Here is a 72,089-nt window from a genome sequence, read left to right on the forward strand (position 1 = left end):
TGCACATGATGGTGAAGGAAGTCAGACTCTGCACATGGTGGTGATTGAATTCAGATTCTGCACATTATGGTGATGGCATATAGACTCTGCACATGATCATGATGGAATTCAGACACTGCAAATGATGGTGGTGGAATTCATGCAGTGCACATGGCGGTGATTGAATTCAGACACTGCTCATGGTGGTGATGGTGTTCAGACTCTGCACATAATGGTGATGGCATATAGACTCTGCAGATGATCATGATGGAATTCAGACACTGCACATGATGGTGATGGAATTCAGACACTGCAAATGATGGTGGTGGAATTCAGACACTGCACATGGTGGTGATGGAATTCATAGACAGCACATGATGGTGATGGAATTCAGACACAACACATGACATTGATGGAATACAGAGATTGCATGTGGTGGTGATGGAATTCAGACTCGGCACATGATAGTGATGGATTTCAGACTCTGAACCTAGTGGTGATGGAATTCAGTCTCTGCACATGATAGTGCTGAAATACAGACACTGTATATGATGGTGATGGAATTCAGACACAGCACATGACATTGATGGAATACAGAGAGTGCATGTGTTGGTGATAGAATTCAGACACTGTGCATGATGATGATGGAATTCAGACACTGCACATGATAGCGAAGGAATTCAGACACTGCACATGGTGGCATTGGAATTCAGACTCTGCATATAATGGTGATGGAATTCATACACTGCACTTGTTCATCATGACTTTAGACACTGCACATGATGGTCATGGAATTCTGACACTGCACCTGATGCTGATGGCATTTAGTCTCTGCACATGATGGTGATCAATTCCAGATACAGCACATGATGCTGATGGAATTCAGACACAGCACATGACATTGATGGTATTCAGACAGTGCACATGGTTGTGATGTAATTCAGACTATGCACATGATGGTGATAGAATTCAGATTCTGCAAATGATGGTGATGGCACATAGACTCTGCACATGATCTTGATGGAATTCAGACGCTGCAAATGATGGTGGAGGAATTCAGACTCTGCACATGGTGGTGATGGAATTCAGCACAGCACATGTTAGTGATGGAATTCAGACACAGCACATGACATTGATGGAATAGAGAGAGTGAACGTGGTGGTGATGGAATTCAGACTCGGCACATGACGTTGATGGAATACAGACTCTGAACATGGTTGTGATGGAATTCAGACACTACACATGATGGTGATAGAATTCAGACACTGCACATGATGGTGATGGTGTTCAGACTCTGCACATAATGGTGATGGCATATAGACTCTGCAGATGATCATGATGGAATTCAGACACTGCACACGATGGTGATTGAATTCAGACACTGCACACGATGGTGATGGCATTTAAATACTGCACATCATGGTGATGGCATACAGACACTGCACATGATGGTGATGGCATATAGACTCTGCAGATGGTCATGATGGAATTCAGACACTGCACTCGATGGTGATTGAATTCAGACACTGCACATGATGGTGAAGGCATTTAAATACAGCACATCATGGTGATGGCATACAGACACTGCACATGATGGTGATGGAATTCAGACACTGCAAATGATGGTGGTGGAATTCAGACACTGCACATGGTGGTGATGGAATTCATAGACAGCACATGATGGTGATGGAATTCAGACACAACACATGACATTGATGGAATACAGAGATTGCATGTGGTGGTGATGGAATTCAGACTCGGCACATGATAGTGATGGATTTCAGACTCTGAACCTAGTGGTGATGGAATTCAGTCTCTGCACATGATAGTGCTGAAATACAGACACTGTATATGATGGTGATGGAATTCAGACACAGCACATGACATTGATGGAATACAGAGAGTGCATGTGTTGGTGATAGAATTCAGACACTGTGCATGATGATGATGGAATTCAGACACTGCACATGATAGCGAAGGAATTCAGACACAGCACATGATGGTGATGGAATTCAGACACTGCACATGATATGATGGAATTCAGACACTGCACATGATATGATGGATTTCAGATTCTGAACTTGGTCGTGATGGCATACAGACACTGCACTTGATGGTTATGGTATATACACACCGCACATGATGGTGATGGAATTCAGACTCTGCATATGATGGTGATGGAATTCATACACTGCACTTGTTCATCATGACTTTAGACACTGCACATGATGGTCATGGAATTCTGACACTGCACCTGATGCTGATGGCATTTAGTCTCTGCACATGATGGTGATCAATTCCAGATACAGCACATGATGCTGATGGAATTCAGACACAGCACATGACATTGATGGTATTCAGACAGTGCACATGGTTGTGATAGAATTCAGATTCTGCAAATGATGGTGATGGCACATAGACTCTGCACATGATCTTGATGGAATTCAGACGCTGCAAATGATGGTGGTGGAATTCAGACTCTGCACATGGTGGTGATGGAATTCAGCACAGCACATGTTAGTGATGGAATTCAGACACAGCACATGACATTGATGGAATAGAGAGAGTGAACGTGGTGGTGATGTAATTCAGACTATGCACATGATGGTGATAGAATTCAGATTCTGCAAATGATGGTGATGGCACATAGACTCTGCACATGATCTTGATGGAATTCAGACGCTGCAAATGATGGTGGTGGAATTCAGACTCTGCACATGGTGGTGATGGAATTCAGCACAGCACATGTTAGTGATGGAATTCAGACACAGCACATGACATTGATGGAATAGAGAGAGTGAACGTGGTGGTGATGGAATTCAGACTCGGCACATGACGTTGATGGAATACAGACTCTGAACATGGTTGTGATGGAATTCAGACACTACACATGATGGTGATAGAATTCAGACACTGCACATGATGGTGATGGTGTTCAGACTCTGCACATAATGGTGATGGCATATAGACTCTGCAGATGATCATGATGGAATTCAGACACTGCACACGATGGTGATTGAATTCAGACACTGCACACGATGGTGATGGCATTTAAATACTGCACATCATGGTGATGGCATACAGACACTGCACATAATGGTGATGGCATATAGACTCTGCAGATGGTCATGATGGAATTCAGACACTGCACTCGATGGTGATTGAATTCAGACACTGCACATGATGGTGAAGGCATTTAAATACAGCACATCATGGTGATGGCATACAGACACTGCACATGATGGTGATGGAATTCAGACACTGCAAATGATGGTGGTGGAATTCAGACACAGCACATGGTGGTGATGGAATTCATAGACAGCACATGATGGTGATGGAATTCAGACACAACACATGACATTGATGGAATACAGAGATTGCATGTGGTGGTGATGGAATTCAGACTCGGCACATGATAGTGATGGATTTCAGACTCTGAACCTAGTGGTGATGGAATTCAGTCTCTGCACATGATAGTGCTGAAATACAGACACTGTATATGATGGTGATGGAATTCAGACACAGCACATGACATTGATGGAATACAGAGAGTGCATGTGTTGGTGATAGAATTCAGACACTGTGCATGATGATGATGGAATTCAGACACTGCACATGATAGCGAAGGAATTCAGACACAGCACATGATGGTGATGGAATTCAGACACTGCACATGATATGATGGAATTCAGACACTGCACATGATATGATGGATTTCAGATTCTGAACTTGGTCGTGATGGCATACAGACACTGCACTTGATGGTTATGGTATATACACACCGCACATGATGGTGATGGAATTCAGACTCTGCATATGATGGTGAAGGAGTTCAGACACTGCACATGGTGGCATTGGAATTCAGACTCTGCATATAATGGTGATGGAATTCATACACTGCACTTGTTCATCATGACTTTAGACACTGCACATGATGGTCATGGAATTCTGACACTGCACCTGATGCTGATGGCATTTAGTCTCTGCACATGATGGTGATCAATTCCAGATACAGCACATGATGCTGATGGTATTCAGACAGTGCACATGGTTGTGATGTAATTCAGACTATGCACATGATGGTGATAGAATTCAGATTCTGCAAATGATGGTGATGGCACATAGACTCTGCACATGATCTTGATGGAATTCAGACGCTGCAAATGATGGTGGTGGAATTCAGACTCTGCACATGGTGGTGATGGAATTCAGCACAGCACATGTTAGTGATGGAATTCAGACACAGCACATGACATTGATGGAATAGAGAGAGTGAACGTGGTGGTGATGGAATTCAGACTCGGCACATGACGTTGATGGAATACAGACTCTGAACATGGTTGTGATGGAATTCAGACACTACACATGATGGTGATAGAATTCAGACACTGCACATGATGGTGATGGTGTTCAGACTCTGCACATAATGGTGATGGCATATAGACTCTGCAGATGATCATGATGGAATTCAGACACTGCACACGATGGTGATTGAATTCAGACACTGCACACGATGGTGATGGCATTTAAATACTGCACATCATGGTGATGGCATACAGACACTGCACATGATAGTGATGGCATATAGACTCTGCAGATGGTCATGATGGAATTCAGACACTGCACTCGATGGTGATTGAATTCAGACACTGCACATGATGGTGAAGGCATTTAAATACAGCACATCATGGTGATGGCATACAGACACTGCACATGATGGTGATGGAATTCAGACACTGCAAATGATGGTGGTGGAATTCAGACACTGCACATGATGGTGATGGAATTCAGACACTGCACATGATATGATGGAATTCAGACACTGCACATGATATGATGGATTTCAGATTCTGAACTTGGTCGTGATGGCATACAGACACTGCACATGATGGTTATGGTATATACACACCGCACATGATGGTGATGGAATTCAGACTCTGCATATGATGGTGAAGGAGTTCAGACACTGCACATGGTGGCATTGGAATTCAGACTCTGCATATAGTGGTGATGGAATTCATACACTGCACTTGTTCATCATGACTTTAGACACTGCACATGATGGTCATGGAATTCTGACACTGCACCTGATGCTGATGGCATTTAGTCTCTGCACATGATGGTGATCAATTCCAGATACAGCACATGATGCTGATGGAATTCAGACACAGCACATGACATTGATGGTATTCAGACAATGCACATGGTTGTGATGTAATTCAGACTATGCACATGATGGTGATAGAATTCAGATTCTGCAAATGATGGTGATGGCACATAGACTCTGCACATGATCTTGATGGAATTCAGACGCTGCAAATGATGGTGGTGGAATTCAGACTCTGCACATGGTGGTGATGGAATTCAGCACAGCACATGTTAGTGATGGAATTCAGACACAGCACATGACATTGATGGAATAGAGAGAGTGAACGTGGTGGTGATGGAATTCAGACTCGGCACATGACGTTGATGGAATACAGACTCTGAACATGGTTGTGATGGAATTCAGACACTACACATGATGGTGATAGAATTCAGACACTGCACATGATGGTGATGGAATACAGACTCTGCACATGATGGTGATACAATTCAGACTCAGCACATGATGGTTATGGAATTCCGACTCTGCACATGATTGTGATGGCATACAGACACTGCACATTATGTTGATGGAATTCAGTCTCTGCACATGATTGTGATGGCATACAGACACTGCACATGATGATCATGGTATATACGCACCGCACATGATGGTGATGGAATTCAGACACTGCACATGTTCTTCATGGATTTAGACACTGCTCATGATGGTAATGGAATTCAGACTCTGCACATGATGGTGATGGAATTCAGATTCTGCAAATGATGGTGATGGCACATAGACTGCAGATGATCTTGATGGATTTCAGACACTGCAAATGATGGTGGTGGAATTCAGACACTGCACATGGTGGTAATGGAATTCAGACACAGCACATGGAGGTGATGGAATTCAGACACAGCACATGACATTGATTGAATACAGAGAGTGCACGTGGTGGTGATGGAATTCAGACTCGGCACATGATGGTGATGGATTTCAGACACTGCACATGATAGTGATGGATTTCAGACTCTGAACATGGTTGTCATGGAATATAGACACTGCACTTGATGGTTATGGAATTCAGACACTGCACTCGATGGTGATTGAATTCAGACACTGCACATGATGGTGAAGGCATTTAAATACAGCACATCATGGTGATGGCATACAGACACTGCACGTGATGGTGATGGAATTCAGACACTGCAAATGATGGTGGTGGAATTCAGACACTGCACATGGTGGTGATGGAATTCATAGACAGCACATGATGGTGATGGAATTCAGACACAACACATGACATTGATGGAATACAGAGATTGCATGTGGTGGTGATGGAATTCAGACTCGGCACATGATAGTGATGGATTTCAGACTCTGAACCTAGTGGTGATGGAATTCAGTCTCTGCACATGATAGTGCTGAAATACAGACACTGTATATGATGGTGATGGAATTCAGACACAGCACATGACATTGATGGAATACAGAGAGTGCATGTGTTGGTGATAGAATTCAGACACTGTGCATGATGATGATGGAATTCAGACACTGCACATGATAGCGAAGGAATTCAGACACAGCACATGATGGTGATGGAATTCAGACACTGCACATGATATGATGGAATTCAGACACTGCACATGATATGATGGATTTCAGATTCTGAACTTGGTCGTGATGGCATACAGACACTGCACATGATGGTTATGGTATATACACACCGCACATGATGGTGATGGAATTCAGACTCTGCATATGATGGTGAAGGAGTTCAGACACTGCACATGGTGGCATTGGAATTCAGACTCTGCATATAATGGTGATGGAATTCATACACTGCACTTGTTCATCATGACTTTAGACACTGCACATGATGGTCATGGAATTCTGACACTGCACCTGATGCTGATGGCATTTAGTCTCTGCACATGATGGTGATCAATTCCAGATACAGCACATGATGCTGATGGTATTCAGACAGTGCACATGGTTGTGATGTAATTCAGACTATGCACATGATGGTGATAGAATTCAGATTCTGCAAATGATGGTGATGGCACATAGACTCTGCACATGATCTTGATGGAATTCAGACGCTGCAAATGATGGTGGTGGAATTCAGACTCTGCACATGGTGGTGATGGAATTCAGCACAGCACATGTTAGTGATGGAATTCAGACACAGCACATGACATTGATGGAATAGAGAGAGTGAACGTGGTGGTGATGGAATTCAGACTCGGCACATGACGTTGATGGAATACAGACTCTGAACATGGTTGTGATGGAATTCAGACACTACACATGATGGTGATAGAATTCAGACACTGCACATGATGGTGATGGAATACAGACTCTGCACATGATGGTGATACAATTCAGACTCAGCACATGATGGTTATGGAATTCCGACTCTGCACATGATTGTGATGGCATACAGACACTGCACATTATGTTGATGGAATTCAGTCTCTGCACATGATTGTGATGGCATACAGACACTGCACATGATGATCATGGTATATACGCACCGCACATGATGGTGATGGAATTCAGACACTGCACATGGTGGCATTGGAATTCATACTCTGCATATAATGGTGATGGAATTCAGACACTGCACATGTTCTTCATGGATTTAGACACTGCTCATGATGGTAATGGAATTCAGACTCTGCACATGATGGTGATGGAATTCAGATTCTGCAAATGATGGTGATGGCACATAGACTGCAGATGATCTTGATGGATTTCAGACACTGCAAATGATGGTGGTGGAATTCAGACACTGCACATGGTGGTAATGGAATTCAGACACAGCACATGGAGGTGATGGAATTCAGACACAGCACATGACATTGATTGAATACAGAGAGTGCACGTGGTGGTGATGGAATTCAGACTCAGCACATGATGGTGATGGATTTCAGACACTGCACATGATAGTGATGGATTTCAGACTCTGAACATGGTTGTCATGGAATATAGACACTGCACTTGATGGTTATGGAATACAGACACAGAACTTGAAGGTGATGGAATTCAGACTCTGCTCATGATTCTGATGGCATACAGACACTGAACATGATGGTGATGGAATTCAGACTCTGCACAGGGTGGTGATGGAATTCAGACTCTGCAAATGATGGTGATGGCATATTGACTCCACATGATAGTGATGGAATTGAGACACTGCAGATGTTGCTGATGGAATTCAGACACTGCACATGGTTGTGATTTAATTGAAACACAGCACATGGTGTTGAAGGAATTCTCACACTGCACATGATGGTGACGAAATACAGACTCTGCACATGACGGTGATGTCATTCAGCCTATGCACATGATTGTGATGGAATTCAGACACAGCACATGACAATGATGGTATTCAGAGAGTGCACATGGTGATGATGGAATTCAGACTCTGCACATGATGGTGAAGGAAGTCAGACTCTGCACATGGTGGTGATTGAATTCAGATTCTGCACATTATGGTGATGGCATATAGACTCTGCACATGATCATGATGGAATTCAGACACTGCAAATGATGGTGGTGGAATTCATGCAGTGCACATGGTGGTGATTGAATTCAGACACTGCTCATGGTGGTGATGGTGTTCAGACTCTGCACATAATGGTGATGGCATATAGACTCTGCAGATGATCATGATGGAATTCAGACACTGCACACGATGGTGATTGAATTCAGACACTGCACACGATGGTGATGGCATTTAAATACTGCACATCATGGTGATGGCATACAGACACTGCTCATGATGGTGATGGCATATAGACTCTGCAGATGGTCATGATGGAATTCAGACACTGCACTCGATGGTGATTGAATTCAGACACTGCACATGATGGTGATGGCATTTAAATACAGCACATCATGGTGATGGCATACAGACACTGCACATGATGGTGATGGAATTCAGACACTGCAAATGATGGTGGTGGAATTCAGACACTGCACATGGTGGTGATGGAATTCATAGACAGCACATGATGGTGATGGAATTCAGACACAACACATGACATTGATGGAATACAGAGATTGCATGTGGTGGTGATGGAATTCAGACTCGGCACATGATAGTGATGGATTTCAGACTCTGAACCTAGTGGTGATGGAATTCAGTCTCTGCACATGATAGTGCTGAAATACAGACACTGTATATGATGGTGATGGAATTCAGACACAGCACATGACATTGATGGAATACAGAGAGTGCATGTGTTGGTGATAGAATTCAGACACTGTGCATGATGATGATGGAATTCAGACACTGCACATGATAGCGAAGGAATTCAGACACAGCACATGATGGTGATGGAATTCAGACACTGCACATGATATGATGGAATTCAGACACTGCACATGATATGATGGATTTCAGATTCTGAACTTGGTCGTGATGGCATACAGACACTGCACATGATGGTTATGGTATATACACACCGCACATGATGGTGATGGAATTCAGACTCTGCATATGATGGTGAAGGAGTTCAGACACTGCACATGGTGGCATTGGAATTCAGACTCTGCATATAATGGTGATGGAATTCATACACTGCACTTGTTCATCATGACTTTAGACACTGCACATGATGGTCATGGAATTCTGACACTGCACCTGATGCTGATGGCATTTAGTCTCTGCACATGATGGTGATCAATTCCAGATACAGCACATGATGCTGATGGAATTCAGACACAGCACATGACATTGATGGTATTCAGACAGTGCACATGGTTGTGATGTAATTCAGACTATGCACATGATGGTGATAGAATTCAGATTCTGCAAATGATGGTGATGGCACATAGACTCTGCACATGATCTTGATGGAATTCAGACGCTGCAAATGATGGTGGTGGAATTCAGACTCTGCACATGGTGGTGATGGAATTCAGCACAGCACATGTTAGTGATGGAATTCAGACACAGCACATGACATTGATGGAATAGAGAGAGTGAACGTGGTGGTGATGGAATTCAGACTCGGCACATGACGTTGATGGAATACAGACTCTGAACATGGTTGTGATGGAATTCAGACACTACACATGATGGTGATAGAATTCAGACACTGCACATGATGGTGATGGAATACAGACTCTGCACATGATGGTGATACAATTCAGACTCAGCACATGATGGTTATGGAATTCCGACTCTGCACATGATTGTGATGGCATACAGACACTGCACATTATGTTGATGGAATTCAGTCTCTGCACATGATTGTGATGGCATACAGACACTGCACATGATGATCATGGTATATACGCACCGCACATGATGGTGATGGAATTCAGACACTGCACATGTTCTTCATGGATTTAGACACTGCTCATGATGGTAATGGAATTCAGACTCTGCACATGATGGTGATGGAATTCAGATTCTGCAAATGATGGTGATGGCACATAGACTGCAGATGATCTTGATGGATTTCAGACACTGCAAATGATGGTGGTGGAATTCAGACACTGCACATGGTGGTAATGGAATTCAGACACAGCACATGGAGGTGATGGAATTCAGACACAGCACATGACATTGATTGAATACAGAGAGTGCACGTGGTGGTGATGGAATTCAGACTCGGCACATGATGGTGATGGATTTCAGACACTGCACATGATAGTGATGGATTTCAGACTCTGAACATGGTTGTCATGGAATATAGACACTGCACTTGATGGTTATGGAATTCAGACACTGCACTCGATGGTGATTGAATTCAGACACTGCACATGATGGTGAAGGCATTTAAATACAGCACATCATGGTGATGGTATACAGACACTGCACATGATGGTGATGGAATTCAGACACTGCAAATGATGGTGGTGGAATTCAGACACTGCACATGGTGGTGATGGAATTCATAGACAGCACATGATGGTGATGGAATTCAGACACAACACATGACATTGATGGAATACAGAGATTGCATGTGGTGGTGATGGAATTCAGACTCGGCACATGATAGTGATGGATTTCAGACTCTGAACCTAGTGGTGATGGAATTCAGTCTCTGCACATGATAGTGCTGAAATACAGACACTGTATATGATGGTGATGGAATTCAGACACAGCACATGACATTGATGGAATACAGAGAGTGCATGTGTTGGTGATAGAATTCAGACACTGTGCATGATGATGATGGAATTCAGACACTGCACATGATAGCGAAGGAATTCAGACACAGCACATGATGGTGATGGAATTCAGACACTGCACATGATATGATGGAATTCAGACACTGCACATGATATGATGGATTTCAGATTCTGAACTTGGTCGTGATGGCATACAGACACTGCACATGATGGTTATGGTATATACACACCGCACATGATGGTGATGGAATTCAGACTCTGCATATGATGGTGAAGGAGTTCAGACACTGCACATGGTGGCATTGGAATTCAGACTCTGCATATAATGGTGATGGAATTCATACACTGCACTTGTTCATCATGACTTTAGACACTGCACATGATGGTCATGGAATTCTGACACTGCACCTGATGCTGATGGCATTTAGTCTCTGCACATGATGGTGATCAATTCCAGATACAGCACATGATGCTGATGGAATTCAGACACAGCACATGACATTGATGGTATTCAGACAGTGCACATGGTTGTGATGTAATTCAGACTATGCACATGATGGTGATAGAATTCAGATTCTGCAAATGATGGTGATGGCACATAGACTCTGCACATGATCTTGATGGAATTCAGACGCTGCAAATGATGGTGGTGGAATTCAGACTCTGCACATGGTGGTGATGGAATTCAGCACAGCACATGTTAGTGATGGAATTCAGACACAGCACATGACATTGATGGAATAGAGAGAGTGAACGTGGTGGTGATGGAATTCAGACTCGGCACATGACGTTGATGGAATACAGACTCTGAACATGGTTGTGATGGAATTCAGACACTACACATGATGGTGATAGAATTCAGACACTGCACATGATGGTGATGGAATACAGACTCTGCACATGATGGTGATACAATTCAGACTCAGCACATGGTGGTGAAGGAAGTCAGACTCTGCACATGGTGGTGATTGAATTCAGATTCTGCACATTATGGTGATGGCATATAGACTCTGCACATGATCATGATGGAATTCAGACACTGCAAATGATGGTGGTGGAATTCATGCAGTGCACATGGTGGTGATTGAATTCAGACACTGCTCATGGTGGTGATGGTGTTCAGACTCTGCACATAATGGTGATGGCATATAGACTCTGCAGATGATCATGATGGAATTCAGACACTGCACATGATGGTGATTGAATTCAGACAGTGCACACGATGGTGATGGCATTTAAATACTGCACATCATGGTGATGGCATACAGACACTGCACATCATGATGATGGCATACAGACACTGCACATGATGGTGATGGCATATAGACTCTGCAGATGGTCATGATGGAATTCAGACACTGCACTCGATGGTGATTGAATTCAGACACTGCACATGATGGTGATGGCATTTAAATACAGCACATCATGGTGATGGCATACAGACACTGCACATGATGGTGATGGAATTCAGACACTGCAAATGATGGTGGTGGAATTCAGACACTGCACATGGTGGTGATGGAATTCATAGACAGCACATGATGGTGATGGAATTCAGACACAACACATGACATTGATGGAATACAGAGATTGCATGTGGTGGTGATGGAATTCAGACTCGGCACATGATAGTGATGGATTTCAGACTCTGAACCTAGTGGTGATGGAATTCAGTCTCTGCACATGATAGTGCTGAAATACAGACACTGTGCATGATGATGATGGAATTCAGACACTGCACATGATAGCGAAGGAATTCAGACACAGCACATGATGGTGATGGAATTCAGACACTGCACATGATATGATGGAATTCAGACACTGCACATGATATGATGGATTTCAGATTCTGAACTTGGTCGTGATGGCATACAGACACTGCACATGATGGTTATGGTATATACACACCGCACATGATGGTGATGGAATTCAGACTCTGCATATGATGGTGAAGGAGTTCAGACACTGCACATGGTGGCATTGGAATTCAGACTCTGCATATAATGGTGATGGAATTCATACACTGCACTTGTTCATCATGACTTTAGACACTGCACATGATGGTCATGGAATTCTGACACTGCACCTGATGCTGATGGCATTTAGTCTCTGCACATGATGGTGATCAATTCCAGATACAGCACATGATGCTGATGGAATTCAGACACAGCACATGACATTGATGGTATTCAGACAGTGCACATGGTTGTGATGTAATTCAGACTATGCACATGATGGTGATAGAATTCAGATTCTGCAAATGATGGTGATGGCACATAGACTCTGCACATGATCTTGATGGAATTCAGACGCTGCAAATGATGGTGGTGGAATTCAGACTCTGCACATGACATTGATGGAATAGAGAGAGTGAACGTGGTGGTGATGGAATTCAGACTCGGCACATGACGTTGATGGAATACAGACTCTGAACATGGTTGTGATGGAATTCAGACACTACACATGATGGTGATAGAATTCAGACACTGCACATGATGGTGATGGAATACAGACTCTGCACATGATGGTGATACAATTCAGACTCAGCACATGATGGTTATGGAATTCCGACTCTGCACATGATTGTGATGGCATACAGACACTGCACATGATGGTTATGGAATTCAGTCTCTGCACATGATTGTGATGGCATACAGACACTGCACATGATGATCATGGTATATACGCACCGCACATGATGGTGATGGAATTCAGACACTGCACATGGTGGCATTGGAATTCATACTCTGCATATAATGGTGATGGAATTCAGACACTGCACATGTTCTTCATGGATTTAGACACTGCTCATGATGGTAATGGAATTCAGACTCTGCACATGATGGTGATGGAATTCAGATTCTGCAAATGATGGTGATGGCACATAGACTGCAGATGATCTTGATGGATTTCAGACACTGCAAATGATGGTGGTGGAATTCAGACACTGCACATGGTGGTAATGGAATTCAGACACAGCACATGGAGGTGATGGAATTCAGACACAGCACATGACATTGATTGAATACAGAGAGTGCACGTGGTGGTGATGGAATTCAGACTCGGCACATGATGGTGATGGATTTCAGACACTGCACATGATAGTGATGGATTTCAGACTCTGAACATGGTTTTCATGGAATATAGACACTGCACTTGATGGTTATGGAATACAGACACAGAACTTGAAGGTGATGGAATTCAGACTCTGCTCATGATTCTGATGGCATACAGACACTGAACATGATGGTGATGGAATTCAGACTCTGCACAGGGTGGTGATGGAATTCAGACTCTGCAAATGATGGTGATGGCATATTGACTCCACATGATAGTGATGGAATTGAGACACTGCAGATGTTGCTGATGGAATTCAGACACTGCACATGGTTGTGATTTAATTGAAACACAGCACATGGTGTTGAAGGAATTCTCACACTGCACATGATGGTGACGAAATACAGACTCTGCACATGACGGTGATGTCATTCAGCCTATGCACATGATTGTGATGGAATTCAGACACAGCACATGACAATGATGGTATTCAGAGAGTGCACATGGTGATGATGGAATTCAGACTCTGCACATGATGGTGAAGGAAGTCAGACTCTGCACATGGTGGTGATTGAATTCAGATTCTGCACATTATGGTGATGGCATATAGACTCTGCACATGATCATGATGGAATTCAGACACTGCAAATGATGGTGGTGGAATTCATGCAGTGCACATGGTGGTGATTGAATTCAGACACTGCTCATGGTGGTGATGGTGTTCAGACTCTGCACATAATGGTGATGGCATATAGACTCTGCAGATGATCATGATGGAATTCAGACACTGCACATGATGGTGATTGAATTCAGACACTGCACACGATGGTGATGGCATTTAAATACTGCACATCATGGTGATGGCATACAGACACTGCACATCATGGTGATGGCATACAGACACTGCACATGATGGTGATGGCATATAGACTCTGCAGATGGTCATGATGGAATTCAGACACTGCACTCGATGGTGATTGAATTCAGACACTGCACATGATGGTGATGGCATTTAAATACAGCACATCATGGTGATGGCATACAGACACTGCACATGATGGTGATGGAATTCAGACACTGCAAATGATGGTGGTGGAATTCAGACACTGCACATGGTGGTGATGGAATTCATAGACAGCACATGATGGTGATGGAATTCAGACACAACACATGACATTGATGGAATACAGAGATTGCATGTGGTGGTGATGGAATTCAGACTCGGCACATGATAGTGATGGATTTCAGACTCTGAACCTAGTGGTGATGGAATTCAGTCTCTGCACATGATAGTGCTGAAATACAGACACTGTGCATGATGATGATGGAATTCAGACACTGCACATGATAGCGAAGGAATTCAGACACAGCACATGATGGTGATGGAATTCAGACACTGCACATGATATGATGGAATTCAGACACTGCACATGATATGATGGATTTCAGATTCTGAACTTGGTCGTGATGGCATACAGACACTGCACATGATGGTTATGGTATATACACACCGCACATGATGGTGATGGAATTCAGACTCTGCATATGATGGTGAAGGAGTTCAGACACTGCACATGGTGGCATTGGAATTCAGACTCTGCATATAATGGTGATGGAATTCATACACTGCACTTGTTCATCATGACTTTAGACACTGCACATGATGGTCATGGAATTCTGACACTGCACCTGATGCTGATGGCATTTAGTCTCTGCACATGATGGTGATCAATTCCAGATACAGCACATGATGCTGATGGAATTCAGACACAGCACATGACATTGATGGTATTCAGACAGTGCACATGGTTGTGATGTAATTCAGACTATGCACATGATGGTGATAGAATTCAGATTCTGCAAATGATGGTGATGGCACATAGACTCTGCACATGATCTTGATGGAATTCAGATGCTGCAAATGATGGTGGTGGAATTCAGACTCTGCACATGGTGGTGATGGAATTCAGCACAGCACATGTTAGTGATGGAATTCAGACACAGCACATGACATTGATGGAATAGAGAGAGTGAACGTGGTGGTGATGGAATTCAGACTCGGCACATGACGTTGATGGAATACAGACTCTGAACATGGTTGTGATGGAATTCAGACACTACACATGATGGTGATAGAATTCAGACACTGCACATGATGGTGATGGAATACAGACTCTGCACATGATGGTGATACAATTCAGACTCAGCACATGATGGTTATGGAATTCCGACTCTGCACATGATTGTGATGGCATACAGACACTGCACATTATGTTGATGGAATTCAGTCTCTGCACATGATTGTGATGGCATACAGACACTGCACATGATGATCATGGTATATACGCACCGCACATGATGGTGATGGAATTCAGACACTGCACATGTTCTTCATGGATTTAGACACTGCTCATGATGGTAATGGAATTCAGACTCTGCACATGATGGTGATGGAATTCAGATTCTGCAAATGATGGTGATGGCACATAGACTGCAGATGATCTTGATGGATTTCAGACACTGCAAATGATGGTGGTGGAATTCAGACACTGCACATGGTGGTAATGGAATTCAGCCACAGCACATGGAGGTGATGGAATTCAGACACAGCACATGACATTGATTGAATACAGAGAGTGCACGTGGTGGTGATGGAATTCAGACTCGGCACATGATGGTGATGGATTTCAGACACTGCACATGATAGTGATGGATTTCAGACTCTGAACATGGTTGTCATGGAATATAGACACTGCACTTGATGGTTATGGAATTCAGACACTGCACTCGATGGTGATTGAATTCAGACACTGCACATGATGGTGAAGGCATTTAAATACAGCACATCATGGTGATGGTATACAGACACTGCACATGATGGTGATGGAATTCAGACACTGCAAATGATGGTGGTGGAATTCAGACACTGCACATGGTGGTGATGGAATTCATAGACAGCACATGATGGTGATGGAATTCAGACACAACACATGACATTGATGGAATACAGAGATTGCATGTGGTGGTGATGGAATTCAGACTCGGCACATGATAGTGATGGATTTCAGACTCTGAACCTAGTGGTGATGGAATTCAGTCTCTGCACATGATAGTGCTGAAATACAGACACTGTATATGATAGTGATGGAATTCAGACACAGCACATGACATTGATGGAATACAGAGAGTGCATGTGTTGGTGATAGAATTCAGACACTGTGCATGATGATGATGGAATTCAGACACTGCACATGATAGCGAAGGAATTCAGACACAGCACATTATGGTGATGGAATTCAGACACTGCACATGATATGATGGAATTCAGACACTGCACATGATATGATGGATTTCAGATTCTGAACTTGGTCGTGATGGCATACAGACACTGCACATGATGGTTATGGTATATACACACCGCACATGATGGTGATGGAATTCAGACTCTGCATATGATGGTGAAGGAGTTCAGACACTGCACATGGTGGCATTGGAATTCAGACTCTGCATATAATGGTGATGGAATTCATACACTGCACTTGTTCATCATGACTTTAGACACTGCACATGATGGTCATGGAATTCTGACACTGCACCTGATGCTGATGGCATTTAGTCTCTGCACATGATGGTGATCAATTCCAGATACAGCACATGATGCTGATGGAATTCAGACACAGCACATGACATTGATGGTATTCAGACAGTGCACATGGTTGTGATGTAATTCAGACTATGCACATGATGGTGATAGAATTCAGATTCTGCAAATGATGGTGATGGCACATAGACTCTGCACATGATCTTGATGGAATTCAGACGCTGCAAATGATGGTGGTGGAATTCAGACTCTGCACATGGTGGTGATGGAATTCAGCACAGCACATGTTAGTGATGGAATTCAGACACAGCACATGACATTGATGGAATAGAGAGACTGAACGTGGTGGTGATGGAATTCAGACTCGGCACATGACGTTGATGGAATACAGACTCTGAACATGGTTGTGATGGAATTCAGACACTACACATGATGGTGATAGAATTCAGACACTGCACATGATGGTGATGGAATACAGACTCTGCACATGATGGTGATACAATTCAGACTCAGCACATGATGGTTATGGAATTCCGACTCTGCACATGATTGTGATGGCATACAGACACTGCACATTATGTTGATGGAATTCAGTCTCTGCACATGATTGTGATGGCATACAGACACTGCACATGATGATCATGGTATATACGCACCGCACATGATGGTGATGGAATTCAGACACTGCACATGGTGGCATTGGAATTCATACTCTGCATATAATGGTGATGGAATTCAGACACTGCACATGTTCTTCATGGATTTAGACACTGCTCATGATGGTAATGGAATTCAGACTCTGCACATGATGGTGATGGAATTCAGATTCTGCAAATGATGGTGATGGCACATAGACTGCAGATGATCTTGATGGATTTCAGACACTGCAAATGATGGTGGTGGAATTCAGACACTGCACATGGTGGTAATGGAATTCAGACTCGGCACATGATGGTGATGGATTTCAGACACTGCACATGATAGTGATGGATTTCAGACTCTGAACATGGTTGTCATGGAATATAGACACTGCACTTGATGGTTATGGAATACAGACACAGAACTTGAAGGTGATGGAATTCAGACTCTGCTCATGATTCTGATGGCATACAGACACTGAACATGATGGTGATGGAATTCAGACTCTGCACAGGGTGGTGATGGAATTCAGACTCTGCAAATGATGGTGATGGCATATTGACTCCACATGATAGTGATGGAATTGAGACACTGCAGATGTTGCTGATGGAATTCAGACACTGCACATGGTTGTGATTTAATTGAAACACAGCACATGGTGTTGAAGGAATTCTCACACTGCACATGATGGTGACGAAATACAGACTCTGCACATGACGGTGATGTCATTCAGCCTATGCACATGATTGTGATGGAATTCAGACACAGCACATGACAATGATGGTATTCAGAGAGTGCACATGGTGATGATGGAATTCAGACTCTGCACATGATGGTGAAGGAAGTCAGACTCTGCACATGGTGGTGATTGAATTCAGATTCTGCACATTATGGTGATGGCATATAGACTCTGCAGATGATCATGATGGAATTCAGACACTGCACATGATGGTGATTGAATTCAGACACTGCACACGATGGTGATGGCATTTAAATACTGCACATCATGGTGATGGCATACAGACACTGCACATCATGGTGATGGCATACAGACACTGCACATGATGGTGATGGCATATAGACTCTGCAGATGGTCATGATGGAATTCAGACACTGCACTCGATGGTGATTGAATTCAGACACTGCACATGATGGTGATGGCATTTAAATACAGCACATCATGGTGATGGCATACAGACACTGCACATGATAGTGATGGATTTCAGACTCTGAACATGGTTGTCATGGAATATAGACACTGCACTTGATGGTTATGGAATTCAGACACTGCACTCGATGGTGATTGAATTCAGACACTGCACATGATGGTGATGGAATACAGACTCTGCACATGATGGTGATACAATTCAGACTCAGCACATGATGGTTATGGAATTCCGACTCTGCACATGATTGTGATGGCATACAGACACTGCACGTTATGTTGATGGAATTCAGTCTCTGCACATGATTGTGATGGCATACAGACACTGCACATGATGATCATGGTATATACGCACCGCACATGATGGTGATGGAATTCAGACACTGCACATGGTGGCATTGGAATTCATACTCTGCATATAATGGTGATGGAATTCAGACACTGCACATGTTCTTCATGGATTTAGACACTGCTCATGATGGTAATGGAATTCAGACTCTGCACATGATGGTGATGGAATTCAGATTCTGCAAATGATGGTGATGGCACATAGACTGCAGATGATCTTGATGGATTTCAGACACTGCAAATGATGGTGGTGGAATTCAGACACTGCACATGGTGGTAATGGAATTCAGACACAGCACATGGAGGTGATGGAATTCAGACACAGCACATGACATTGATTGAATACAGAGAGTGCACGTGGTGGTGATGGAATTCAGACTCGGCACATGATGGTGATGGATTTCAGACACTGCACATGATAGTGATGGATTTCAGACTCTGAACATGGTTGTCATGGAATATAGACACTGCACTTGATGGTTATGGAATACAGACACAGAACTTGAAGGTGATGGAATTCAGACTCTGCTCATGATTCTGATGGCATACAGACACTGAACATGATGGTGATGGAATTCAGACTCTGCACAGGGTGGTGATGGAATTCAGACTCTGCAAATGATGGTGATGGCATATTGACTCCACATGATAGTGATGGAATTGAGACACTGCAGATGTTGCTGATGGAATTCAGACACTGCACATGGTTGTGATTTAATTGAAACACAGCACATGGTGTTGAAGGAATTCTCACACTGCACATGATGGTGACGAAATACAGACTCTGCACATGACGGTGATGTCATTCAGCCTATGCACATGATTGTGATGGAATTCAGACACAGCACATGACAATGATGGTATTCAGAGAGTGCACATGGTGATGATGGAATTCAGACTCTGCACATGATGGTGAAGGAAGTCAGACTCTGCACATGGTGGTGATTGAATTCAGATTCTGCACATTATGGTGATGGCATATAGACTCTGCACATGATCATGATGGAATTCAGACACTGCAAATGATGGTGGTGGAATTCATGCAGTGCACATGGTGGTGATTGAATTCAGACACTGCTCATGGTGGTGATGGTGTTCAGACTCTGCACATAATGGTGATGGCATATAGACTCTGCAGATGATCATGATGGAATTCTGACACTGCACACGATGGTGATGGCATTTAAATACGGCACATCATGGTGATGGCATACAGACACTGCACATCATGGTGATGGCATACAGACACTGCACATGATGGTGATGGCATATAGACTCTGCAGATGGTCATGATGGAATTCAGACACTGCACTCGATGGTGATTGAATTCAGACACTGCACATGATGGTGATGGCATTTAAATACAGCACATCATGGTGATGGCATACAGACACTGCACATGATGGTGATGGAATTCAGACACTGCAAATGATGGTGGTGGAATTCAGACACTGCACATGGTGGTGATGGAATTCATAGACAGCACATGATGGTGATGGAATTCAGACACAACACATGACATTGATGGAATACAGAGATTGCATGTGGTGGTGATGGAATTCAGACTCGGCACATGATAGTGATGGATTTCAGACTCTGAACCTAGTGGTGATGGAATTCAGTCTCTGCACATGATAGTGCTGAAATACAGACACTGTGCATGATGATGATGGAATTCAGACACTGCACATGATAGCGAAGGAATTCAGACACAGCACATGATGGTGATGGAATTCAGACACTGCACATGATATGATGGAATTCAGACACTGCACATGATATGATGGATTTCAGATACTGAACTTGGTCGTGATGGCATATAGACACTGCACATGATGGTTATGGTATATACACACCGCACATGATGGTGATGGAATTCAGACTCTGCATATGATGGTGAAGGAGTTCAGACACTGCACATGGTGGCATTGGAATTCAGACTCTGCATATAATGGTGATGGAATTCATACACTGCACTTGTTCATCATGACTTTAGACACTGCACATGATGGTCATGGAATTCTGACACTGCACCTGATGCTGATGGCATTTAGTCTCTGCACATGATGGTGATCAATTCCAGATACAGCACATGATGCTGATGGAATTCAGACACAGCACATGACATTGATGGTATTCAGACAGTGCACATGGTTGTGATGTAATTCAGACTATGCACATGATGGTGATAGAATTCAGATTCTGCAAATGATGGTGATGGCACATAGACTCTGCACATGATCTTGATGGAATTCAGACGCTGCAAATGATGGTGGTGGAATTCAGACTCTGCACATGGTGGTGATGGAATTCAGCACAGCACATGTTAGTGATGGAATTCAGACACAGCACATGACATTGATGGAATAGAGAGACTGAACGTGGTGGTGATGGAATTCAGACTCGGCACATGACGTTGATGGAATACAGACTCTGAACATGGTTGTGATGGAATTCAGACACTACACATGATGGTGATAGAATTCAGACACTGCACATGATGGTGATGGAATACAGACTCTGCACATGATGGTGATACAATTCAGACTCAGCACATGATGGTTATGGAATTCCGACTCTGCACATGATTGTGATGGCATACAGACACTGCACATTATGTTGATGGAATTCAGTCTCTGCACATGATTGTGATGGCATACAGACACTGCACATGATGATCATGGTATATACGCACCGCACATGATGGTGATGGAATTCAGACACTGCACATGGTGGCATTGGAATTCATACTCTGCATATAATGGTGATGGAATTCAGACACTGCACATGTTCTTCATGGATTTAGACACTGCTCATGATGGTAATGGAATTCAGACTCTGCACATGATGGTGATGGAATTCAGATTCTGCAAATGATGGTGATGGCACATAGACTGCAGATGATCTTGATGGATTTCAGACACTGCAAATGATGGTGGTGGAATTCAGACACTGCACATGGTGGTAATGGAATTCAGACACAGCACATGGAGGTGATGGAATTCAGACACAGCACATGACATTGATTGAATACAGAGAGTGCACGTGGTGGTGATGGAATTCAGACTCGGCACATGATGGTGATGGATTTCAGACACTGCACATGATAGTGATGGATTTCAGACTCTGAACATGGTTGTCATGGAATATAGACACTGCACATGATGGTTATGGAATACAGACACAGAACTTGAAGGTGATGGAATTCAGACTCTGCTCATGATTCTGATGGCATACAGACACTGAACATGATGGTGATGGAATTCAGACTCTGCACAGGGTGGTGATGGAATTCAGACTCTGCAAATGATGGTGATGGCATATTGACTCCACATGATAGTGATGGAATTGAGACACTGCAGATGTTGCTGATGGAATTCAGACACTGCACATGGATGTGATTTAATTGAAACACAGCACATGGTGTTGAAGGAATTCTCACACTGCACATGATGGTGACGAAATACAGACTCTGCACATGACGGTGATGTCATTCAGCCTATGCACATGATTGTGATGGAATTCAGACACAGCACATGACAATGATGGTATTCAGAGAGTGCACATGGTGATGATGGAATTCAGACTCTGCACATGATGGTGAAGGAAGTCAGACTCTGCACATGGTGGTGATTGAATTCAGATTCTGCACATTATGGTGATGGCATATAGACTCTGCACATGATCATGATGGAATTCAGACACTGCAAATGATGGTGGTGGAATTCATGCAGTGCACATGGTGGTGATTGAATTCAGACACTGCTCATGGTGGTGATGGTGTTCAGACTCTGCACATAATGGTGATGGCATATAGACTCTGCAGATGATCATGATGGAATTCAGACACTGCACATGATGGTGATTGAATTCAGACACTGCACACGATGGTGATGGCATTTAAATACTGCACATCATGGTGATGGCATACAGACACTGCACATCATGGTGATGGCATACAGACACTGCACATGATGGTGATGGCATATAGACTCTGCAGATGGTCATGATGGAATTCAGACACTGCACTCGATGGTGATTGAATTCAGACACTGCACATGATGGTGATGGCATTTAAATACAGCACATCATGGTGATGGCATACAGACACTGCACATGATGGTGATGGAATTCAGACACTGCAAATGATGGTGGTGGAATTCAGACACTGCACATGGTGGTGATGGAATTCATAGACAGCACATGATGGTGATGGAATTCAGACACAACACATGACATTGATGGAATACAGAGATTGCATGTGGTGGTGATGGAATTCAGACTCGGCACATGATAGTGATGGATTTCCGACTCTGAACCTAGTGGTGATGGAATTCAGTCTCTGCACATGATAGTGCTGAAATACAGACACTGTATATGATGGTGATGGAATTCAGACACAGCACATGACATTGATGGAATACAGAGAGTGCATGTGTTGGTGATAGAATTCAGACACTGTGCATGATGATGATGGAATTCAGACACTGCACATGATAGCGAAGGAATTCAGACACAGCACATGATGGTGATGGAATTCAGACACTGCACATGATATGATGGAATTCAGACACTGCACATGATATGATGGATTTCAGATTCTGAACTTGGTCGTGATGGCATACAGACACTGCACATGATGGTTATGGTATATACACACCGCACATGATGGTGATGGAATTCAGACTCTGCATATGATGGTGAAGGAGTTCAGACACTGCACATGGTGGCATTGGAATTCAGACTCAGCATATAATGGTGATGGAATTCATACACTGCACTTGTTCATCATGACTTTAGACACTGCACATGATGGTCTTGGAATTCTGACACTGCACCTGATGCTGATGGCATTTAGTCTCTGCACATGATGGTGATCAATTCCAGATACAGCACATGATGCTGATGGAATTCAGACACAGCACATGACATTGATGGTATTCAGACAGTGCACATGGTTGTGATGTAATTCAGACTATGCACATGATGGTGATAGAATTCAGATTCTGCAAATGATGGTGATGGCACATAGACTCTGCACATGATCTTGATGGAATTCAGACGCTGCAAATGATGGTGGTGGAATTCAGACTCTGCACATGGTGGTGATGGAATTCAGCACAGCACATGTTAGTGATGGAATTCAGACACAGCACATGACATTGATGGAATAGAGAGAGTGAACGTGGTGGTGATGGAATTCAGACTCGGCACATGACGTTGATGGAATACAGACTCTGAACATGGTTGTGATGGAATTCAGACACTACACATGATGGTGATAGAATTCAGACACTGCACATGATGGTGATGGTGTTCAGACTCTGCACATAATGGTGATGGCATATAGACTCTGCAGATGATCATGATGGAATTCAGACACTGCACACGATGGTGATTGAATTCCGACACTGCACACGATGGTGATGGCATTTAAATACTGCACATCATGGTGATGGCATACAGACACTGCACATGATGGTGATGGCATATAGACTCTGCAGATGGTCATGATGGAATTCAGACACTGCACTCGATGGTGATTGAATTCAGACACTGCACATGATGGTGAAGGCATTTAAATGCAGCACATCATGGTGATGGCATACAGACACTGCACATGATGGTGATGGAATTCAGACACTGCAAATGATGGTGGTGGAATTCAGACACTGCACATGGTGGTGATGGAATTCATAGACAGCACATGATGGTGATGGAATTCAGACACAACACATGACATTGATGGAATACAGAGATTGCATGTGGTGGTGATGGAATTCAGACTCGGCACATGATAGTGATGGATTTCAGACTCTGAACCTAGTGGTGATGGAATTCAGTCTCTGCACATGATAGTGCTGAAATACAGACACTGTATATGATGGTGATGGAATTCAGACACAGCACATGACATTGATGGAATACAGAGAGTGCATGTGTTGGTGATAGAATTCAGACACTGTGCATGATGATGATGGTATTCAGACACTGCACATGATAGCGAAGGAATTCAGACACAGCACATGATGGTGATGGAATTCAGACACTGCACATGATATGATGGAATTCAGACACTGCACATGATATGATGGATTTCAGATTCTGAACTTGGTCGTGATGGCATACAGACACTGCACATGATGGTTATGGTATATATACACACCGCACATGATGGTGATGGAATTCAGACTCTGCATATGATGGTGAAGGAGTTCAGACACTGCACATGGTGGCATTGGAATTCAGACTCTGCATATAATGGTGATGGAATTCATACACTGCACTTGTTCATCATGACTTTAGACACTGCACATGATGGTCATGGAATTCTGACACTGCACCTGATGCTGATGGCATTTAGTCTCTGCACATGATGGTGATCAATTCCAGATACAGCACATGATGCTGATGGAATTCAGACACAGCACATGACATTGATGGTATTCAGACAGTGCACATGGTTGTGATGTAATTCAGACTATGCACATGATGGTGATAGAATTCAGATTCTGCAAATGATGGTGATGGCACATAGACTCTGCACATGATCTTGATGGAATTCAGACGCTGCAAATGATGGTGGTGGAATTCAGACTCTGCACATGGTGGTGATGGAATTCAGCACAGCACATGTTAGTGATGGAATTCAGACACAGCACATGACATTGATGGAATAGAGAGAGTGAACGTGGTGGTGATGGAATTCAGACTCGGCACATGACGTTGATGGAATACAGACTCTGAACATGGTTGTGATGGAATTCAGACACTACACATGATGGTGATAGAATTCAGACACTGCACATGATGGTGATGGAATACAGACTCTGCACATGATGGTGATACAATTCAGACTCAGCACATGATGGTTATGGAATTCCGACTCTGCACATGATTGTGATGGCATACAGACACTGCACATTATGTTGATGGAATTCAGTCTCTGCACATGATTGTGATGGCATACAGACACTGCACATGATGATCATGGTATATACGCACCGCACATGATGGTGATGGAATTCAGACACTGCACATGGTGGCATTGGAATTCATACTCTGCATATAATGATGATGGAATTCAGACACTGCACATGTTCTTCATGGATTTAGACACTGCTCATGATGGTGATGGAATTCAGACACTGCACCTGATGGTGGTGGAATTCATGCACTGCACATGGTGGTGATGGAATTCAGACACTGCTCATGGTGGTGATGGTGTTCAGACTCTGCACATAATGGTGATGGCATATAGACTCTGCAGATGATCATGATGGAATTCAGACACTGCACACGATGGTGATTGAATTCAGACACTGCACACGATAGTGATGGAATTCAGATACATTTCATGGTGGTGATGGAATATAGCGACTGCACATGATGGTTAAGGAATTCAGACACAGCACATGGTGGTGATGGAATTCAGACACAGCAAATGATGGTGGTGGAATTCAGACACTGCACATGGTGGTGATGGAATTCAGACACTGCAAATGATGGTGGTGGAATTCAGACACTTCACATGGTGGTGATGGAATTCAGAGACAGCACATGATGGTGATGGAATTCAGACACAACACATGACATTGATGGAATACAGAGATTGCATGTGGTGGTGATGGAATTCAGACTCGGCACATGATAGTGATGGATTTCAGACTCTGAACATAGTGGTGATGGAATTCAGTCTCTGCACATGATATGATGGAATTCAGACACTGCACATGATATGATGGATTTCAGATTCTGAACTTGGTCGTGATGGCATACAGACACTGCACATGATGGTTATGGTATATACACACCGCACATGATGGTGATGGAATTCAGACTCTGCATATGATGGTGAAGGAGTTCAGACACTGCACATGGTGGCATTGGAATTCAGACTCTGCATATAATGGTGATGGAATTCATACACTGCACATGTTCATCATGACTTTAGACACAGCACATGATGGTCATGGAATTCTGACACTGCACCTGATGCTGATGGCATTTAGTCTCTGCACATGATGGTGATCGATTTCAGATACAGCACATGATGCTGATGGAATTCAGACACAGCACATGATGGTGATAGAATTCAGATTCTGCAAATGATGGTGATGGCACATAGACTCTGCACATGATCTTGATGGAATTCAGACGCTGCAAATGATGGTGGTGGAATTCAGACTCTGCACATGGTGGTGATGGAATTCAGCACAGCACATGGTAGTGATGGAATTCAGACACAGCACATGACATTGATGGAATACAGAGAGTGAACGTGGTGGTGATGGAATTCAGACTCGGCACATGACGTTGATGGAATACAGACTCTGAACATGGTGGTGATGGATTTCAGACTCTGAACATGGTTGTGATGGAATTCAGACACTGCACATGATGGTGATAGAATTCAGACACTGCACATGATGGTGATCGAATTCAAACACGGCACATCATGGTGATGGAATTCAGACTCTGCACATGATGGTGCCGAAATACAGACACTGCACATGATGGTGATGGAATACAGACACTGCACACGATGCTGACTGAATTAGACACTGAACATGATAGTGATGGATTTCAGACTCTGAACTTGGTGGTGATGGAATTCAGACACTGCGCCTGATGGTGATAGAATTCAGACACTGCACATGATGGTGATGGAATTCAGACACTGCACATGATATGATGGATTTCAGGCTCTGAACTTGGTGGTGATGGAATTCAGACACTGCACATGAAGGTGATGGAATTCAGACACTGCAAATGATGGTGGTGGAATTCAGACACTTCACATGGTGGTGATGGAATTCAGACTCTGCACATGACATTGATGGAATACAGAGATTGCATGTGGTGGTGATGGAATTCAGACTCGGCACATGATAGTGATGGATTTCAGACTCTGAACATAGTGGTGATGGAATTCAGTCTCTGCACATGATATGATGGAATTCAGACACTGCACATGATATGATGGATTTCAGATTCTGAACTTGGTCGTGATGGCATACAGACACTGCACATGATGGTTATGGTATATACACACCGCACATGATGGTGATGGAATTCAGACTCTGCATATGATGGTGAAGGAGTTCAGACACTGCACATGGTGGCATTGGAATTCAGACTCTGCATATAATGGTGATGGAATTCATACACTGCACATGTTCATCATGACTTTAGACACTGCACATGATGGTCATGGAATTCTGACACTGCACCTGATGCTGATGGCATTTAGTCTCTGCACATGATGGTGATCGATTTCAGATACAGCACATGATGCTGATGGAATTCAGACACAGCACATGATGGTGATAGAATTCAGATTCTGCAAATGATGGTGATGGCACATAGACTCTGCACATGATCTTGATGGAATTCAGACGCTGCAAATGATGGTGGTGGAATTCAGACTCTGCACATGGTGGTGATGGAATTCAGCACAGCACATGGTAGTGATGGAATTCAGACACAGCACATGACATTGATGGAATACAGAGAGTGAACGTGGTGGTGATGGAATTCAGACTCGGCACATGACGTTGATGGAATACAGACTCTGAACATGGTGGTGATGGATTTCAGACTCTGAACATGGTTGTGATGGAATTCAGACACTGCACATGATGGTGATAGAATTCAGACACTGCACATGATGGTGATCGAATTCAAACACGGCACATCATGGTGATGGAATTCAGACTCTGCACATGATGGTGCCGAAATACAGACACTGCACATGATGGTGATGGAATACAGACACTGCACACGATGCTGACTGAATTAGACACTGAACATGATAGTGATGGATTTCAGACTCTGAACTTGGTGGTGATGGAATTCAGACACTGCGCCTGATGGTGATAGAATTCAGACACTGCACATGATGGTGATGGAATTCAGACACTGCACATGATATGATGGATTTCAGGCTCTGAACTTGGTGGTGATGGAATTCAGACACTGGACATGAAGGTGATGGAATTCAGACACTGCAAATGATGGTGGTGGAATTCAGACACTTCACATGGTGGTGATGGAATTCAGACTCTGCACATGGTAGTGATGGAATTCAGCACAGCACATGTTAGTGATGGAATTCAGACACAGCACATGACATTGATGGAATAGAGAGAGTGAACGTGGTGGTGATGGAATTCAGACTCTGAACATGGTTGTGATGGAATTCAGACACTGCACATGATGGTGATACAATTCAGACTCAGCACATGATGGTTATGGAATTCCTACTCTGCACATGATTGTGATGGCATACAGACACTGCACATTATGTTGATGGAATTCAGTCTCTGCACATGATTGTGATGGCATACAGACACTGCACATGATGGTCATGGTATATACGCACCGCACATGATGGTGATGGAATTCAGACGCTGCACATGGTGGCATTGGAATTCATACTCTGCATATAATGGTGATGGAATTCAGACACTGCACATGTTCTTCATGGATTTAGACACTGCTCATGATGGTGATGGAATTCAGACACTGCACCTGATGGTGATGGCATTTAGTCTCTACACATGATGGGGATGGATTTCAGATACAGCACATGATGCTGATGGAATTCAGACACAGCACATGACATTGATGGAATTCAGACAGTGCACATGGTTGTGATGTAATTCAGACCATGCACATGATGGTGATAGAATTCAGACTCTGCACTTGGTGAGGAGTGAATTCAAACTCTGCACATGATGGTAATGGAATTCTGACTCTGCACATGATGGTGATGGAATTCAGATTCTGCAAATGATGGTGATGGCACATAGACTCTGCAGATGATCTTGATGGATTTCAGACACTGCAAATGATGGTGGTGGAATTCAGACACTGCACATGGTGGTAATGGAATTCAGACACAGCACATGGTGGCGATGGAATTCAGACACAGCACATGACATTGATTGAATACAGAGAGTGCACGTGGTGGTGATGGAATTCAGACTCGGCACATGATGGTGATGGATTTCAGACACTGCACATGATAGTGATGGATTTCAGACTCTGAACATGGTTGTCATGGAATATAGACACTGCACATGATGGTTATGGAATACAGACACAGAACTTGAAGGTGATGGAATTCAGACTCTGCACATGATTGTGATAGCATACAGACACTGAACATGATGGTGATGGAATTCAGACTCTGCACATAATGGTGATGGCATATAGACTCTGCAGATGATCATGATGGAATTCAGACACTGCACACGATGGTGATTGAATTCAGACACTGCACACGATGGTGATGGCATTTAAATACTGCACATCATAGTGATGGCATACAGACACTGCACATGATGGTGATGGCATAAAGACTCTGCAGATGGTCATGATGGAATTCAGACACTGCACTCGATGGTGATTGAATTCAGACACTGCACATGATGGTGATGGCATTTAAATACAGCACATCATGGTGATGGCATACAGACACTGCACATGATGGTGATGGAATTCAGACACTGCAAATGATGGTGGTGGAATTCAGACACTGCACATGGTGGTGATGGAATTCATAGACAGCACATGATGGTGATGGAATTCAGACACAACACATGACATTGATGGAATACAGAGATTGCATGTGGTGGTGATGGAATTCAGACTCGGCACATGATAGTGATGGATTTCAGACTCTGAACCTAGTGGTGATGGAATTCAGTCTCTGCACATGATAGTGCTGAAATACAGACACTGTATATGATGGTGATGGAATTCAGACACAGCACATGACATTGATGGAATACAGAGAGTGCATGTGTTGGTGATAGAATTCAGACACTGTGCATGATGATGATGGAATTCAGACACTGCACATGATAGCGAAGGAATTCAGACACAGCACATGATGGTGATGGAATTCAGACACTGCACATGATATGATGGAATTCAGACACTGCACATGATATGATGGATTTCAGATTCTGAACTTGGTCGTGATGGCATACAGACACTGCACATGATGGTTATGGTATATACACACCGCACATGATGGTGATGGAATTCAGACTCTGCATATGATGGTGAAGGAGTTCAGACACTGCACATGGTGGCATTGGAATTCAGACTCTGCATATAATGGTGATGGAATTCATACACTGCACTTGTTCATCATGACTTTAGACACTGCACATGATGGTCATGGAATTCTGACACTGCACCTGATGCTGATGGCATTTAGTCTCTGCACATGATGGTGATCAATTCCAGATACAGCACATGATGCTGATGGAATTCAGACACAGCACATGACATTGATGGTATTCAGACAGTGCACATGGTTGTGATGTAATTCAGACTATGCACATGATGGTGATAGAATTCAGATTCTGCAAATGATGGTGATGGCACATAGACTCTGCACATGATCTTGATGGAATTCAGACGCTGCAAATGATGGTGGTGGAATTCAGACTCTGCACATGGTGGTGATGGAATTCAGCACAGCACATGTTAGTGATGGAATTCAGACACAGCACATGACATTGATGGAATAGAGAGAGTGAACGTGGTGGTGATGGAATTCAGACTCGGCACATGACGTTGATGGAATACAGACTCTGAACATGGTTGTGATGGAATTCAGACACTACACATGATGGTGATAGAATTCAGACACTGCACATGATGGTGATGGAATACAGACTCTGCACATGATGGTGATACAATTCAGACTCAGCACATGATTGTGATGGCATACAGACACTGCACATTATGTTGATGGAATTCAGTCTCTGCACATGATTGTGATGGCATACAGACACTGCACATGATGATCATGGTATATACGCACCGCACATGATGGTGATGGAATTCAGACACTGCACATGGTGGCATTGGAATTCATACTCTGCATATAATGGTGATGGAATTCAGACACTGCAGATGTTCTTCATGGATTTAGACACTGCTCATGATGGTGATGGAATTCAGACACTGCACCTGATGGTGGTGGAATTCATGCACTGCACATGGTGGTGATGGAATTCAGACACTGCTCATGGTGGTGATGGTGTTCAGACTCTGCACATAATGGTGATGGCATATAGACTCTGCAGATGATCATGATGGAATTCAGACACTGCACACGATGGTGATTGAATTCAGACACTGCACACGATAGTGATGGAATTCAGATACATTTCATGGTGGTGATGGAATATAGCGACTGCACATGATGGTTAAGGAATTCAGACACAGCACATGGTGGTGATGGAATTCAGACACAGCAAATGATGGTGGAGGAATTCAGACACTGCACATGGTGGTGATGGAATTCAGACACTGCAAATGATGGTGGTGGAATTCAGACACTGCACATGGTGGTGATGGAATTCAGAGACAGCACATGATGGTGATGGAATTCAGACACAACACATGACATTGATGGAATACAGAGATTGCATGTGGTGGTGATGGAATTCAGACTCGGCACATGATAGTGATGGATTTCAGACTCTGAACATAGTGGTGATGGAATTCAGTCTCTGCACATGATATGATGGAATTCAGACACTGCACATGATATGATGGATTTCAGATTCTGAACTTGGTCGTGATGGCATACAGACACTGCACATGATGGTTATGGTATATACACACCGCACATGATGGTGATGGAATTCAGACTCTGCATATGATGGTGAAGGAGTTCAGACACTGCACATGGTGGCATTGGAATTCAGACTCTGCATATAATGGTGATGGAATTCATACACTGCACATGTTCATCATGACTTTAGACACTGCACATGATGGTCATGGAATTCTGACACTGCACCTGATGCTGATGGCATTTAGTCTCTGCACATGATGGTGATCGATTTCAGATACAGCACATGATGCTGATGGAATTCAGACACAGCACATGATGGTGATAGAATTCAGATTCTGCAAATGATGGTGATGGCACATAGACTCTGCACATGATCTTGATGGAATTCAGACGCTGCAAATGATGGTGGTGGAATTCAGACTCTGCACATGGTGGTGATGGAATTCAGCACAGCACATGGTAGTGATGGAATTCAGACACAGCACATGACATTGATGGAATACAGAGAGTGAACGTGGTGGTGATGGAATTCAGACTCGGCACATGACGTTGATGGAATACAGACTCTGAACATGGTGGTGATGGATTTCAGACACTGCACATGATGGTGATAGAATTCAGACACTGCACATGATGGTGATCGAATTCAAACACGGCACATCATGGTGATGGAATTCAGACTCTGCACATGATGGTGCCGAAATACAGACACTGCACATGATGGTGATGGAATACAGACACTGCACACGATGCTGACTGAATTAGACACTGAACATGATAGTGATGGATTTCAGACTCTGAACTTGGTGGTGATGGAATTCAGACACTGCGCCTGATGGTGATAGAATTCAGACACTGCACATGATGGTGATGGAATTCAGACACTGCACATGATATGATGGATTTCAGGCTCTGAACTTGGTGGTGATGGAATTCAGACACTGCACATGAAGGTGATGGAATTCAGACACTGCAAATGATGGTGGTGGAATTCAGACACTTCACATGGTGGTGATGGAATTCAGACTCTGCACATGGTAGTGATGGAATTCAGCACAGCACATGTTAGTGATGGAATTCAGACACAGCACATGACATTGATGGAATAGAGAGAGTGAACGTGGTGGTGATGGAATTCAGACTCTGAACATGGTTGTGATGGAATTCAGACACTGCACATGATGGTGATACAATTCAGACTCAGCACATGATGGTTATGGAATTCCTACTCTGCACATGATTGTGATGGCATACAGACACTGCACATTATGTTGATGGAATTCAGTCTCTGCACATGATTGTGATGGCATACAGACACTGCACATGATGGTCATGGTATATACGCACCGCACATGATGGTGATGGAATTCAGACGCTGCACATGGTGGCATTGGAATTCATACTCTGCATATAATGGTGATGGAATTCAGACACTGCACATGTTCTTCATGGATTTAGACACTGCTCATGATGGTGATGGAATTCAGACACTGCACCTGATGGTGATGGCATTTAGTCTCTACACATGATGGGGATGGATTTCAGATACAGCACATGATGCTGATGGAATTCAGACACAGCACATGACATTGATGGAATTCAGACAGTGCACATGGTTGTGATGTAATTCAGACCATGCACATGATGGTGATAGAATTCAGACTCTGCACTTGGTGAGGAGTGAATTCAAACTCTGCACATGATGGTAATGGAATTCTGACTCTGCACATGATGGTGATGGAATTCAGACTCTGCATATGATGGTGAAGGAGTTCAGACACTGCACATGGTGGCATTGGAATTCAGACTCTGCATATAATGGTGATGGAATTCATACACTGCACTTGTTCATCATGACTTTAGACACTGCACATGATGGTCATGGAATTCTGACACTGCACCTGATGCTGATGGCATTTAGTCTCTGCACATGATGGTGATCGATTTCAGATACAGCACATGATGCTGATGGAATTCAGACACAGCACATGATGGTGATAGAATTCAGATTCTGCAAATGATGGTGATGGCACATAGACTCTGCACATGATCTTGATGGAATTCAGACGCTGCAAATGATGGTGGTGGAATTCAGACTCTGCACATGGTGGTGATGGAATTCAGCACAGCACATGGTAGTGATGGAATTCAGACACAGCACATGACATTGATGGAATACAGAGAGTGAACGTGGTGGTGATGGAATTCAGACTCGGCACATGACGTTGATGGAATACAGACTCTGAACATGGTGGTGATGGATTTCAGACTCTGAACATGGTTGTGATGGAATTCAGACACTGCACATGATGGTGATAGAATTCAGACACTGCACATGATGGTGATCGAATTCAAACACGGCACATCATGGTGATGGAATTCAGACTCTGCACATGATGGTGCCGAAATACAGACACTGCACATGATGGTGATGGAATACAGACACTGCACACGATGCTGACTGAATTAGACACTGAACATGATAGTGATGGATTTCAGACTCTGAACTTGGTGGTGATGGAATTCAGACACTGCACCTGATGGTGATAGAATTCAGACACTGCACATGATGGTGATGGAATTCAGACACTGCACATGATGGTGATGGAATTCAGACACTGCCCATGATATGATGGATTTCAGGCTCTGAACTTGGTGGTGATAGAATTCAGACACTGCACATGATGGTGATGGAATTCAGACACTGCACATGATATGATGGATTTCAGGCTCTGAACTTGGTGGTGATGGAATTCAGACACTGCACATGAAGGTGATGGAATTCAGACACTGCAAATGATGGTGGTGGAATTCAGACACTTCACATGGTGGTGATGGAATTCAGACTCTGCACATGGTTGTGATGGAATTCAGCACAGCACATGTTAGTGATGGAATTCAGACACAGCACATGACATTGATGGAATAGAGAGAGTGAACGTGGTGGTGATGGAATTCAGACTCTGAACCTAGTGGTGATGGAATTCAGTCTCTGCACATGATAGTGCTGAAATACAGACACTGTGCATGATGATGATGGAATTCAGACACTGCACATGATAGCGAAGGAATTCAGACACAGCACATGATGGTGATGGAATTCAGACACTGCACATGATATGATGGAATTCAGACACTGCACATGATATGATGGATTTCAGATTCTGAACTTGGTCGTGATGGCATACAGACACTGCACATGATGGTTATGGTATATACACACCGCACATGATGGTGATGGAATTCAGACGCTGCATATGATGGTGAAGGAGTTCAGACACTGCACATGGTGGCATTGGAATTCAGACTCTGCATATAATGGTGATGGAATTCATACACTGCACTTGTTCATCATGACTTTAGACACTGCACATGATGGTCATGGAATTCTGACACTGCACCTGATGCTGATGGCATTTAGTCTCTGCACATGATGGTGATCAATTCCAGATACAGCACATGATGCTGATGGAATTCAGACACAGCACATGACATTGATGGTATTCAGACAGTGCACATGGTTGTGATGTAATTCAGACTATGCACATGATGGTGATAGAATTCAGATTCTGCAAATGATGGTGATGGCACATAGACTCTGCACATGATCTTGATGGAATTCAGACGCTGCAAATGGTGGTGATGGAATTCAGCACAGCACATGTTAGTGATGGAATTCAGACACAGCACATGACATTGATGGAATAGAGAGAGTGAACGTGGTGGTGATGGAATTCAGACTCGGCACATGACGTTGATGGAATACAGACTCTGAACATGGTTGTGATGGAATTCAGACACTACACGATGGTGATAGAATTCAGACACTGCACATGATGGTGATGGAATACAGACTCTGCACATGATGGTGATACAATTCAGACTCAGCACATGATGGTTATGGAATTCCGACTCTGCACATGATTGTGATGGCATACAGACACTGCACATTATGTTGATGGAATTCAGTCTCTGCACATGATTGTGATGGCATACAGACACTGCACATGATGATCATGGTATATACGCACCGCACATGATGGTGATGGAATTCAGACACTGCACATGGTGGCATTGGAATTCATACTCTGCATATAATGGTGATGGAATTCAGACACTGCAGATGTTCTTCATGGATTTAGACACTGCTCATGATGGTGATGGAATTCAGACACTGCACCTGATGGTGGTGGAATTCATGCACTGCACATGGTGGTGATGGAATTCAGACACTGCTCATGGTGGTGATGGTGTTCAGACTCTGCACATAATGGTGATGGCATATAGACTCTGCAGATGATCATGATGGAATTCAGACACTGCACACGATGGTGATTGAATTCAGACACTGCACACGATAGTGATGGAATTCAGATACATTTCATGGTGGTGATGGAATATAGCGACTGCACATGATGGTTAAGGAATTCAGACACAGCACATGGTGGTGATGGAATTCAGACACAGCAAATGATGGTGGTGGAATTCAGACACTGCACATGGTGGTGATGGAATTCAGACACTGCAAATGATGGTGGTGGAATTCAGACACTGCACATGGTGGTGATGGAATTCAGAGACAGCACATGATGGTGATGGAATTCAGACACAACACATGACATTGATGGAATACAGAGATTGCATGTGGTGGTGATGGAATTCAGACTCGGCACATGATAGTGATGGATTTCAGACTCTGAACATAGTGGTGATGGAATTCAGTCTCTGCACAAGATATGATGGAATTCAGACACTGCACATGATATGATGGATTTCAGATTCTGAACTTGGTCGTGATGGCATACAGACACTGCACATGATGGTTATGGTATATACACACCGCACATGATGGTGATGGAATTCAGACTCTGCATATGATGGTGAAGGAGTTCAGACACTGCACATGGTGGCATTGGAATTCAGACTCTGCATATAATGGTGATGGAATTCATACACTGCACATGCTCATCATGACTTTAGACACTGCACATGATGGTCATGGAATTCTGACACTGCACCTAATGCTGATGGCATTTAGTCTCTGCACATGATGGTGATCGATTTCAGATACAGCACATGATGCTGATGGAATTCAGACACAGCACATGATGGTGATAGAATTCAGATTCTGCAAATGATGGTGATGGCACATAGACTCTGCACATGATCTTGATGGAATTCAGACGCTGCAAATGATGGTGGTGGAATTCAGACTCTGCACATGGTGGTGATGGAATTCAGCACAGCACATGGTAGTGATGGAATTCAGACACAGCACATGGTAGTGATGGAATTCAGCACAGTACATGGTAGTGATGGAATTCAGACACAGCACATGACATTGATGGAATACAGAGAGTGAACGTGGTGGTGATGGAATTCAGACTCGGCACATGACGTTGATGGAATACAGACTCTGAACATGGTGGTGATAGATTTCAGACTCTGAACATGGTTGTGATGGAATTCAGACACTGCACATGATGGTGATAGAATTCAGACACTGCACATGATGGTGATCGAATTCAAACACGGCACATCATGGTGATGGAATTCAGACTCTGCACATGATGGTGCCGAAATACAGACACTGCACATGATGGTGATGGAATTCAGACTCTGCATATGATGGTGAAGGAGTTCAGACACTGCACATGGTGGCATTGGAATTCAGACTCTGCATATAATAGTGATGGAATTCATACACTGCACATGTTCATCATGACTTTAGACACTGCACATGATGGTCATGGAATTCTGACACTGCACCTGATGCTGATGGCATTTAGTCTCTGCACATGATGGTGATCGATTTCAGATACAGCACATGATGCTGATGGAATTCAGACACAGCACATGATGGTGATAGAATTCAGATTCTGCAAATGATGGTGATGGCACATAGACTCTGCTCATGATCTTGATGGAATTCAGACGCTGCAAATGATGGTGGTGGAATTCAGACACTGCACATGATGGTGATGGAATTCAGACACTGCACATGATATGATGGATTTCAGGCTCTGAACTTGGTGGTGATGGAATTCAGACACTGCACATGAAGGTGATGGAATTCAGACACTGCACATGATGGTGATGGAATTCAGACACTGCACATGATATGATGGATTTCAGGCTCTGAACTTGGTGGTGATGGAATTCAGACACTGCACATGAAGGTGATGGAATTCAGACACTGCAAATGATGGTGGTGGAATTCAGACACTTCACATGGTGGTGATGGAATTCAGACTCTGCACATGGTAGTGATGGAATTCAGCACAGCACATGTTAGTGATGGAATTCAGACACAGCACATGACATTGATGGAATAGAGAGAGTGAACGTGGTGGTGATGGAATTCAGACTCTGAACATGGTTGTGATGGAATTCAGACACTGCACATGATGGTGATACAATTCAGACTCAGCACATGATGGTTATGGAATTCCTACTCTGCACATGATTGTGATGGCATACAGACACTGCACATTATGTTGATGGAATTCAGTCTCTGCACATGATTGTGATGGCATACAGACACTGCACATGATGGTCATGGTATATACGCACCGCACATGATGGTGATGGAATTCAGACGCTGCACATGGTGGCATTGGAATTCATACTCTGCATATAATGGTGATGGAATTCAGACACTGCACATGTTCTTCATGGATTTAGACACTGCTCATGATGGTGATGGAATTCAGACACTGCACCTGATGGTGATGGCATTTAGTCTCTACACATGATGGGGATGGATTTCAGATACAGCACATGATGCTGATGGAATTCAGACACAGCACATGACATTGATGGAATTCAGACAGTGCACATGGTTGTGATGTAATTCAGACCATGCACATGATGGTGATAGAATTCAGACTCTGCACTTGGTGAGGAGTGAATTCAAACTCTGCACATGATGGTAATGGAATTCTGACTCTGCACATGATGGTGATGGAATTCAGACTCTGCATATGATGGTGAAGGAGTTCAGACACTGCACATGGTGGCATTGGAATTCAGACTCTGCATATAATGGTGATGGAATTCATACACTGCACTTGTTCATCATGACTTTAGACACTGCACATGATGGTCATGGAATTCTGACACTGCACCTGATGCTGATGGCATTTAGTCTCTGCACATGATGGTGATCGATTTCAGATACAGCACATGATGCTGATGGAATTCAGACACAGCACATGATGGTGATAGAATTCAGATTCTGCAAATGATGGTGATGGCACATAGACTCTGCACATGATCTTGATGGAATTCAGACGCTGCAAATGATGGTGGTGGAATTCAGACTCTGCACATGGTGGTGATGGAATTCAGCACAGCACATGGTAGTGATGGAATTCAGACACAGCACATGACATTGATGGAATACAGAGAGTGAACGTGGTGGTGATGGAATTCAGACTCGGCACATGACGTTGATGGAATACAGACTCTGAACATGGTGGTGATGGATTTCAGACTCTGAACATGGTTGTGATGGAATTCAGACACTGCACATGATGGTGATAGAATTCAGACACTGCACATGATGGTGATCGAATTCAAACACGGCACATCATGGTGATGGAATTCAGACTCTGCACATGATGGTGCCGAAATACAGACACTGCACATGATGGTGATGGAATACAGACACTGCACACGATGCTGACTGAATTAGACACTGAACATGATAGTGATGGATTTCAGACTCTGAACTTGGTGGTGATGGAATTCAGACACTGCGCCTGATGGTGATAGAATTCAGACACTGCACATGATGGTGATGGAATTCAGACACTGCACATGATATGATGGATTTCAGGCTCTGAACTTGGTGGTGATGGAATTCAGACACTGCACATGAAGGTGATGGAATTCAGACACTGCAAATGATGGTGGTGGAATTCAGACACTTCACATGGTGGTGATGGAATTCAGACTCTGCACATGGTAGTGATGGAATTCAGCACAGCACATGTAAGTGATGGAATTCAGACACAGCACATGACATTGATGGAATAGAGAGAGTGAACGTGGTGGTGATGGAATTCAGACTCTGAACATGGTTGTGATGGAATTCAGACACTGCACATGATGGTGATACAATTCAGACTCAGCACATGATGGTTATGGAATTCCTACTCTGCACATGATTGTGATGGCATACAGACACTGCACATTATGTTGATGGAATTCAGTCTCTGCACATGATTGTGATGGCATACAGACACTGCACATGATGGTCATGGTATATACGCACCGCACATGATGGTGATGGAATTCAGACGCTGCACATGGTGGCATTGGAATTCATACTCTGCATATAATGGTGATGGAATTCAGACACTGCACATGTTCTTCATGGATTTAGACACTGCTCATGATGGTGATGGAATTCAGACACTGCACCTGATGGTGATGGCATTTAGTCTCTACACATGATGGGGATGGATTTCAGATACAGCACATGATGCTGATGGAATTCAGACACAGCACATGACATTGATGGAATTCAGACAGTGCACATGGTTGTGATGTAATTCAGACCATGCACATGATGGTGATAGAATTCAGACTCTGCACTTGGTGAGGAGTGAATTCAAACTCTGCACATGATGGTAATGGAATTCTGACTCTGCACATGATGGTGATGCAATTCAGACTCTGCATATGATGGTGAAGGAGTTCAGACACTGCACATGGTGGCATTGGAATTCAGACTCTGCATATAATGGTGATGGAATTCATACACTGCACATGTTCATCATGACTTTAGACACTGCACATGATGGTCATGGAATTCTGACACTGCACCTGATGCTGATGGCATTTAGTCTCTGCACATGATGGTGATCGATTTCAGATACAGCACATGATGCTGATGGAATTCAGACACAGCACATGATGGTGATAGAATTCAGATTCTGCAAATGATGGTGATGGCACATAGACTCTGCACATGATCTTGATGGAATTCAGACGCTGCAAATGATGGTGGTGGAATTCAGACTCTGCACATGGTGGTGATGGAATTCAGCACAGCACATGGTAGTGATGGAATTCAGACACAGCACATGACATTGATGGAATACAGAGAGTGAACGTGGTGGTGATGGAATTCAGACTCGGCACATGACGTTGATGGAATACAGACTCTGAACATGGTGGTGATGGATTTCAGACTCTGAACATGGTTGTGATGGAATTCAGACACTGCACATGATGGTGATAGAATTCAGACACTGCACATGATGGTGATCGAATTCAAACACGGCACATCATGGTGATGGAATTCAGACTCTGCACATGATGGTGCCGAAATACAGACACTGCACATGATGGTGATGGAATACAGACACTGCACACGATGCTGACTGAATTAGACACTGAACATGATAGTGATGGATTTCAGACTCTGAACTTGGTGGTGATGGAATTCAGACACTGCGCCTGATGGTGATAGAATTCAGACACTGCACATGATGGTGATGGAATTCAGACACCGCACATGATATGATGGATTTCAGGCTCTGAACTTGGTGGTGATGGAATTCAGACACTGCACATGAAGGTGATGGAATTCAGACACTGCAAATGATGGTGGTGGAATTCAGACACTTCACATGGTGGTGATGGAATTCAGACTCTGCACATGGTAGTGATGGAATTCAGCACAGCACATGTTAGTGATGGAATTCAGACACAGCACATGACATTGATGGAATAGAGAGAGTGAACGTGGTGGTGATGGAATTCAGACTCTGAACATGGTTGTGATGGAATTCAGACACTGCACATGATGGTGATACAATTCAGACTCAGCACATGATGGTTATGGAATTCCTACTCTGCACATGATTGTGATGGCATACAGACACTGCACATTATGTTGATGGAATTCAGTCTCTGCACATGATTGTGATGGCATACAGACACTGCACATGATGGTCATGGTATATACGCACCGCACATGATGGTGATGGAATTCAGACGCTGCACATGGTGGCATTGGAATTCATACTCTGCATATAATGGTGATGGAATTCAGACACTGCACATGTTCTTCATGGATTTAGACACTGCTCATGATGGTGATGGAATTCAGACACTGCACCTGATGGTGATGGCATTTAGTCTCTACACATGATGGGGATGGATTTCAGATACAGCACATGATGCTGATGGAATTCAGACACAGCACATGACATTGATGGAATTCAGACAGTGCACATGGTTGTGATGTAATTCAGACCATGCACATGATGGTGATAGAATTCAGACTCTGCACTTGGTGAGGAGTGAATTCAAACTCTGCACATGATGGTAATGGAATTCTGACTCTGCACATGATGGTGATGGAATTCAGATTCTGCAAATGATGGTGATGGCACATAGACTCTGCAGATGATCTTGATGGATTTCAGACACTGCAAATGATGGTGGTGGAATTCAGACACTGCACATGGTGGTAATGGAATTCAGACACAGCACATGGTGGCATTGGAATTCAGACTCTGCATATAATGGTGATGGAATTCATACACTGCACTTGTTCATCATGACTTTAGACACTGCACATGATGGTCATGGAATTCTGACACTGCACCTGATGCTGATGGCATTTAGTCTCTGCACATGATGGTGATCAATTCCAGATACAGCACATGATGCTGATGGAATTCAGACACAGCACATGACATTGATGGTATTCAGACAGTGCACATGGTTGTGATGTAATTCAGACTATGCACATGATGGTGATAGAATTCAGATTCTGCAAATGATGGTGATGGCACATAGACTCTGCACATGATCTTGATGGAATTCAGACGCTGCAAATGATGGTGGTGGAATTCAGACTCTGCACATGGTGGTGATGGAATTCAGCACAGCACATGTTAGTGATGGAATTCAGACACAGCACATGACATTGATGGAATAGAGAGTGTGAACGTGGTGGTGATGGAATTCAGACTCGGCACATGACATTGATGGAATACAGACTCTGAACATGGTTGTGATGGAATTCAGACACTACACATGATGGTGATAGAATTCAGACACTGCACATGATGGTGATGGAATACAGACTCTGCACATGATGGTGATACAATTCAGACTCAGCACATGATGGTTATGGAATTCCGACTCTGCACATGATTGTGATGGCATACAGACACTGCACATTATGTTGATGGAATTCAGTCTCTGCACATGATTGTGATGGCATACAGACACTGCACATGATGATCATGGTATATACGCACCGCACATGATGGTGATGGAATTCAGACACTGCACATGGTGCCATTGGAATTCATACTCTGCATATAATGGTGATGGAATTCAGACACTGCACATGTTCTTCATGGATTTAGACACTGCTCATGATGGTGATGGAATTCAGACACTGCACCTGATGGTGGTGGAATTCATGCACTGCACATGGTGGTGATGGAATTCAGACACTGCTCATGGTGGTGATGGTGTTCAGACTCTGCACATAATGGTGATGGCATATAGACTCTGCAGATGATCATGATGGAATTCAGACACTGCACACGATGGTGATTGAATTCAGACACTGCACACGATAGTGATGGAATTCAGATACATTTCATGGTGGTGATGGAATATAGCGACTGCACATGATGGTTAAGGAATTCAGACACAGCACATGGTGGTGATGGAATTCAGACACAGCAAATGATGGTGGTGGAATTCAGACACTGCACATGGTGGTGATGGAATTCAGACACTGCAAATGATGGTGGTGGAATTCAGACACTGCACATGGTGGTGATGGAATTCAGAGACAGCACATGATGGTGATGGAATTCAGACACAACACATGACATTGATGGAATACAGAGATTGCATGTGGTGGTGATGGAATTCAGACTCGGCACATGATAGTGATGGATTTCAGACTCTGAACATAGTGGTGATGGAATTCAGTCTCTGCACAAGATATGATGGAATTCAGACACTGCACATGATATGATGGATTTCAGATTCTGAACTTGGTCGTGATGGCATACAGACACTGCACATGATGGTTATGGTATATACACACCGCACATGATGGTGATGGAATTCAGACTCTGCATATGATGGTGAAGGAGTTCAGACACTGCACATGGTGGCATTGGAATTCAGACTCTGCATATAATGGTGATGGAATTCATACACTGCACATGTTCATCATGACTTTAGACACTGCACATGATGGTCATGGAATTCTGACACTGCACCTGATGCTGATGGCATTTAGTCTCTGCACATGATGGTGATCGATTTCAGATACAGCACATGATGCTGATGGAATTCAGACACAGCACATGATGGTGATAGAATTCAGATTCTGCAAATGATGGTGATGGCACATAGACTCTGCACATGATCTTGATGGAATTCAGACGCTGCAAATGATGGTGGTGGAATTCAGACTCTGCACATGGTGGTGATGGAATTCAGCACAGCACATGGTAGTGATGGAATTCAGACACAGCACATGACATTGATGGAATACAGAGAGTGAACGTGGTGGTGATGGAATTCAGACTCGGCACATGACGTTGATGGAATACAGACTCTGAACATGGTGGTGATGGATTTCAGACTCTGAACATGGTTGTGATGGAATTCAGACACTGCACATGATGGTGATAGAATTCAGACTCTGCACATGATGGTGCCGAAATACAGACACTGCACATGATGGTGATGGAATACAGACACTGCACACGATGCTGACTGAATTAGACACTGAACATGATAGTGATGGATTTCAGACTCTGAACTTGGTGGTGATGGAATTCAGACACTGCGCCTGATGGTGATAGAATTCAGACACTGCACATGATGGTGATGGAATTCAGACACTGCACATGATATGATGGATTTCAGGCTCTGAACTTGGTGGTGATGGAATTCAGACACTGCACATGAAGGTGATGGAATTCAGACACTGCAAATGATGGTGGTGGAATTCAGACTCTGCACATGGTAGTGATGGAATTCAGCACAGCACATGTTAGTGATGGAATTCAGACACAGCACATGACATTGATGGAATAGAGAGAGTGAACGTGGTGGTGATGGAATTCAGACTCTGAACATGGTTGTGATGGAATTCAGACACTGCACATGATGGTGATACAATTCAGACTCAGCACATGATGGTTATGGAATTCCTACTCTGCACATGATTGTGATGGCATACAGACACTGCACATTATGTTGATGGAATTCAGTCTCTGCACATGATTGTGATGGCATACAGACACTGCACATGATGGTCATGGTATATACGCACCGCACATGATGGTGATGGAATTCAGACGCTGCACATGGTGGCATTGGAATTCATACTCTGCATATAATGGTGATGGAATTCAGACACTGCACATGTTCTTCATGGATTTAGACACTGCTCATGATGGTGATGGAATTCAGACACTGCACCTGATGGTGATGGCATTTAGTCTCTACACATGATGGGGATGGATTTCAGATACAGCACATGATGCTGATGGAATTCAGACACAGCACATGACATTGATGGAATTCAGACAGTGCACATGGTTGTGATGTAATTCAGACCATGCACATGATGGTGATAGAATTCAGACTCTGCACTTGGTGAGGAGTGAATTCAAACTCTGCACATGATGGTAATGGAATTCTGACTCTGCACATGATGGTGATGGAATTCAGATTCTGCAAATGATGGTGATGGCACATAGACTCTGCAGATGATCTTGATGGATTTCAGACACTGCAAATGATGGTGGTGGAATTCAGACACTGCACATGGTGGTAATGGAATTCAGACACAGCACATGGTGGCGATGGAATTCAGACACAGCACATGACATTGATTGAATACAGAGAGTGCACGTGGTGGTGATGGAATTCAGACTCGGCACATGATGGTGATGGATTTCAGACACTGCACATGATAGTGATGGATTTCAGACTCTGAACATGGTTGTCATGGAATATAGACACTGCACATGATGGTTATGGAATACAGACACAGAACTTGAAGGTGATGGAATTCAGACTCTGCACATGATTGTGATAGCATACAGACACTGAACATGATGGTGATGGAATTCAGACTCTGCACATAATGGTGATGGCATATAGACTCTGCAGATGATCATGATGGAATTCAGACACTGCACACGATGGTGATTGAATTCAGACACTGCACACGATGGTGATGGCATTTAAATACTGCACATCATAGTGATGGCATACAGACACTGCACATGATGGTGATGGCATAAAGACTCTGCAGATGGTCATGATGGAATTCAGACACTGCACTCGATGGTGATTGAATTCAGACACTGCACATGATGGTGATGGCATTTAAATACAGCACATCATGGTGATGGCATACAGACACTGCACATGATGGTGATGGAATTCAGACACTGCAAATGATGGTGGTGGAATTCAGACACTGCACATGGTGGTGATGGAATTCATAGACAGCACATGATGGTGATGGAATTCAGACACAACACATGACATTGATGGAATACAGAGATTGCATGTGGTGGTGATGGAATTCAGACTCGGCACATGATAGTGATGGATTTCAGACTCTGAACCTAGTGGTGATGGAATTCAGTCTCTGCACATGATAGTGCTGAAATACAGACACTGTATATGATGGTGATGGAATTCAGACACAGCACATGACATTGATGGAATACAGAGAGTGCATGTGTTGGTGATAGAATTCAGACACTGTGCATGATGATGATGGAATTCAGACACTGCACATGATAGCGAAGGAATTCAGACACAGCACATGATGGTGATGGAATTCAGACACTGCACATGATATGATGGAATTCAGACACTGCACATGATATGATGGATTTCAGATTCTGAACTTGGTCGTGATGGCATACAGACACTGCACATGATGGTTATGGTATATACACACCGCACATGATGGTGATGGAATTCAGACTCTGCATATGATGGTGAAGGAGTTCAGACACTGCACATGGTGGCATTGGAATTCAGACTCTGCATATAATGGTGATGGAATTCATACACTGCACTTGTTCATCATGACTTTAGACACTGCACATGATGGTCATGGAATTCTGACACTGCACCTGATGCTGATGGCATTTAGTCTCTGCACATGATGGTGATCAATTCCAGATACAGCACATGATGCTGATGGAATTCAGACACAGCACATGACATTGATGGTATTCAGACAGTGCACATGGTTGTGATGTAATTCAGACTATGCACATGATGGTGATAGAATTCAGATTCTGCAAATGATGGTGATGGCACATAGACTCTGCACATGATCTTGATGGAATTCAGACGCTGCAAATGATGGTGGTGGAATTCAGACTCTGCACATGGTGGTGATGGAATTCAGCACAGCACATGTTAGTGATGGAATTCAGACACAGCACATGACATTGATGGAATAGAGAGACTGAACGTGGTGGTGATGGAATTCAGACTCGGCACATGACGTTGATGGAATACAGACTCTGAACATGGTTGTGATGGAATTCAGACACTACACATGATGGTGATAGAATTCAGACACTGCACATGATGGTGATGGCATACAGATATAGCAAATTATGCTGATGGAATTAAGACACTGCACATCATGGTGATGGAATACAGACTCTGCACATGATGGTGATACAATTCAGACTCAGCACATGATGGTTATGGAATTCAGTTTCTGCACATGATTGTGATGGCATACAGACACCGCACATGATGGTGATGGAATTCAGACACTGCACATGGTGGCATTGGAATTCATACTCTGCATATAATGGTGATGGAATTCAGACACTGCACATGTTCTTCATGGATTTAGACACTGCTCATGATGGTGATGGAATTCAGACACTGCACCTGATGGTGGTGGAATTCATGCACTGCACATGGTGGTGATGGAATTCAGACACTGCTCATGGTGGTGATGGTGTTCAGACTCTGCACATAATGGTGATGGCATATAGACTCTGCAGATGATCATGATGGAATTCAGACACTGCACACGATGGTGATTGAATTCAGACACTGCACACGATGGTGATGGCATTTAAATACTGCACATCATGGTGATGGCATACAGACACTGCACATGATGGTGATGGAATTCAGATACATTTCATGGTGGTGATGGAATATAGCGACTGCACATGATGGTTAAGGAATTCAGACACAGCACATGGTGGTGATGGAATTCAGACTCTGCATATGATGGTGAAGGAGTTCAGACACTGCACATGGTGGCATTGGAATTCAGACTCTGCATATAATGGTGATGGAATTCATACACTGCACTTGTTCATCATGACTTTAGACACTGCACATGATGGTCATGGAATTCTGACAATGCACCTGATGCTGATGGCATTTAGTCTCTGAACATGATTGTGATGGCATACAGACACTGCACATTATGTTGATGGAATTCAGTCTCTGCACATGATTGTGATGGCATACAGACACTGCACATGATGGTCATGGTATATACGCACTGCACATGATGGTGATGGAATTCAGAAACTGCACATGGTGGCATTGGAATTCATACTCTGCATATAATGGTGATGGAATTCAGACACTGCACATGCTGGTGATGGAATTCAGACTCGGCACATGACGTTGATGGAATACAGACTCTGAACATGGTGGTGATGGATTTCAGACTCTGAACATGGTTGTGATGGAATTCAGACACTGCACATGATGGTGATAGAATTCAGACACTGCACATGATGGTGATGGAATTCAAACACGGCACCTCATGGAGATGGAATTCAGACTCTGCGCATGATGGTGACGAAATACAGACACTGCACATGATGGTGATGGAATACAGACACTGCACACGATGCTGACTGAATTAGACACTGCACATGATAGTGATGGATTTCAGACTCTGAACTTGATGGTGATGGAATTCAGACACTGCGCCTGATTGTGATAGAATTCAGACACTGCACATGATGGTGATGGAATTCAGACACTGCACATGGTGGTGATGGAATTCAGACACAGCAAATGATAGTGGTGGATTTCAGAAACTGCACATGATGGCGATTGAATTCAGACTCTGCACATGATGGTGATGGCATAACCAAACAGCACATTATGTTGATGGAATTCAGTCTCTGCACATGATTGTGATGGCATACAGACAGTGCACATGATAGTTATGGTATATACACACCGCACATGATGGTGATGGAATTCAGACTCTGCATGTGATGGTGAAGGAATTCAGACACTGCACATGGTGGCATTGGAATTCAGACTCTGCATATAATGGTGATGGAATTCATACACTGCACATGTTCATCGTGAATTCAGACACTGCACATGGTGGTGATGGAATTCAGACTCGGCACATGACGTTGATGGAATACAGACTCTGAACATGGTGGTGATGGATTTCAGACACTGCACATGATGGTGAAGGAATACAGACACTGCACACGATGCTGACTGAATTAGACACTGCACATGATAGTGATGGATTTCAGACTCTGAACTTGATGGTGATGGAATTCAGACACTGCGCCTGATGGTGATAGAATTCAGACACTGCACATGATGGTGATGGAATTCAGACACTGCACATGAAGGTGATGGAATTCAGACACTGCAAATGATGGTGGTGGAATTCAGACACTTCACATGGTGGTGATGGAATTCAGACTGCACATGGTGGTGATGGAATTCAGACACAGCAAATGATGGTGGTGGAATTCAGACACTGCACATGGTGGTGATGGAATTCAGACTCTGCACATGGTGGTGATGGAATTCAGACACAGCAAATGATAGTGGTGGATTTCAGAAACTGCACATGATGGTGATTGAATTCAGACTCTGCACATGATGGTGATGGCATAAAGAAACAGCACATTATGTTGATGGAATTCAGTCTCTGCACATGATTGTGATGGCATAAAGACACTGCACATGATGGTCATGGTATATACACACCGCACATGAAGGTGATGGAATTCAGACACTGCACATGATAGTTATGGTATATACACACCGCACATGATGGTGATGGAATTCAGACTCTGCATATAATGGTGAAGGAATTAAGACACTGCACATGGTGGCATTGGAATTCAGACTCTGCATATAATGGTGATGGAATTCATACACTGCACATGTTCATCATGAATTCAGACACTGCACATGGTGGTGATGGAATTCAGACTCGGCACATGACGTTGATGGAATACAGACTCTGAACATGGTGGTGATGGATTTCAGACTCTGAACATGGTTGTGATGGAATTCAGACACTGCACATGATGGTGATAGAATTCAGACACTGCACATGATGGTGATGGAATTCAAACACGGCACCTCATGGTGATGGAATTCAGACTCTGCGCATGATGGTGACGAAATACAGACACTGCACATGATGCTGATGGAATACAGACACTGCACATGATGCTGACTGAATTAGACACTGCACATGATAGTGATGGATTTCAGACTCTGAACATGGTTGTGATGGAATTCAGACACTGCACATGATGGTGATAGAATTCAGACTCTGCACTTGGTGAGGAGTGAATTCAAACTCTGCACATGATGGTAATGGAATTCTGACTCTGCACATGATGTTGATGGAATTCAGATTCTGCAAATGATGGTGATGGCACATAGACTCTGCAGATGATCTTGATGGATTTCAGACACTGCAAATGATGGTGGTGGAATTCAGACACTGCACATGGTGGTAATGGAATTCAGACACAGCACATGGTGGCGATGGAATTCAGACACAGCACATGACATTGATTGAATACAGAGAGTGCACGTGGTGGTGATGGAATTCAGACTCGGCACATGATGGTGATGGATTTCAGACACTGCACATGATAGTGATGGATTTCAGACTCTGAACATGGTTGTCATGGAATATAGACACTGCACATGATGGTTATGGAATACAGACACAGAACTTGAAGGTGATGGAATTCAGACTCTGCACATGATTGTGATAGCATACAGACACTGAACATGATGGTGATGGAATTCAGACTCTGCACATAATGGTGATGGCATATAGACTCTGCAGATGATCATGATGGAATTCAGACACTGCACACGATGGTGATTGAATTCAGACACTGCACACGATGGTGATGGCATTTAAATACTGCACATCATAGTGATGGCATACAGACACTGCACATGATGGTGATGGCATAAAGACTCTGCAGATGGTCATGATGGAATTCAGACACTGCACTCGATGGTGATTGAATTCAGACACTGCACATGATGGTGATGGCATTTAAATACAGCACATCATGGTGATGGCATACAGACACTGCACATGATGGTGATGGAATTCAGACACTGCAAATGATGGTGGTGGAATTCAGACACTGCACATGGTGGTGATGGAATTCATAGACAGCACATGATGGTGATGGAATTCAGACACAACACATGACATTGATGGAATACAGAGATTGCATGTGGTGGTGATGGAATTCAGACTCGGCACATGATAGTGATGGATTTCAGACTCTGAACCTAGTGGTGATGGAATTCAGTCTCTGCACATGATAGTGCTGAAATACAGACACTGTATATGATGGTGATGGAATTCAGACACAGCACATGACATTGATGGAATACAGAGAGTGCATGTGTTGGTGATAGAATTCAGACACTGTGCATGATGATGATGGAATTCAGACACTGCACATGATAGCGAAGGAATTCAGACACAGCACATGATGGTGATGGAATTCAGACACTGCACATGATATGATGGAATTCAGACACTGCACATGATATGATGGATTTCAGATTCTGAACTTGGTCGTGATGGCATACAGACACTGCACATGATGGTTATGGTATATACACACCGCACATGATGGTGATGGAATTCAGACTCTGCATATGATGGTGAAGGAGTTCAGACACTGCACATGGTGGCATTGGAATTCAGACTCTGCATATAATGGTGATGGAATTCATACACTGCACTTGTTCATCATGACTTTAGACACTGCACATGATGGTCATGGAATTCTGACACTGCACCTGATGCTGATGGCATTTAGTCTCTGCACATGATGGTGATCAATTCCAGATACAGCACATGATGCTGATGGAATTCAGACACAGCACATGACATTGATGGTATTCAGACAGTGCACATGGTTGTGATGTAATTCAGACTATGCACATGATGGTGATAGAATTCAGATTCTGCAAATGATGGTGATGGCACATAGACTCTGCACATGATCTTGATGGAATTCAGACGCTGCAAATGATGGTGGTGGAATTCAGACTCTGCACATGGTGGTGATGGAATTCAGCACAGCACATGTTAGTGATGGAATTCAGACACAGCACATGACATTGATGGAATAGAGAGACTGAACGTGGTGGTGATGGAATTCAGACTCGGCACATGACGTTGATGGAATACAGACTCTGAACATGGTTGTGATGGAATTCAGACACTACACATGATGGTGATAGAATTCAGACACTGCACATGATGGTGATGGCATACAGATATAGCAAATTATGCTGATGGAATTAAGACACTGCACATCATGGTGATGGAATACAGACTCTGCACATGATGGTGATACAATTCAGACTCAGCACATGATGGTTATGGAATTCAGTTTCTGCACATGATTGTGATGGCATACAGACACCGCACATGATGGTGATGGAATTCAGACACTGCACATGGTGGCATTGGAATTCATACTCTGCATATAATGGTGATGGAATTCAGACACTGCACATGTTCTTCATGGATTTAGACACTGCTCATGATGGTGATGGAATTCAGACACTGCACCTGATGGTGGTGGAATTCATGCACTGCACATGGTGGTGATGGAATTCAGACACTGCTCATGGTGGTGATGGTGTTCAGACTCTGCACATAATGGTGATGGCATATAGACTCTGCAGATGATCATGATGGAATTCAGACACTGCACACGATGGTGATTGAATTCAGACACTGCACACGATGGTGATGGCATTTAAATACTGCACATCATGGTGATGGCATACAGACACTGCACATGATGGTGATGGAATTCAGATACATTTCATGGTGGTGATGGAATATAGCGACTGCACATGATGGTTAAGGAATTCAGACACAGCACATGGTGGTGATGGAATTCAGACTCTGCATATGATGGTGAAGGAGTTCAGACACTGCACATGGTGGCATTGGAATTCAGACTCTGCATATAATGGTGATGGAATTCATACACTGCACTTGTTCATCATGACTTTAGACACTGCACATGATGGTCATGGAATTCTGACAATGCACCTGATGCTGATGGCATTTAGTCTCTGAACATGATTGTGATGGCATACAGACACTGCACATTATGTTGATGGAATTCAGTCTCTGCACATGATTGTGATGGCATACAGACACTGCACATGATGGTCATGGTATATACGCACTGCACATGATGGTGATGGAATTCAGAAACTGCACATGGTGGCATTGGAATTCATACTCTGCATATAATGGTGATGGAATTCAGACACAGCACATGCTGGTGATGGAATTCAGACTCGGCACATGACGTTGATGGAATACAGACTCTGAACATGGTGGTGATGGATTTCAGACTCTGAACATGGTTGTGATGGAATTCAGACACTGCACATGATGGTGATAGAATTCAGACACTGCACATGATGGTGATGGAATTCAAACACGGCACCTCATGGAGATGGAATTCAGACTCTGCGCATGATGGTGACGAAATACAGACACTGCACATGATGGTGATGGAATACAGACACTGCACACGATGCTGACTGAATTAGACACTGCACATGATAGTGATGGATTTCAGACTCTGAACTTGATGGTGATGGAATTCAGACACTGCGCCTGATTGTGATAGAATTCAGACACTGCACATGATGGTGATGGAATTCAGACACTGCACATGGTGGTGATGGAATTCAGACACAGCAAATGATAGTGGTGGATTTCAGAAACTGCACATGATGGCGATTGAATTCAGACTCTGCACATGATGGTGATGGCATAACCAAACAGCACATTATGTTGATGGAATTCAGTCTCTGCACATGATTGTGATGGCATACAGACAGTGCACATGATAGTTATGGTATATACACACCGCACATGATGGTGATGGAATTCAGACTCTGCATGTGATGGTGAAGGAATTCAGACACTGCACATGGTGGCATTGGAATTCAGACTCTGCATATAATGGTGATGGAATTCATACACTGCACATGTTCATCGTGAATTCAGACACTGCACATGGTGGTGATGGATTTCAGACTCTGAACTTGATGGTGATGGAATTCAGACACTGCGCCTGATGGTGATAGAATTCAGACACTGCACATGATGGTGATGGAATTCAGACACTGCACATGAAGGTGATGGAATTCAGACACTGCAAATGATGGTGGTGGAATTCAGACACTTCACATGGTGGTGATGGAATTCAGACTGCACATGGTGGTGATGGAATTCAGACACAGCAAATGATGGTGGTGGAATTCAGACACTGCACATGGTGGTGATGGAATTCAGACTCTGCACATGGTGGTGATGGAATTCAGACACAGCAAATGATAGTGGTGGATTTCAGAAACTGCACATGATGGTGATTGAATTCAGACTCTGCACATGATGGTGATGGCATAAAGAAACAGCACATTATGTTGATGGAATTCAGTCTCTGCACATGATTGTGATGGCATAAAGACACTGCACATGATGGTCATGGTATATACACACCGCACATGAAGGTGATGGAATTCAGACACTGCACATGATAGTTATGGTATATACACACCGCACATGATGGTGATGGAATTCAGACTCTGCATATAATGGTGAAGGAATTAAGACACTGCACATGGTGGCATTGGAATTCAGACTCTGCATATAATGGTGATGGAATTCATACACTGCACATGTTCATCATGAATTCAGACACTGCACATGGTGGTGATGGAATTCAGACTCGGCACATGACGTTGATGGAATACAGACTCTGAACATGGTGGTGATGGATTTCAGACTCTGAACATGGTTGTGATGGAATTCAGACACTGCACATGATGGTGATAGAATTCAGACACTGCACATGATGGTGATGGAATTCAAACACGGCACCTCATGGTGATGGAATTCAGACTCTGCGCATGATGGTGACGAAATACAGACACTGCACATGATGCTGATGGAATACAGACACTGCACATGATGCTGACTGAATTAGACACTGCACATGATAGTGATGGATTTCAGACTCTGAACATGGTTGTGATGGAATTCAGACACTGCACATGATGGTGATAGAATTCAGACACTGCACATGATGGTGATGGAATTCAAACACGGCACCTCATTGTGATGGAATTCAGACTCTGCGCATGATGGTGACGAAATACAGACACTGCACATGATGGTGATGGAATACCCACACTGCACACGATGCTGACTGAATTAGACACTGCACATGATAGTGATGGATTTCAGATTCTGAACTTGATGGTGATGGAATTCAGACACTGCGCCTGATGGTGATAGAATTCAGACACTGCACATGATGGTGATGGAATTCAGACACTTCACATGGTGGTGATGGAATTCAGACTCTGCACATGGTGGTGATGGAATTCAGACACAGCAAATGATGGTGGTGGAATTCAGACACTGCACATGGTGGTGATGGAATTCAGACTCTGCACATAGTGGTGATGGAATTCAGACACTGCACATGATATGATGGATTTCAGACTCTGAACTTGGTGGTGATGGAATTCAGACACTGCACATGAAGGTGATGGAATTCAGACACTGCAAATGATGGTGGTGGAATTCAGACACTTCACATGGTGGTAATGGAATTCAGTCTCTGCACATGGTAGTGATGGAATTCAGACACAGCAAATGATAGTGGTGGAATTCAGACACTGCACATGGTGGTGATGGAATTCAGACACAGCAAATGATGGTGGTGGAATTCAGACACTGCACATGGTGGTGATGGAATTCAGACTCGGCACATGACGTTGATGGAATACAGACTCTGAACATGGTGGTGATGGATTTCAGACTCTGAACATGGTTGTGATGGAATTCAGACACTGCACATGATGGTGATAGAATTCAGACACTGCACATGATGGTGATGGAATTCAAACACGTCACATCATGTTGATGGAATTCAGACTCTGCACATGATGGTGACGAAATACAGACACTGCACATGATGGTGATGGAATACAGACACTGCACACGATGCTGACTGAATTAGACACTGCACATGATAGTGATGGATTTCAGGCTCTGCACTTGGTGGTGATGGAATTCAGACACTGCGCCTGATGGTGATAGAATTCAGACACTGCACATGATGGTGATGGAATTCAGACACTGCACATGATATGATGGATTTCAGACTCTGAACTTGGTGGTGATGGAATTCAGACACTGCACATGAAGGTGATGGAATTCAGACACTGCAAATGATGGTGATGGAATTCAGACACTTCACATGGTGGTAATGGAATTCAGACTCTGCACATGGTAGTGATGGAATTCAGACACAGCAAATGATGGTGGTGGAATTCAGACACTGCACATGGTGGTGATGGAATTCAGACACAGCAAATGATGGTGGTGGAATTCAGACACTGCACATGGTGGTGATGGAATTCAGACTCGGCACATGACGTTGATGGAATACAGACTCTGAACATGGTGGTGATGGATTTCAGACTCTGAACATGGTTGTGATGGAATTCAGACACTGCACATGATGGTGATAGAATTCAGACACTGCACATGATGGTGATGGAATTCAAACACGGCACATCATGGTGATGGAATTCAGACTCTGCGCAGGATGGTGACGAAATACAGACACTGCACATGATGGTGATGGAATACAGACACTGCACATGATGCTGACTGAATTAGACACTGCACATGATAGTGATGGATTTCAGACTCTGAACTTGGTGGTGATGGAATTCAGACACTGCGCCTCATGGTGATAGAATTCAGACACTGCACATGATGGTGATGGAATTCAGACACTGCACATGAAGGTGATGGAATTCAGACACTGCAAATGATGGTGGTGGAATTCAGACACTTCACATGGTGGTGTTGGAATTCAGACTCTGCACATGGTGGTGATGGAATTCAGACACAGCAAATGATGGTGGTGGAATTCAGACACTGCACATGGTGGTGATGGAATTCAGACTCTGCACATGGTGGTGATGGAATTCAGACACAGCAAATGATAGTGGTGGATTTCAGAAACTGCACATGATGGTGATTGAATTCAGACTCTGCACATGATGGTGATGGCATAAACAAACAGCACATTATGTTGATGGAATTCAGTCTCTGCACATGATTGTGATGGCATACAGACAGTGCACATGATAGTTATGGTATATACACACCGCACATGATGGTGATGTAATTCAGACTCTGCATATGATGGTGAAGGAATTCATACACTGCACATGTTCATCATGAATTCAGACACTGCACATGGTGGTGATGGAATTCAGACTCGGCACATGACGTTGATGGAATACAGACTCTGAACATGGTGGTGATGGATTTCAGACTCTGAACATGGTTGTGATGGAATTCAGACACTGCACATGATGGTGATAGAATTCAGACACTGCACATGATGGTGATGGAATTCAAACACGGCACCTCATGGTGATGGAATTCAGACGCTGCGCATGATGGTGACGAAATACAGACACTGCACATGATGGTGATGGAATACAGACACTGCACACGATTCTGACTGAATTAGACACTGCACATGATAGTGATGGATTTCAGACTCTGAACTTGATGGTGATGGAATTCAGACACTGCGCCTGATGGTGATAGAATTCAGACACTGCACATGAAGGTGATGGAATTCAGACACTGCAAATGATGGTGGTGGAATTCAGACACTTCACATGGTGGTGATGGAATTCAGACTCTGCACATGGTGGTGATGGAATTCAGACACAGCAAATGATGGTGGTGGAATTCAGACACTGCACATGGTGGTGATGGAATTCAGACTCTGCACATGGTGGTGATGGAGTTCAGACACAGCAAATGATAGTGGTGGATTTCAGAAACTGCACATGATGGTGATTGAATTCAGACTCTGCACATGATGGTCATGGAATTCTGACACTGCACCTGATGCTGATGGCATTTAGTCTCTGCACATGACGGTGATCGATTTCAGATACAGCACACGATGCTGATGGAATTCAGACACAGCACATGATGGTGATAGAATTCAGATTCTGCAAATGATGGTGATGGCACATAGACTCTGCACATGATCTTGTTGGAATTCAGACGCTGCAAATGATGGTGGTGGAATTCAGACTCTGCACATGGTGGTGATGGAATTCAGACACTGCACATGATGGTGATAGAATTCAGACACTGCACATGATGGTGATGGAATTCAAACACGGCACCTCATGGTGATGGAATTCAGACTCTGCGCATGATGGTGACGAAATACAGACACTGCACATGATGGTGATGGAATACAGACACTGCACACGATGCTGACTGAATTAGACACTGCACATGATAGTGATGGATTTCAGACTCTGAACTTGATGGTGATGGAATTCAGACACTGCGCCTGATGGTGATAGAATTCAGACACTGCACATGATGGTGATGGAATTCAGACACTTCACATGGTGGTGATGGAATTCAGACTCTGCACATGGTGGTGATGGAATTCAGACACAGCAAATGATGCTGAAGGAAGTCAGTATCTGCACATGGTGGTGATGGAATTCAGACTCTGCACATGGTGGTGATGGAATTCAGACACAGCTAATGATAGTGGTGGATTTCAGAAACTGCACATGATGGTGATTGAATTCAGACTCTGCACATGATGGTCATGGAATTCTGACACAGCACCTGATGCTGATGGCATTTAGTCTCTGCACATGATGGTGATCGATTTCAGATACAGCACATGATGCTGATGGAATTCAGACACAGCACATGATGGTGATAGAATTCAGATTCTGCAAATGATGGTGATGGCACATAGACTCTGCACATGATCTTGATGGAATTCAGACGCTGCAAATCATGGTGGTGGAATTCAGACTCTGCACATGGTGGTGATGGAATTCAGCACAACACATGGGAGTGATGGAATACAGACACAGCACATGACATTGATGGAATACAGAGAGTGAACGTGGTGGTGATGGATTTCAGACTCTGAACATGGTTGTGATGGAATTCAGACACTGCACATGATGGTGATAGAATTCAGACACTGCACATGATGGTGATGGAATTCAAACACGGCACCTCATGGAGATGGAATTCAGACTCTGTGCATGATGGTGACGAAATACAGACACTGCACATGATGGTGATGGAATACAGACACTGCACACGATGCTGACTGAATTAGACACTGCACATGATAGTGATGGATTTCAGACTCTGAACTTGATGGTGATGGAATTCAGACACTGCGCCTGATTGTGATAGAATTCAGACACTGCACATGATGGTGATGGAATTCAGACACTGCACATGGTGGTGATGGAATTCAGACACAGCAAATGATAGTGGTGGATTTCAGAAACTGCACATGATGGCGATTGAATTCAGACTCTGCACATGATGGTGATGGCATAACCAAACAGCACATTATGTTGATGGAATTCAGTCTCTGCACATGATTGTGATGGCATACAGACAGTGCACATGATAGTTATGGTATATACACACCGCACATGATGGTGATGGAATTCAGACTCTGCATGTGATGGTGAAGGAATTCAGACACTGCACATGGTGGCATTGGAATTCAGACTCTGCATATAATGGTGATGGAATTCATACACTGCACATGTTCATCGTGAATTCAGACACTGCACATGGTGGTGATGGATTTCAGACTCTGAACTTGATGGTGATGGAATTCAGACACTGCGCCTGATGGTGATAGAATTCAGACACTGCACATGATGGTGATGGAATTCAGACACTGCACATGAAGGTGATGGAATTCAGACACTGCAAATGATGGTGGTGGAATTCAGACACTTCACATGGTGGTGATGGAATTCAGACTGCACATGGTGGTGATGGAATTCAGACACAGCAAATGATGGTGGTGGAATTCAGACACTGCACATGGTGGTGATGGAATTCAGACTCTGCACATGGTGGTGATGGAATTCAGACACAGCAAATGATAGTGGTGGATTTCAGAAACTGCACATGATGGTGATTGAATTCAGACTCTGCACATGATGGTGATGGCATAAAGAAACAGCACATTATGTTGATGGAATTCAGTCTCTGCACATGATTGTGATGGCATAAAGACACTGCACATGATGGTCATGGTATATACACACCGCACATGAAGGTGATGGAATTCAGACACTGCACATGATAGTTATGGTATATACACACCGCACATGATGGTGATGGAATTCAGACTCTGCATATAATGGTGAAGGAATTAAGACACTGCACATGGTGGCATTGGAATTCAGACTCTGCATATAATGGTGATGGAATTCATACACTGCACATGTTCATCATGAATTCAGACACTGCACATGGTGGTGATGGAATTCAGACTCGGCACATGACGTTGATGGAATACAGACTCTGAACATGGTGGTGATGGATTTCAGACTCTGAACATGGTTGTGATGGAATTCAGACACTGCACATGATGGTGATAGAATTCAGACACTGCACATGATGGTGATGGAATTCAAACACGGCACCTCATGGTGATGGAATTCAGACTCTGCGCATGATGGTGACGAAATACAGACACTGCACATGATGCTGATGGAATACAGACACTGCACATGATGCTGACTGAATTAGACACTGCACATGATAGTGATGGATTTCAGACTCTGAACATGGTTGTGATGGAATTCAGACACTGCACATGATGGTGATAGAATTCAGACACTGCACATGATGGTGATGGAATTCAAACACGGCACCTCATTGTGATGGAATTCAGACTCTGCGCATGATGGTGACGAAATACAGACACTGCACATGATGGTGATGGAATACCCACACTGCACACGATGCTGACTGAATTAGACACTGCACATGATAGTGATGGATTTCAGATTCTGAACTTGATGGTGATGGAATTCAGACACTGCGCCTGATGGTGATAGAATTCAGACACTGCACATGATGGTGATGGAATTCAGACACTTCACATGGTGGTGATGGAATTCAGACTCTGCACATGGTGGTGATGGAATTCAGACACAGCAAATGATGGTGGTGGAATTCAGACACTGCACATGGTGGTGATGGAATTCAGACTCTGCACATAGTGGTGATGGAATTCAGACACAGCAAATGATAGTGGTGGATTTCAGAAACTGCACATGATGGTGATTGAATTCAGACTCTGCACATGATGGTCATGGAATTCTGACACAGCACCTGATGCTGATGGCATTTAGTCTCTGCACATGATGGTGATCGATTTCAGATACAGCACATGATGCTGATGGAATTCAGACACAGCACATGATGGTGATAGAATTCAGATTCTGCAAATGATAGTGATGGCACATAGACTCTGCACATGATCTTGATGGAATTCAGACGCTGCAAATGATGGTGGTGGAATTCAGACTCTGCACATGGGAGTGATGGAATACAGACACAGCACATGACATTGATGGAATACAGAGAGTGAACGTGGTGGTGATGGAATTCAGACTCGGCACATGACGTTGATGGAATACAGACTCTGAACATGGTGCTGATGGATTTCAGACTCTGAACATTGTTGTGATGGAATTCAGACACTGCACATGATGGCGATAGAATTCAGACACTGCACATGATGGTGATGGAATTCAGACTCTGCACATGATGGTGACGAAATACAGACACTGCACATGATGGTGATGGAATACAGACACTGCACATGATGCTGACTGAATTAGACACTGCACATGATAGTGATGGATTTCAGGCTCTGCACTTGGTGGTGATGGAATTCAGACACTGCGCCTGATGGTGATAGAATTCAGACACTCCACATGATGGTGATGGAATTCAGACACTGCACATGATATGATGGATTTCAGACTCTGAACTTGGTGGTGATGGAATTCAGACACTGCACATGAAGGTGATGGAATTCAGACACTGCAAATGATGGTGGTGGAATTCAGACACTTCACATGGTGGTAATGGAATTCAGTCTCTGCACATGGTAGTGATGGAATTCAGACACAGCAAATGATAGTGGTGGAATTCAGACACTGCACATGGTGGTGATGGAATTCAGACACAGCAAATGATGGTGGTGGAATTCAGACACTGCACATGGTGGTGATGGAATTCAGACTCGGCACATGACGTTGATGGAATACAGACTCTGAACATGGTGGTGATGGATTTCAGACTCTGAACATGGTTGTGATGGAATTCAGACACAGCACATGATGGTGATAGAATTCAGACACTGCACATGATGGTGATGGAATTCAAACACGTCACATCATGGTGATGGAATTCAGACTCTGCACATGATGGTGACGAAATACAGACACTGCACATGATGGTGATGGAATACAGACACTGCACACGATGCTGACTGAATTAGACACTGCACATGATAGTGATGGATTTCAGGCTCTGCACTTGGTGGTGATGGAATTCAGACACTGCGCCTGATGGTGATAGAATTCAGACACTGCACATGATGGTGATGGAATTCAGACACTGCACATGATATGATGGATTTCAGACTCTGAACTTGGTGGTGATGGAATTCAGACACTGCACATGAAGGTGATGGAATTCAGACACTGCAAATGATGGTGGTGGAATTCAGACACTTCACATGGTGGTAATGGAATTCAGACTCTGCACATGGTAGTGATGGAATTCAGACACAGCAAATGATGGTGGTGGAATTCAGACACTGCACATGGTGGTGATGGAATTCAGACACAGCAAATGATGGTGGTGGAATTCAGACACTGCACATGGTGGTGATGGAATTCAGACTCGGCACATGACGTTGATGGAATACAGACTCTGAACATGGTGGTGATGGATTTCAGACTCTGAACATGGTTGTGATGGAATTCAGACACTGCACATGATGGTGATAGAATTCAGACACTGCACATGATGGTGATGGAATTCAAACACGGCACATCATGGTGATGGAATTCAGACTCTGCGCAGGATGGTGACGAAATACAGACACTGCACATGATGGTGATGGAATACAGACACTGCACATGATGCTGACTGAATTAGACACTGCACATGATAGTGATGGATTTCAGACTCTGAACTTGGTGGTGATGGAATTCAGACACTGCGCCTCATGGTGATAGAATTCAGACACTGCACATGATGGTGATGGAATTCAGACACTGCACATGAAGGTGATGGAATTCAGACACTGCAAATGATGGTGGTGGAATTCAGACACTTCACATGGTGGTGTTGGAATTCAGACTCTGCACATGGTGGTGATGGAATTCAGACACAGCAAATGATGGTGGTGGAATTCAGACACTGCACATGGTGGTGATGGAATTCAGACTCTGCACATGGTGGTGATGGAATTCAGACACAGCAAATGATAGTGGTGGATTTCAGAAACTGCACATGATGGTGATTGAATTCAGACACTGCACATGATGGTGATGGAATTCAAACACGGCACATCATGGTGATGGAATTCAGACTCTGCGCAGGATGGTGACGAAATACAGACACTGCACATGATGGTGATGGAATACAGACACTGCACATGATGCTGACTGAATTAGACACTGCACATGATAGTGATGGATTTCAGACTCTGAACTTGGTGGTGATGGAATTCAGACACTGCGCCTCATGGTGATAGAATTCAGACACTGCACATGATGGTGATGGAATTCAGACACTGCACATGAAGGTGATGGAATTCAGACACTGCAAATGATGGTGGTGGAATTCAGACACTTCACATGGTGGTGTTGGAATTCAGACTCTGCACATGGTGGTGATGGAATTCAGACACAGCAAATGATGGTGGTGGAATTCAGACACTGCACATGGTGGTGATGGAATTCAGACTCTGCACATGGTGGTGATGGAATTCAGACACAGCAAATGATAGTGGTGGATTTCAGAAACTGCACATGATGGTGATTGAATTCAGACTCTGCACATGATGGTGATGGCATAAACAAACAGCACATTATGTTGATGGAATTCAGTCTCTGCACATGATTGTGATGGCATACAGACAGTGCACATGATAGTTATGGTATATACACACCGCACATGATGGTGATGTAATTCAGACTCTGCATATGATGGTGAAGGAATTCATACACTGCACATGTTCATCATGAATTCAGACACTGCACATGGTGGTGATGGAATTCAGACTCGGCACATGACGTTGATGGAATACAGACTCTGAACATGGTGGTGATGGATTTCAGACTCTGAACATGGTTGTGATGGAATTCAGACACTGCACATGATGGTGATAGAATTCAGACACTGCACATGATGGTGATGGAATTCAAACACGGCACCTCATGGTGATGGAATTCAGACGCTGCGCATGATGGTGACGAAATACAGACACTGCACATGATGGTGATGGAATACAGACACTGCACACGATGCTGACTGAATTAGACACTGCACATGATAGTGATGGATTTCAGACTCTGAACTTGATGGTGATGGAATTCAGACACTGCGCCTGATGGTGATAGAATTCAGACACTGCACATGAAGGTGATGGAATTCAGACACTGCAAATGATGGTGGTGGAATTCAGACACTTCACATGGTGGTGATGGAATTCAGACTCTGCACATGGTGGTGATGGAATTCAGACACAGCAAATGATGGTGGTGGAATTCAGACACTGCACATGGTGGTGATGGAATTCAGACTCTGCACATGGTGGTGATGGAGTTCAGACACAGCAAATGATAGTGGTGGATTTCAGAAACTGCACATGATGGTGATTGAATTCAGACTCTGCACATGATGGTCATGGAATTCTGACACTGCACCTGATGCTGATGGCATTTAGTCTCTGCACATGACGGTGATCGATTTCAGATACAGCACACGATGCTGATGGAATTCAGACACAGCACATGATGGTGATAGAATTCAGATTCTGCAAATGATGGTGATGGCACATAGACTCTGCACATGATCTTGTTGGAATTCAGACGCTGCAAATGATGGTGGTGGAATTCAGACTCTGCACATGGTGGTGATGGAATTCAGACACTGCACATGATGGTGATAGAATTCAGACACTGCACATGATGGTGATGGAATTCAAACACGGCACCTCATGGTGATGGAATTCAGACTCTGCGCATGATGGTGACGAAATACAGACACTGCACATGATGGTGATGGAATACAGACACTGCACACGATGCTGACTGAATTAGACACTGCACATGATAGTGATGGATTTCAGACTCTGAACTTGATGGTGATGGAATTCAGACACTGCGCCTGATGGTGATAGAATTCAGACACTGCACATGATGGTGATGGAATTCAGACACTTCACATGGTGGTGATGGAATTCAGACTCTGCACATGGTGGTGATGGAATTCAGACACTGCAAATGATGCTGAAGGAAGTCAGTATCTGCACATGGTGGTGATGGAATTCAGACTCTGCACATGGTGGTGATGGAATTCAGACACAGCTAATGATAGTGGTGGATTTCAGAAACTGCACATGATGGTGATTGAATTCAGACTCTGCACATGATGGTCATGGAATTCTGACACAGCACCTGATGCTGATGGCATTTAGTCTCTGCACATGATGGTGATCGATTTCAGATACAGCACATGATGCTGATGGAATTCAGACACAGCACATGATGGTGATAGAATTCAGATTCTGCAAATGATGGTGATGGCACATAGACTCTGCACATGATCTTGATGGAATTCAGACGCTGCAAATCATGGTGGTGGAATTCAGACTCTGCACATGGTGGTGATGGAATTCAGCACAGCACATGGGAGTGATGGAATACAGACACAGCACATGACATTGATGGAATACAGAGAGTGAACGTGGTGGTGATGGAATTCAGACTCGGCACATGACGTTGATGGAATACAGACTCTGAACATGGTGGTGATGGATTTCAGACTCTGAACATTGTTGTGATGGAATTCAGACTCTGCACATGATGGTGACGAAATACAGACACTGCACATGATGGTGATGGAATACAGACACTGCACATGAAGGTGATGGAATTCAGACACTGCAAATGATGGTGGTGGAATTCAGACACTGCAAATGATGGTGGTGGAATTCAGACACTTCACATGGTGGTAATGGAATTCAGACTCTGCACATGGTAGTGATGGAATTCAGACACAGCAAATGATAGTGGTGGAATTCAGACACTGCACATGGTGGTGATGGAATTCAGACACAGCAAATGATGGTGGTGGAATTCAGACACTGCACATGGTGGTGATGGAATTCAGACTCGGCACATGACGTTGATGGAATACAGACTCTGAACATGGTGGTGATGGATTTCAGACTCTGAACATGGTTGTGATGGAATTCAGACACTGCACATGATGGTGATAGAATTCAGACACTGCACATGATGGTGATGGAATTCAAACACGGCACATCATGGTGATGGAATTCAGACTCTGCGCATGATGGTGACGAAATACAGACACTGCACATGATGGTGATGGAATACAGACACTGCACATGATGCTGACTGAATTAGACACTGCACATGATAGTGATGGATTTCAGACTCTGAACTTGGAAGTGATGGAATTCAGACACTGCGCCTGATGGTGATAGAATTCAGACACTGCACATGAAGGTGATGGAATTCAGACACTTCACATGGTGGTGTTGGAATTCAGACTCTGCACATGGTGGTGATGGAATTCAGACACAGCAAATGATGGTGGTGGAATTCAGACACTGCACATGGTGGTGATGGAATTCAGACTCTGCACATGGTGATGATGGAATTCAGACACAGCAAATGATAGTGGTGGATTTCAGAAACTGCACATGATGGTGATTGAATTAGACACTGCACATGATAGTGATGGATTTCAGACTCTGAACTTGGTGGTGATGGAATTCAGACACTGCGCCTCATGGTGATAGAATTCAGACACTGCACATGATGGTGATGGAATTCAGACACTGCACATGAAGGTGATGGAATTCAGACACTGCAAATGATGGTGGTGGAATTCAGACACTTCACATGGTGGTGTTGGAATTCAGACTCTGCACATGGTGGTGATGGAATTCAGACACAGCAAATGATGGTGGTGGAATTCAGACACTGCACATGGTGGTGATGGAATTCAGACTCTGCACATGGTGGTGATGGAATTCAGACACAGCAAATGATAGTGGTGGATTTCAGAAACTGCACATGATGGTGATTGAATTCAGACTCTGCACATGATGGTGATGGCATAAACAAACAGCACATTATGTTGATGGAATTCAGTCTCTGCACATGATTGTGATGGCATACAGACAGTGCACATGATAGTTATGGTATATACACACCGCACATGATGGTGATGTAATTCAGACTCTGCATATGATGGTGAAGGAATTCATACACTGCACATGTTCATCATGAATTCAGACACTGCACATGGTGGTGATGGAATTCAGACTCGGCACATGACGTTGATGGAATACAGACTCTGAACATGGTGGTGATGGATTTCAGACTCTGAACATGGTTGTGATGGAATTCAGACACTGCACATGATGGTGATAGAATTCAGACACTGCACATGATGGTGATGGAATTCAAACACGGCACCTCATGGTGATGGAATTCAGACGCTGCGCATGATGGTGACGAAATACAGACACTGCACATGATGGTGATGGAATACAGACACTGCACACGATGCTGACTGAATTAGACACTGCACATGATAGTGATGGATTTCAGACTCTGAACTTGATGGTGATGGAATTCAGACACTGCGCCTGATGGTGATAGAATTCAGACACTGCACATGAAGGTGATGGAATTCAGACACTGCAAATGATGGTGGTGGAATTCAGACACTTCACATGGTGGTGATGGAATTCAGACTCTGCACATGGTGGTGATGGAATTCAGACACAGCAAATGATGGTGGTGGAATTCAGACACTGCACATGGTGGTGATGGAATTCAGACTCTGCACATGGTGGTGATTGAATTCAGACTCTGCACATGATGGTCATGGAATTCTGACACTGCACCTGATGCTGATGGCATTTAGTCTCTGCACATGACGGTGATCGATTTCAGATACAGCACACGATGCTGATGGAATTCAGACACAGCACATGATGGTGATAGAATTCAGATTCTGCAAATGATGGTGATGGCACATAGACTCTGCACATGATCTTGTTGGAATTCAGACGCTGCAAATGATGGTGGTGGAATTCAGACTCTGCACATGGTGGTGATGGAATTCAGACACTGCACATGATGGTGATAGAATTCAGACACTGCACATGATGGTGATGGAATTCAAACACGGCACCTCATGGTGATGGAATTCAGACTCTGCGCATGATGGTGACGAAATACAGACACTGCACATGATGGTGATGGAATACAGACACTGCACACGATGCTGACTGAATTAGACACTGCACATGATAGTGATGGATTTCAGACTCTGAACTTGATGGTGATGGAATTCAGACACTGCGCCTGATGGTGATAGAATTCAGACACTGCACATGATGGTGATGGAATTCAGACACTTCACATGGTGGTGATAGAATTCAGATTCTGCAAATGATGGTGATGGCACATAGACTCTGCACATGATCTTGATGGAATTCAGACGCTGCAAATCATGGTGGTGGAATTCAGACTCTGCACATGGTGGTGATGGAATTCAGCACAGCACATGGGAGTGATGGAATACAGACACAGCACATGACATTGATGGAATACAGAGAGTGAACGTAGTGGTGATGGAATTCAGACTCGGCACATGACGTTGATGGAATACAGACTCTGAACATGGTGGTGATGGATTTCAGACTCTGAACATTGTTGTGATGGAATTCAGACTCTGCACATGATGGTGACGAAATACAGACACTGCACATGATGGTGATGGAATACAGACACTGCACATGAAGGTGATGGAATTCAGACACTGCAAATGATGGTGGTGGAATTCAGACACTGCAAATGATGGTGGTGGAATTCAGACACTTCACATGGTGGTAATGGAATTCAGACTCTGCACATGGTAGTGATGGAATTCAGACACAGCAAATGATAGTGGTGGAATTCAGACACTGCACATGGTGGTGATGGAATTCAGACACAGCAAATGATGGTGGTGGAATTCAGACACTGCACATGGTGGTGATGGAATTCAGACTCGGCACATGACGTTGATGGAATACAGACTCTGAACATGGTGGTGATGGATTTCAGACTCTGAACATGGTTGTGATGGAATTCAGACACTGCACATGATGGTGATAGAATTCAGACACTGCACATGATGGTGATGGAATTCAAACACGGCACATCATGGTGATGGAATTCAGACTCTGCGCATGATGGTGACGAAATACAGACACTGCACATGATGGTGATGGAATACAGACACTGCACATGATGCTGACTGAATTAGACACTGCACATGATAGTGATGGATTTCAGACTCTGAACTTGGAAGTGATGGAATTCAGACACTGCGCCTGATGGTGATAGAATTCAGACACTGCACATGAAGGTGATGGAATTCAGACACTTCACATGGTGGTGTTGGAATTCAGACTCTGCACATGGTGGTGATGGAATTCAGACACAGCAAATGATGGTGGTGGAATTCAGACACTGCACATGGTGGTGATGGAATTCAGACTCTGCACATGGTGGTGATGGAATTCAGACACAGCAAATGATAGTGGTGGATTTCAGAAACTGCACATGATGGTGATTGAATTCAGACTCTGCACATGATGGTGATGGCATAAACAAACAGCACATTATGTTGATGGAATTCAGTCTCTGCACATGATTGTGATGGCATACAGACAGTGCACATGATAGTTATGGTATATACACACCGCACATGATGGTGATGTAATTCAGACTCTGCATATGATGGTGAAGGAATTCATACACTGCACATGTTCATCATGAATTCAGACACTGCACATGGTGGTGATGGAATTCAGACTCGGCACAT

The sequence above is a fragment of the Hemitrygon akajei genome, chromosome 10 (assembly GCF_048418815.1).
Source record: "Hemitrygon akajei chromosome 10, sHemAka1.3, whole genome shotgun sequence".
Lineage (NCBI taxonomy): Eukaryota > Metazoa > Chordata > Chondrichthyes > Myliobatiformes > Dasyatidae > Hemitrygon > Hemitrygon akajei.